General features: G+C 43.1%; 2 protein-coding genes, 1 pseudogene and 1 gene segment (V, D, J or C); 1 reads left to right on the forward strand and 3 right to left on the reverse strand.

Moving 5' to 3' along the window:
• Positions 1–972: 972 nt before the first annotated feature.
• On the reverse strand, positions 973–22712 carry LOC139393294 (zinc finger protein ZFMSA12A-like). Its single transcript, XM_071141817.1, has 9 exons — positions 22566–22712; positions 21721–21923; positions 21265–21324; positions 20995–21090; positions 4164–4274; positions 3929–4052; positions 3373–3622; positions 3181–3230; positions 973–3057 (listed from the first exon to the last, which is right to left on the reverse strand). Exons 1-9 carry the CDS (start codon positions 22621–22623, stop codon positions 1742–1744), a joined length of 2268 nt encoding a protein of 755 aa, XP_070997918.1. The 5' UTR covers positions 22624–22712; the 3' UTR covers positions 973–1741.
• A 3596-nt stretch (positions 22713–26308) lies between these two features.
• Positions 26309–31464, reverse strand: LOC139393295 (zinc finger protein 239-like). 2 transcript variants are annotated; one of them, XM_071141818.1, is made up of 9 exons: positions 31097–31464; positions 30541–30610; positions 30255–30457; positions 30055–30159; positions 29851–29949; positions 29556–29666; positions 28692–28812; positions 28312–28581; positions 26309–27600 (listed from the first exon to the last, which is right to left on the reverse strand). In XM_071141818.1, the coding sequence occupies exons 1-9, from the start codon at positions 31394–31396 to the stop codon at positions 26696–26698; spliced, it is 2184 nt and encodes a 727-aa protein (XP_070997919.1). In that variant the 5' UTR covers positions 31397–31464; the 3' UTR covers positions 26309–26695. The 2 variants fall into 2 exon arrangements, with proteins under 2 accessions (XP_070997919.1, XP_070997920.1); XM_071141819.1 differs by having other exon boundaries at positions 30545–30610; positions 31097–31460.
• Positions 31465–40565: 9101 nt separating this feature from the next.
• On the reverse strand, positions 40566–44567 carry LOC139392942 (TERF1-interacting nuclear factor 2-like; annotated as a pseudogene).
• Positions 44568–48463: 3896 nt separating this feature from the next.
• Positions 48464–50033, forward strand: LOC139392944 (Ig kappa-b4 chain C region-like). The segment is given in 2 exon segments: positions 48464–48467; positions 49717–50033. Coding segments are annotated over 2 exon segments (321 nt in total).
• The last annotated feature ends 22056 nt before the right edge of the window (positions 50034–72089 follow it).

Genomic DNA, 72089 nt, shown 5'->3' on the forward strand with positions numbered 1-72089 from the left:
CATTTTCACCTCAAATAGAAGAAGAGGGACTTTTGTCAGAGGTTGCTTGTTGTGAGTGCTGAGGGAACTTTATGCACTTGGCCAGATGATTCTCCATCTTTGTCGCATTTTTCACATATGATTTGGCACACTACTTGCAAATGTACACAGCTTTTCCTTCTACATTAGCTGCAGTGAAATGTCTCCACACATCAGACAGTGCCCGTGGCATTTTCCTGTAAATATTAGAAAAACATGAGTAAAAAAACAACAAATACAATTCCATGTACAGATAAATAGTTTAACAGTTAGATTAAACAACTTCTTTGTAAGAAAAATGTTTTAAATTAAACATGTATGGAAACAGGTGAATTAACACTTCAGTTAGCAGGCAAAAAACCCACATGGTAGCAAAAACTAACTAGCAGAAATTGTTAAGTTAGACATGATTTAAACACACTTTGCTGTAGGCTACTGTTTACTAGTTAACAAAAAAATAATGTATGCCATATAAAATATATTCATCCCACCCAGTATTGTAATCAAAACTTACCAGAAAGCATGTAGTCCTTGGCTGACAGTGTAGTAGTGTGGGCTCAATAGCATCTCATTTGTGTGCAAGATCTTGAGAATCAGCTGTACATGTGATGGAAGAGTGCACTGTGCATGCAGAGGTTTGCAATTCCATTGAATTGGGGACAGTTCAACCAAAATATGCCACAATACCTTTTATTGCCTTGTGTATCCCACAAAAAAAGGTTCACTTTTATGAGTAAACTTTTTTGATGAATTTAAGCTAAATTCCCAGGCTTAACTTTTCATGGAAAATTTCCGGAAATTTGTTTCCGACCCTTTGCAACCCTAGTTGTGAGCAGACAATAACCCAGAAAACAGAACACACAACCTAATTGCCTTGCGATAGCATGCGATTGTGTTACTTGTGACCAACCTGCACAGAGAGAGCACAGTGCCCTTAAAATAAATAAATAGAAGCTTAAGTATTAAAACCTTTAATAATAGGTATAACAAAGAATATCACAACCCTCCAAATATAACACCAGAAAATACACTTTTCTAGATTCCTTGAAAGTCTAGAAATACACTTATCAAATAACACATTATCATTATTACTGTTAGAGTAAATACTTATATTACAATTGCACATGCATTTCACCCTCTATCCATGACTACCGCTCCTATTACATAAACATGTGTACATGCAAACAGCTCTACATGTCTAATACATCTGTAAAGGAATAATATTTGTAATGAGAAAAACAGAACATCACATGAAACTATAAAGTAGCTTCTTAATTGGTCCGGTAACCTTGGCAACCAAATCAGCTACTTGATGAGGTTCTGAGACATGATGTATAGAGAAAGACTAGAGTCTACACCCCACCTCACCTACCAAAGCCCCTCCCCCATCAGTGAATGACGCCATTGCCGCACGTTTTTGGAAAACCTACAATGGACAATTCCTTTGTTTCTGTGTTAATGATAAATTCTTAGTTGTTCCAATTCAATTCCGTGCATGAAGCCATTGCAGAGCGATTGTTTGAAACCTACAATGAAAAATGCAGTTGTTTCCATGTTAACAATAATTAGAACACCCATTAATCTCTCTGGACTAGTATTGATTTTTCCCCATAACTTGTTGCTTCGCTAGCGAATTGCACTCCCAACTAAGAGGGTTACTCAAAAGTGAGAGGTCAGGCCGGGAGGAAAGTATTGGGACATTTTTCCACGCGCATGGCAGCGTTCAACAATTTGAAGGACCGCCTCCTAGTCTCTCCATGGCATAGCCTCGGGACATGCCAACATGTGCCAACATTTTTATGTTAAGGCTGTCATGATAGATCGCTGGTACAGCCACATGTCCAGCCACGGCGGCCACATGACCAGACATGGCGGCCGCATGTCCAGCCATGGCAGTCGCATGTCCAGTCATGGCAGTCGCATTAGTAGGATTCTCCTTCATATGATAGCTTGGTTGTGAACTGCGTTTGGAATTATTCGGGCAACGAGGCCGTGAATAAGGCTTCTGCCCTGAATGAACTAGCAAATGTTTCTTTAAGCAAGTTTTCCGGATAAAACTCCTTCCACATTCATTACAAGTGAAGGGACGCTCTCCAGTATGCCCACGCATGTGGACCACTAAATGGCTCGACTTTGTAAAACGTTTGTCACACTCTTTGCATTGGTAAGGTTTCTCCCCAGTGTGAAAGCGCTGGTGTACCTGCAGATTCCCTGCTGACTGAAAGGTCTTCCCACACACAGAGCACATGTAGGGTCTCTCCCCTGTGTGGATCCTTATGTGCACATTGAGATTACCTTTCTGAGTGAAACATTTCCCACAGTAGGAGCAGGGGAAGGGACGATAATTCAAATGAGTACGAACATGATCCTTAAGGCGTCGGTTTGTTACAAAAGACTTTCCACATTGGTGACAGTGGTGAGTTTTCGGAAGCTGCAATCCTTTCTTCTTCTTTGGAAGGTGCGACGATGGCCTCAGATCCGACCTCTTGTGGGCTTCCACGTGGTGCACGAGGCTGGGCAAGTTGCTGAAGGTCATTCCACATGTGTGACAGTCAAGATTTTGGGCGATTCCGTGAATTTTTTCGTGAGCATGCAGTTGATCCATTTCGGAAAAGGCCATTGCGCAATGACGGCACTGGAATGGTTGTTGCTGTGGCGTCTTAAAACTCTTCCCGCTCTGTGGACAGATGTACATGACTTCGTTGTGTGGACACTGGTGTCTCAATTTCTCACGAAGAGAACCAAACTCTCTCCAGCATTTGGGGCAGCTAAAGGCAGTGCCCACACATTGCATCCTCTTGTGGTTTGACAGACTTGTAAAGAATTTGAATCTATTCCCGCAGTTGGAGCACTTGTATGGATTATCCCCACAGTGAATTTGCTGGTGTTGGACAAGTTGAGACTGATAATTAAAGCACTTCCCACACTGGGGACACTGGTGGACAACCATGTGTGATGAACTGGAAGTAGATGGGGCACACTCATTTGAAGCTGAAGAAAGGGGAGTCAACACCTGAAACGACACCCCTGCAACGGTGTCTGCGGAAAAATGAATACAAATATTAAACTCATGAGGAAGTTTCCCCTACCATTGCCCCACAATGGTCAACTGAGGCTTTCCAAAGGGTAAATGTACTTGACTAAAAGTTTGTGAGGTCTCACCTGTATCACCACCTTGCACAACACTGGTAGGAGAAAGACCAGAACCAGCCCTGTGAAAGGCACAAAACAGACATGCAAATTGTTGACTATTACTGGGTCAAGTGGTAAAGTTGTTTGATAGACTGTCCAAATGCAAATGGATATTTACCAACTGTACCATTTGAAACAACAAAAATACATTTATTCTCATACCTTTTCTGTGTTGGGTCGTCCTCTACATCAATGTCATCTTCATTCCCTTCATCACAGGTTTCATCGCAGCCTATAATATCTCTTGTGCTCCCCATTTCCACTAAATGTGATGCCAACTCCATCCTTTGGCAGTCTCTGCTTTGTGTCCCAGTCCTCATCCCCACACCAGTGTCCAGATTGGTACGGTTTAACTGGTCAGGGAAGGCATCAGATTCAATATCTGATTCCTGAGGAATGTCAGAGGAGGAAACTGCACAGACAAAAACATTAAAAACACACTGAATAATATCTAGGTGACTGTTCTGAAAACCTAGAGGAAAAACTTCTCAAATCCATAATTTACATTTTAATCCATCACTTTATTTGGTCTAATCATTCCAACTTTAAATCCCTTCCAAATGAACAAGAAATGTAAGGAACATGGTGAGAGGAACTTCCTGCACATAAATCAGATTATGATCCTCAGATGCTGTTGTTCCATCAATAAACCTTATCTGACCATGTGGTGCTAAAATGATGTGTAAAAAAAAAAGAGAGTAATTTTCTATGAACTTACTGTTTGTGTACAATGTTCTGCATTGTTTGTAATTCTGGAGCAGAAACTGGAGATCTTCTGAGTGAGAGAAAGACTGCAGGCATTCATCCAGGCCAGAGGAGCCAGCACTCAGCAACAATGCAGTCTAGGGAAAAGAGGGACACAAGTAAAATGCCAAAATAGATTCCAGGCCTACTACAGTTATTAATTTGAATGCTGTTGTCTCAAGACTGTCTTACGAAAGTGATTTCTGCACCTGCTTAAAGTCTGGTAGTGTAAGCAGCTCTTCCAGCCGAGTGAGAAAGTCACAGACCAGTTCCTGAAGCACTTGGTCAAAATCAGGTCTGAATTCTTCAGGAAACACCACCTGAGAAGATGGAGAGTCAGTGAGATAAGGGAAAATAATTAATAACCAATTAATTATTGTTTTATATTTATAGACCCTAAATGATCCTAGCCTGGGTGCCAAGCCTGTTTCTGCTGTCTTGGCACCCAGGCTAGCACAATCCAGTACCCACAGAACAGGAATCAGTGTTGTGGCATAGACTGGCATCCCAATTCTGATATTTGCTTACACCTTTGACCAATCACACCAGATTTTTTCACATCAGATCTGATTGGTCAAAATACCAATGCCTGAAAGAAATTCTGAATTGGGTTGTCTGAGTATACGCAGTTTAGACAAATTAATGTTAGAGAATGACTAGTTATGATTTATAATAGCGTAGGCCTATTCATTATTCAAATGCTATCTTGACTAATAATCTTACTGAATCTCAACTCAACTATATTTTCCACGAACATCATAACTAACTTGAGTCAGGCCAGAGAAAATGTTCAAGTAAAGGCCCGCACAGACTGCATGATTTTAGCCGTCTTATGACACGATTTTGTCATCCAGACAAAATGTCAACGTGGTGATCAAATTCTTAGGTCGTAAACGATTGTCGGACGTCTTGGCATGTTCAGTGTGACAGGGTCTACCGATTAAAGGAAAACTCCACTCTTTTGATATTTGTTTCATTAGTCCATTGTTGATATAGTCCCAAAAGGTTTTGTATATCAGCAATCAAGTTAAGATGTATAACTTTCAAAATACAGCTGTGTTTTGGTATTTGTGTATTTCGAAAGTTATATATCTTGAAAACTTGATTGCTGACATGTGCCCTCCAAGCGCACCACTAACCTAAGGACCCTGGGATTAAACACCTTCCTCTGCAACTGGAGGAATGGTGGAAAATAAGTATTTGGTCACCTACAAACAAGCAAGATTTCTGGCTCTCACAGACCTGTAACTTCTTCTTTAAGAGGCTCCTCTGTCCTCCACTCGTTACCTGTATTAATGGCACCTGTTTGAACTTGTTATCAGTATAAAAGACACCTGTCCACAACCTCAAAACAGTCACACTCCAGACTCCACTATGGCCAAGACCAAAGAGCTGTCAAAGGACACCAGAAACAAAATTCTAGACCTGCACCAGGCTGGGAAGACTGAATCTGCTATAGGTAAGCAACTTGGTTTGAAGAAATCAACTGTGGGAGCAATTATTAGGAAATGGAAGACATACAAGACCACTGATAATCTCCCTCGATCTGGGGCTCCACGCAAGATCTCCCCCTGTGGGGTCAAAATGATCACAAGAACGGTGAGCAAAAATCCCAGAACCACACGGGGGGATCTAGTGAATGACCTACAGAGAGCTGGGACCAAAGTAACACACTACGCCGCCAGGGACTCAAATCCTGCAGTGCCAGACGTGTCCCCCTGCTTAAGCCAGTACATGTCCAGGCCCGTCTGAAGTTTGCTAGAGAGCATTTGGATGATCCAGAAGAAGATTGGGAGAATGTCATATGGTCAGATGAAACCAAAATATAACTTTTTGGTAAAAACTCAACTCGTCGTGTTTGGAGGACAAAGAATGCTGAGTTGCATCCAAAGAACACCATACCTACTGTGAAGCATGGGGTGGAAACATCATGCTTTGGGGCTGTTTTTCTGCAAAGGGACCAGGATGACTGATCCATGTAAAGGAAAGAATGAATGGGGCCATGTATCGTGAGATTTTGAGTGGAAACCTCCTTCCATCAGCAAGGGCATTGAAGATGAAACGTGGCTGAGTCTTTCAGCATGACAATGATCCCAAACACACCGCTCGGGCAACGAAGGAGTGGCTTCGTAAAAAGCATTTCAAGGTCCTGGAGTGGCCTAACCAGTCTCCAGATCTCAACCCCATAGAAAATATTTGGAGGGAGTTGAAAGTCTGTTGCCCAGCAACAGCCCCAAAACATCACTGCTCTAGAGGAGATCTGCATGGAGGAATGGGCCAAAATACCAGCAACAGTGTGTGAAAACCTTGTGAAGACTTACAGAAAACATTTGAGGGTATATAACAAAGTATTGAGATCAACTTTTGTTATTGACCAAATACTTATTTTCCACCATAATTTGCAAATAAATTCATTAAAAATCCTACAATGTGATTTTCTGGATTTTTTTTCTCATTTTGTCTGTCATAGTTGAAGTGCACCTATGATAAATTACAGGCCTCTCTCATATTTTTAAGTGGGAGAACTTGCACAATTGGTGGCTGACTAAATACTTTTTTGCCCCACTGTAGGTGAAAGTTGAGATATTTGAAATGGTATTTGAACCCCACTGTATATCAATGACTTCTCAGTTATGTTGCAGGGCCGTGTTGGTGATGCCCAGAGACCAAAACCTCGCAAATACCCTTTGGTAATTCCTTACATTGCCCTTCGTCAAGGGCTACTCTATCGTTTACAGAAGTAGGCAAAGAACTTATATCCTCCTTGTGCCCAAAGTGTATGTTCCAGTTGTTCTCCAACTGGCCCACTCTTACGCCTTGGGCACTCATCTGGGCGAGGAAAAGACAAGGGAACAAATCCTACAGAAGTTGTACTGGCCCGGAACCTACATGTCTGTCACACGGTACTGTCAGAGGTGTCCCACCTGTCAGCTGACTGCCCCAGTAGCGCGTACCCCGCTACCCATCATTGAGACCCCATTTGATAGACAAGGGATTGACCTAATTTGACCTCTCCCAAAGTCTGGGAAAGGATACCGATATATCCTGGTGGTGGTAGACTATGCCACCAGGTACCCGGAGACAATTCCCCTGCCAGCCCCATCGCCCTAGTATCCAAGCAACTAGCCCTATCCAGCCACCAAGACTCAGGTGAGAGCCTTCATGGGACTGGCCAGTTACTACCGGCGGTTTATTCCATGGATCTTCAGACCTCCCTCTGTTTAGGACCAGTCCTGAGGTCACCAGACTTTCGTCTTTCGTCGTCCAAACAGACACCTCTGAAACTGGACAGGGAGCCGTCTAAAGCTCCTACCTAGGGAACAGAAGTATGCTACCGTATAAAAATGTCTGGCTATAAAATGGGCTGTCTGCTCCCTATCCTACTACCATGGGAAGGCAGTTCACCCTGGAGACAGACCATGCACCCTTGCAGTGGATGGCCAAGGACATAAATGACCGGGCGACCCGCTGGTTCCTCGAGCTACAACCATACAACTTTGTGGTTCGACACAGACCAGGGTCTGCTCATGGGAACACTGATGCCCTCTACCAGCTCCATTTTCTCTTTTATCTCACCAATTCCTCTCATGGCTCGGAGTTAAAGGGAGGAGTGTGTGGCACCATGAAAGGCATGGGCATAGGTGTGGCTGAAGGACTCAGTGCAGCAACATGGACAGAACCACCCCACCTTAGCACAGGAGACAGGTGCGCTCAATTCAGCCCCATGGACAACGGCACTCAGTTTAGCACTGTGCAAGGCCACACTACCTTCAGCACAAGGCCAGCTGAAGACAGTGCCACAGCGCTGCTCAACCAACACACCTGTGCAGGATTACTAGTCAGCACACCTGCAAGGCATTCCCTAATCAACTGACTGGCACAAGATTGGAAGGCTGGACCTAACTCAAGTGAGCAGTTAAGAAGACAGTGTGCCTACTCTCCTTCCACTAACTTCTCAGAAGGAGAGTTACGGACTCTGCCAGTGAAGCCACACCGCCGCAAGACACTACAGGTGGCCGCCCACTTTAACCACCCTCTTGCCTGAACAGCTTGTGGACTACAACGCCAGTGACACAAAAAGCTCATGTAAAAGCATCTCAAACTTGAACTCTTGTTGCGTTTACACTTACTGCCACTTGTGTAGTCGGGCACAACCCACTCTTCCCGACAGTACACCATGTATATAGTCAAGATATCGTTACTCATTGCATTTACACCTTATTCATTTATATAATTTCTCTGCATTATTGGAAAGGGACACATTATCAGAACCCTGCATAATGCACATTCACTAACAATGTAGCAGGCATTAGACTACAGAAAATTAACAGGTTAAATCAAGCTTTATTTATACAACTTCAGAAATTAATGCAACAATGTTCTTCACAGGAAAAAAATAATATTTACTACAAAGATAAGAGGATGAATAACAAAAACTGAATGACTAAAACGCACCCGAAGGAAAAGCAAAGCTTAAAAGGTGTGTTAAGATCTTTTAAAAATGTTAATTACAGTTTCGGCCCCTTCAGGTTATTTTACCTTTATTTAACCAGGTAGGCCAGTTGAGAACAAGTTCTCATTTACAACTGCGACCTGGCCAAAATAAAGCAAAGGAGTGCGACAAAAACAGAGTTACAAATGGGATAAACAAACGTACAGCCAAAAACACAATATAAAAATATATGTACAGTGTGTGCAAATGTAGTAAGATTAGGGAGGTAAGGTAATAAATAGGCCAATAGTGGCAAATTAATTACAATTTAGCATTAACACTGGAGTGATAGATGTGCAGATTATGATGTGTAAGTAGAGATACTGGGGTGCAAAAGAGCAAGAAGATAAATATCAATATGGGGATGAGGTAGTTAGATGTGCTATTTACAGATTGGCTGTGTACAGGTACAGTGATCGGTAAGCTGCTCTGACAGCTGATGTTTAAAGTTAGAGAGGGAGATATAAGACTCCAGCTTCAGTGATTTTTGCAATTCGTTCCAGTCATTGGCAGCAGAGAACTGGAAGGAAAGGCAGCCAAAGTAAGTGTTGGCTTTGGGGATGACCAGTGATATATACCTGCTGGAGAGCATGCTACGGGTGGGTGTTGCTAGAGTGACCAGTGAGCTGAGATAAGGCGGGGCTTTACCTAGCAAAGACGTACAGATGACCTGGAGCCAGTGGGTTTGGCAACAAATATGTAGCGAGGGCCAGCCAACAAGAGCATCCAGGTCGCAGTGGTGGGTAGTATATGGGGCATTGGTGATAAAACGGATGGCACTGTGAAAGTCTACATCCAGTTTGCTGAGTAGAGAGTTGGAGGCTATTTTGTAAATGACATCGCCGAAGTCAAGGATCTGTAGGATAGTCAGTTTTACGAGGGTATGTTTGGCAGCATGAGTGAAGGAGGCTTTGTTGCGAAACAGGATTCCGATTCTAGATTTAATTTTGGATTGGATATGCTTAATGTGAGTCTGGAAGGAGAATTTACAGTCTAACCAGACACCTAGGTATTTGTAGTTGTCCACATACTCTAGGTCAGAACCGTCCAGAGTAGTGATGCTAGTCGGGCGGGCGGGCAGCAATCGGTTGAAGAGCATGCATTTAGTTTTACTAGCATTTAAGAGCAGTTGGAGGCCGCAGAAGGAGTGTTGTATGTCACTGAAGCTCGTTTGGGGGTTTGTTAACTTCTCTAGGGTAGAATTTTGGATGAAAAGCATGCCCAAATTAAACTGCCCTCTACTCGGGCCCAGAAGATAGGATATGCATATAATTAGTAGATCTGGATAGAAAACACTAAAGTTTCCAAAACTGTTAAAATAATGTCTGAGAGTATAACAGAACTGATTTGGCAGGCGAAAACCTGAGAAAAATCCATTCGGGAAGTAGGAATTTTTTGTTGATGTTTTAGTTTTCTATTCAAGGCCATTACAGTATCCATTGACTTAGGACTCAAATTGCAGTTCCTATGCCTTCCACTAGATGTCAACAGTCTTTAGAAATTGTTTCAGGCTTGATTTCTGAAAAATGAGGGAGTAAGAGCAGCCTGAATGAGTGGACCCTGCTGTGTCACAGAGCTTTTTCATGCGCGCGACCGAGAGAGTGCCTTTCTTGTTTACCTTTTATATTGACAACGTTATTGTCCGGTTTAAATATTATAGATCATTTAGGCCAGTGGTTCTTAACCTGGGTTCGATCGAACCCCAGGGGTTCGGTGAGTCAGTCTCAGGGGTTCGGCGGAGGTCAAGACACACATTCGATGAATATGATTCGTGATGACACGCTCCGCTTGGCCATCATTGGCTGCAGGTGATCACGCTACATCGCTTGGCCTATCTGTGCTGCAGGGAATTTGGTGCGCTCAGTAGTCGACTTGTGATTTCTTTCTTAATATTTTAATCCCTTCATACTTACTATGTCGAGCAAAAAAAGAAAGTGGTCGGACGAATATGTACAATATGGATTTACATGTATAACCAAACGTGATGGGAGTCAGTGTCCTAACTGCATGATTTGCAATGCCAAGTTGAGCAATTCTAGTCTAGCACCGGCAAAACTAAGAGAACATTTCCTTAAGCTGCATGGAGATGGAAAATACAAGAACACAACGCTCGCTGAATTCAAGGTGAAGAGAGCCAGATTCAATGAAAAGGCTACTCTGCCTGTTCTCGGCTTTGTACCCATCAACAAACCGATCCTCACAGCATCGTACGAAGTTGCTTACCTGATCGCAAAGCAGGGCAAACCACACACCATTGGTGAAACACTCATAAAACCAGCTGCGTTGAAGATGGCGAATATCATGCTGGGAAAAGAGGCCGAAGTTAAGTTATCCCAAATTCCTCTTTCAAATGACACCATCAGCGACAGAATAGAGGACATGAGCAAAGACATCTTGGCTCAAGTAGTTGCAGATCTGATTTCAAGCCCGGCAAAATTCAGCCTTCAACTCGACGAGACCACAGACGTTTCCAATCTAAGCCAGCTTGCTGTATTCGTGCGCTATGTGAAAGACGACGTGATAAAGGAAGAATTTTTATTTTGTAAGCCTCTTACAACAACAACTAAGGCAGCCAATGTGAAGAAACTTGTGGATGACTTCTTCAAAGACAACAATCTTTCGTGGGATATGGTTTCTGCAGTTTGTTCGGACGGAGCTCCAGTCATGCTGGGAAGAAAGTCTGGTTTTGGTGCACTAGTGAAAGCCGATGCACCACACATTATTGTTACGCATTGTATTCTGCACAGGCATGCGTTGGCAACAAAAACTTTGCCTCCAAAACTGGCAGAAGTATTAAAAATTGTAGTGGAATGCGTGAACTATGTGCGAACTAGTGCTCTGCGGCATCGCATCTTCAGTGAGCTGTGTAAAGAAATGGGCTCTGAATTCGAGGTACTTCTGTACCATTCTAACGTTAGGTGGTTATCCCGGGGACAGGTGCTGAATCGTGTTTTTGCCGTGCGTGTGGAATTAGCCCTGTTTTTGCAAGAGCACCAACATTGTCATGCAGATTGCTTCAAAAATTCTGAGTTCATTCTCATTTTAGCGTACATGGCCGATATCTTCGCAGCTCTCAATCATCTCAATCAAAAGATGCAGGGCGGTGGAGTCAACATCATCGAAGCGGAGGAAAACCTGAAGGCTTTTCAAAAAAAGCTACTGTTATGGAAACGACGAACAGAGAACAATAACTTCACAAACTTTCCCCTGCTGGACGACTGTGTAAGTAAGATCGAAGATGTATCTGGAATCGGAGACATTTCTGGACCCGCTGAACTGAAGCAAGCAATTGCCACGCACTTAGATTTTTATTTATTTTTTTTATTTTACCTTTATTTTACTAGGCAAGTCAGTTAAGAACAAATTCTTATTTTCAATGACGGCCTAGGAACAGTGGGTTAACTGCCTGTTCAGGGGCAGAACGACAGATTTGTACCTTGTCAGCTCGGGGGTTTGAACTTGCAACCTTCCGGTTACTAGTCCAACGCTCTAACCACTAGGCTACCCTGCCGCCCCAAGATGAGCTTGCAAATTCTCTCGACGGATACTTCCCTACAAGAGAGTCATATCCAGCATGGGTGAGACAGCCGTTCGCAGTAAGTATTCATTATTATGTTTTTGTTTTTGTGTGAAAATGATCATCTGTGTGAAAATGTTTTGATGATTTTGTTCTTTGAACACAGTGATGTTGATGCACGGTTCATTTTGTGCACCAGTCAAATATATACCTATGTTTTGAATTAGATTTTTTTTTTCCAATTAAGAAGGGTTCGGTGAATGCGCATATGAAACTGGTGGGGTTCAGTACCTCCAACAAGGTTAAGAACCACTGATTTAGGCTAAAAACAACCTGAGGATTGAATATAAACATCATTTGACATGTTTCTCTGAACTTTACGGATACAATTTAGATTTTTTTTGTCTGCCTGTTGTGACTGCGTTTGAGCCTGTGGATTACTGAATAAAACGCGAAAATATAACAGAGGTTTTCGGATATAAAGAGACTTTATCGAACAAAAGGAACATTTAAAAAAGTAAATGAATGTCTTCTGAGTGCAAACACAATTGGCTTTCGAAGACTTTAGAAAGTCAGGGCAGGATGGATATAGGTCTGTAACAGTTTGGCTTTAGAGTGTCTCCCCCTTTGAAGAGGGGGGTGTGAGCGGTAGCTTTCCAATCTTTGGGGATCTCAGACGATACGAAAGAGAAGGTGAACAGGCTAGTAATAGGGTTTTCAACAACTGCGGCAGATAATTTTAGACAAAGAGGGTCCAGATTGTCTAGCCCAGCTGATTTGTAGGGATCCAGATTTTGCAGCTCTTTCAGAACATCAGCTGTCTACATTTGGGTGAAGGAGAAGAGGGGGATGCTTGGGCAAGTTGCTGCAGGGGGTGCAGAGCTGTTGGCCGGGGTAGGGGTAGCCAGGTGGAAAGCATGGCTAGCCGTAGAAAAAGCTTATTGGAATTATCGATTGTCGTAGATTTAATCGTTGGTGACAGTGTTTCCTAGCCTCAGTGCAGTGGGCAGCTGGGAGGAGGTGCTCTTATTCTCCATGGACTTTACAGCGTCCCAAAACTTTTTGGAATTAGTGCTACAGGATGCAAATTTATTTTTGAAAAAGCTAGCCTTAGCTTTCTTAACTGACTGTATATTGGTTCTTGACTTCCATGAAAAGTTGCATATCGAGGGGGCTATTCCATGATAATGCAGAACGCCACAGGATGTTTTTGTGCTGGTCAAGGGCAGTCAAGTCTGGGGTGAACCAAGTGTTATAATCTGTTCTTAGTTCTACATTTTTTGTACGGGGCATGCTTATTTAAGATGGTGAGGAAAGCACTTTTAAAAGGCATTTAAAGACTATTCCAGAGGCATAGTAACTAAAGGCTGCCTCTCCATGACTCCTGGGCCTAGGCTTTGGGATAGTTAAAAGACCAATGCGCCAGAGGACCTGAGAGACCTACTGGGTACATAACTTAAAAGCATGTCTGACATGTATTGGGGTGAACAATCATGGATTGATTTAAAAACCAATAGAAATTAATTCTAAAAACGCACAGGCAGCCAGTACTGAGACCTTAAGACCGGTGTATTGTGTGCTGTCTGTCTGGTCTTGGTCAGTACCCATGGGGCGGCATTCTGTATGTTTTTTGCAGTTAACCAATGAATTTGTTCTTAACTGACTTGCCTGGCTAAATAAAGGTTAAAAAAAAAAAAAAAAAGAAAGAAAAAAAAAACAATGACTTTCTTGGGTAGATCAGACAGAAGAGCATTACAGGAGTCAAGCCTGCTTGTAATACAAGCATGGATGAGTCTGTATCAGCCCAAGAGAACATTGGACACACCGTGGCAATGTTCCTCTGGTGGTAAAAAGATGAGTCGAAATGGAGTTCAGAATCTAAAATAACACCTAGGTTTTTTTTATCTGTCTTGTCCGTGAATTGATAGGTGTGGACAGATTCTCTCTGTGCTTTGGCTCCAACAAGTACCACCTCGGTCTTGACTTGATTTAGTTTGGAGGAAGTTGTGAGCCATCCAATTATTTAAATCACTAATTCAGTCTAATAGTTTATCCGTGGATCTAAAATCCTCTGGTGACACTATTGTAAAAGGTTGTGTATCGTCTGCATAGCAGTGAAAATCAATGCTGTGCTTTCTGATAATGCTGCAAAGGGGTAACATAAACTGAACAGAACCGAACCCAAAATCGAACTGTGTCAAACGCCACGTGATATGTTCACCAGGGGTGACAAAAAACTCAAGACTGGATAAATAGGTACTAAACCATTTTAGAACTGGACCGGAGAGGCCAACCCACCTCTCCAGTCTGTCCAGAAGGACATCATGGTCAACAGTGTTGAATGTAGCACTTAAATCCAAGATTACTAAATCCGCAGATTATCTTCTCCAAGATCGCATAGCAGTTCAGACGTCTTTTGTCCTCGTCTTGTCGTGTCCTGTATATATATATATATTTACAACTTTTTTTCACATACATTTTATTTTTATTTTCCATCAACTCATCTTCTAAACACTCTCCTGCAACCAGCCTCACCAATTTATATTTATAAAAAAAGTATTATTTACCTCAGATCTGTAATCCTCCAGGAAGCTAGCCAGAAACTCCAGGAGGCTAGCCAGAAACTAGCCAGAAGCTAGCCAGGAGCTAGCCCAGAAGCTAATCCAGAAGCTTATCAGAATCTAGTTAGCTTCTTTACTGGCAAATCGTTAGTATTCAGCTAACCACGGTTTGTGGTCATCGGCTGTCTTTTAGCTCGAAAATCTATCGAAAATCTATCGCCAGTTTTGTACGGCGCAGCGCGGCTCGGAACGGAACATACCGGACCAATTTTTCTCTCCATGTCCCTGGATTTCAACTGCTCTCTGGACATTCATACCCGGATCTCACAGCTAGCTAGCTGCTATCCGTGTGACAGTCGGCTTTCGTCGATTCCGGAGCAAACATCGATTGTTCCGGTGCTAGCCAGCTCCGTCAATCACTCCTGAGTTCCATCATTCCCTCCTGGGCTGCAGTCACCTATCCGGACCCGTTTCACTGCCTACGCGGAGCCCCACCGGGCCTTCACAACTGGACTGCCGACGTTATCTACCTGAATGAGATCCGGCTGGCTCCTCTGTCGCGACGTTACCTGAACGCCCATCTGCGGCCCGCTAACCGTCTTACCGGCTGCTATCTGAATAGACAATCGGACAATTTATTTATTTGTATTATTATGTTTTCTTCTCGGGCATCTATAACTATATCTATTGTTCTTATTTTTGTTGTTGTTGTGTGATTTGGATTAATCCCCTCTACCACACGGAACCCCACTAATCTACTGACCGAACGCAAGAGGTGGCTAACAACAGACTCCATCCTATGCTAGCTTGCTACCGGTTGGCCTGGCTAGCTGTCTAAATCGCCGTGACCCTCAACCAACCTCTCCACTCACTGGACCCTTTTGATCACTCGACTAAGCATGCCTCTCCTTAATGTCAATATGTCTTGTCCATTGCTGTTCTGGTTAGTGTTTATTGGCTTATTTCACTGTAGAGCCTCTAGTCCTGCTCACTATACCTTATCCAACCTATTAGTTCCACCACCCACACATGCAATGACATCTCCTGGTTTCAATGATGTTTCTAGAGACAATATCTCTCTCTTCATCACTCAATACCTAGGTTTACCTCCACTGTATTCACATCCTACCTTACCTTTGTCTGTACATTATACCTTGATGCTATTTTATCGCCCCCAGAAACCTCCTTTTACTCTCTGTTCCAGACGTTCTAGACGACCAATTCTTATTGCTTTTAGTCGCACCCTTATTCTACTCCTCCTATGTTCCTCTGGCGATGTAGAGGTGAATCCAGGCCCTGCAGTGCCTAGCTCCACTCCTATTCCCCAGGCGCTCTCTTTTGACGACTTCTGTAACCGTAATAGCCTTGGTTTCATGCATGTTAACATTAGAAGCCTCCTCCCTAAGTTTGTTCTATTCACTGCTTTAGCACACTCTGCCAACCCGGATGTTCTAGCTGTGTCTGAATCCTGGCTTAGGAAGACCACCAAAAATGCAGACATTTTAATTCCAAACTACAACATTTTCAGACAAGATAGAACTGCCAAAGGGGGCGGTGTTGCAATCTACTGCAAAGATAGCCTGCAGAGTTCTGTCCTACTATCCAGGTCTGTACCCAAACAATTTGAACTTCTACTTTTAAAAATCCACCTCTCTAAAAACAAGTCTCTCACCGTTGCCGCCTGCTATAGACCACCCTCTGCCCCCAGCTGTGCTCTGGACACCATATGTGAACTGATTGCCCCCCATCTATCTTCAGAGCTCGTGCTGCTAGGCGACCTAAACTGGAACATGCTTAACACCCCAGCCATCCTACAATCTAAACTTGATGCCCTCAATCTCACACAAATTATCAATGAACCTACCAGGTACCTCCCCAAAGCCTTAAACACGGGCACCCTCATAGATATCATCCTAACCAACTTCCCCTCTAAATACACCTCTGCTGTCTTCAACCAAGATCTCAGCGATCACTGCCTCATTGCCTGCATCCGTAATGGGTCAGCGGTCAAACGACCTCCTCTCATCACTGTAAAACGCTCCCTGAAACACTTCAGCGAGCAGGCCTTTCTAATCGACCTGGCCGGGGTATCCTGGAAGGATATTGACCTCATCCCGTCAGTAGAGGATGTCTGGATATTTTTTAAAAATGCCTTCCTAACCATCTTAAATAAACATGCCCCATTCAAGAAATTTAGAACCAGGAACAGATATAGCCCTTGGTTCTCCCCAGACCTGACTGCCCTTAACCAACACAAAAACGTCCTATGGCGTTCTGCATTAGCATCGAACAGCCCCCGTGATATGCAGCTGTTCAGGGAAGCTAGAAACCATTATACACAGGCAGTTAGAAAAGCCAAGGCTAGCTTTTTCAAGCAGAAATTTGCTTCTTGCAACACTAACTCAAAAAAGTTCTGGGACACTGTAAAGTCCATGGAGAATAAGAACACCTCCTCCCAGCTGCCCACTGCACTGAAGATAGGAAACACTGTCACCACTGATAAATCCACCATAATTGAACATTTCAATAAGCATTTTTCTACTGCTGGCCATGCTTTCCACCTGGCTACTCCTACCCCTGTCAACAGCACTGCACCCCCAACAGCAACTCGCCCAAGCCTTCCCCATTTCTCCTTCTCCCAAATCCATTCAGCTGATGTTCTGAAAGAGCTGCAAAATCTGGACCCCTACAAATCAGCCGGGCTAGACAATCTGGACCCTTTCTTTCTAAAATTATCTGCCGAAATTGTTGCCACCCCTATTACTAGCCTGTTCAACCTCTCTTTCGTGTCGTCTGAGATTCCCAAAGATTGGAAAGCAGCTGCGGTCATCCCCCTCTTCAAAGGGGGGGACACTCTTGACCCAAACTGCTACAGACCTATATCTATCCTACCATGCCTTTCTAAGGTCTTCGAAAGCCAAGTCAACAAACAGATTACCGACCATTTTGAATCTCACCATACCTTCTCTGCTATGCAATCTGGTTTCAGAGCTGGTCATGGGTGCACCTCAGCCACGCTCAAGGTCCTAAACGATATCTTAACCGCCATCGATAAGAAACATTACTGTGCAGCCGTATTCATTGATCTGGCCAAGGCTTTCGACTCAATCACCACATCCTCATCGGCAGACTCAACAGCCTTGGTTTCTCAAATGATTGCCTCGCCTGGTTCACCAACTACTTCTCTGATAGAGTTCAGTGTGTCAAATCGGAGGGTCTGTTGTCCGGACCTCTGGCAGTCTCTATGGGGGTGCCACAGGGTTCAATTCTTGGACCGACTCTCTTCTCTGTATACATCAATGAGGTCGCTCTTGCTGCTGGTGAGTCTCTGATCCACCTCTACGCAGACGACACCATTCTGTATACTTCCGGCCCTTCTTTGGACACTGTGTTAACAACCCTCTAGGCAAGCTTCAATGCCATACAACTCTCCTTCCGTGGCCTCCAATTGCTCTTAAATACAAGTAAAACTAAATGCATGCTCTTCAACCGATCGCTACCTGCACCTACCCGCCTGTCCAACATCACTACTCTGGACGGCTCTGACTTAGAATACGTGGACAACTACAAATACTTAGGTGTCTGGTTAGACTGTAAACTCTCCTTCCAGACCCATATCAAACATCTCCAATCCAAAGTTAAATCTAGAATTGGCTTCCTATTTCGCAACAAAGCATCCTTCACTCATGCTGCCAAACATACCCTTGTAAAACTGACCATCCTACCAATCCTCGACTTTGGCGATGTAATTTACAAAATAGCCTCCAATACCCTACTCAACAAATTGGATGCAGTCTATCACAGTGCAATCCGTTTTGTCACCAAAGCCCCATATACTACCCACCATTGCGACCTGTACGCTCTCGTTGGCTGGCCCTCGCTTCATTCTCGTCGCCAAACCCACTGGCTCCATGTCATCTACAAGACCCTGCTAGGTAAAGTCCCCCCTTATCTCAGCTCGCTGGTCACCATAGCATCTCCCACCTGTAGCACACGCTCCAGCAGGTATATCTCTCTAGTCACCCCCAAAACCAATTATTTCTTTGGCCGCCTCTCTTTCCAGTTCTCTGCTGCCAATGACTGGAACGAACTACAAAAATCTCTGAAACTGGAAACACTTATCTCCCTCACTAGCTTTAAGCACCAACTGTCAGAGCAGCTCACAGATTACTGCACCTGTACATAGCCCACCTATAATTTAGCCCTATCAACTACCTCTTTCCCAACTGTATTTAATTTATTTATTTATTTTGCTCCTTTGCACCCCATTATTTGTATTTCTACTTTGCACATTCTTCCATTGCAAAACTACCATTCCAGTGTTTTACTTGCTATATTGTATTTACCTTGCCACCAAGGCCTTTTTTGCCTTTACCTCCCTTCTCACCTCATTTGCTCACATTGTATATAGACTTGTTTATACTTTATTATTGACTGTATGTTTGTTTTACTCCATGTGTAACTCTGTGTTGTTGTATCTGTCGAACTGCTTTGCTTTATCTTGGCCAGGTCGCAATTGTAAATGAGAACTTGTTCTCAACTTGCCTACCTGGTTAAATAAAGGTAAAATAAATTTTAAAAAAAATTACAACGGACAGAGAGCTGTTTGGCATCTGTGTTGCCTCTAAAATAATTTACAATTTTAACAAAGGCTGTGTCTGTGCTAGTCCTGAAAACCAGATTGGGAAAAAAAGAAGCTGTTTGAAAACAATTTCTCCAGATTTTTGCTTATGAACGGAAGGTTTGAACATAGCCAAAAATTGCTAAAAGCTGAAGAATCTAGATTACTTTTCTTCTGAAGGGGTTTCACCATAGCAGTTTATTGCAGTGGGGAAAGTGCCTGTGAACAGGGAGTGATTAACAATAGCTTTCACTTCTTCAGATATGCAATTAAAAACTGTTTTGAAGGTGGTGGTAGGATAGAGAAGGCAGGTAGAAGGCTTAAGTTGTGATATTACTTTCTTGAGCATGTCTGTGTCAACCAGGGAAAATAAATCCATAGTGCCTTTGCGTGGTAGTCTAGGGCACATATCAAAACTTATCATCAGGTCTTGCTTGACTGACAAACATTAGGCTGGGTATCTCTGAAATATGCCGCAAACTCTTCACATTTAGATGTAGAGGAAAGTTCACATAGGTTGGCGAGGGTAGGATTTGTCAGGCCATCAATGGTCAGGAAGAGCACTGACGAATTATTCTGATTAATAGTGATGAAGTTACAAAAATGAGCCCGTCTGGCATTTCTAATTGCTTTGTTATACATGCCAAGATGCTCTCTCAGAATATCATAATGGACTTGTAACTTTTACTTTCTCCACTACTACTTTCTGCAATTTCTCTTTAAAATGTAATAGTTTCCTCTCTCAAACGTAAATAGCGAGTTGAAACCACTTGTCAAAGAGGAAGAAGTGATCTCTCATATTTGTTGTTGTGAGTGACAGGGAGAGGGGCTTGGTGTGTGTAAGAGGAAGGAGCGAAGCGAGCGGTTTCGTGCGCACTCAAATCTGTCCAAAATAAGCCCAATGCGTTTCAATGGGCTTATTTTGTACTTAAGCTTGTCGCTTGCTTTCCCGCCTTTGGGACAACGACCCCCATTGTTAGGGTGGAGACATGCATCTCATCATTATATACAGATCTCTGGTGTAAATGGGAAGGCGCACAGAGCACAGAAGGAGCAAAGGAGACGAGAACCAAAAAGACAACATGAAAACAAGTGAACATAAACGCTCATAAAAACAAAAACACTTGATTCTTGCAATACATTTACTTGGAATATCGCACAAAACATCAATTCAAATTAAATTTGCTATAATCGCCCAGCCCTACAATGGACTAATAAAACAAATACCAAAAGATAGTTTTGGGGTGGAATTTTCCTTTAAGTACCTCTACTTTCCCTAAGCTCCGAAAAAGTTATGGCAGTATGAATAAGAACATGACCAGAAATGACACCATTCATAAAAATAAAAAATAAGAATCACACATTGTATAATGAAAGCTTAGTGCAAGTAATTGGCCCTGTAGTTATAAATAACCATCACACCTTGAATATTAAAATTGCAATGCTTTTATTGAGCAATGCCAATAATCATGCTACGGGGCTTATATTCGGCATTAGCTTTTCCATGTTGTGATCTACCTCTTCAATTCGAGAGTTAAGCTTTTTATTACAAGGACCGCTCAGTCACAGAGATAGGAAAAGCAGTGTCTGTCAATCGACATAGCAACAGCTTGTTGTTGTTATTTTGACGCCAATGCTTGATACGCCCAGCTGACGTAGCCTAAGTCGACTGACGTAGCCTCGCAAGCCAATCGCAGAATGTGACAACAGAACTGAGGCAAACCTTACAACCCAGCCAGGTTGATGTCAAGATTGTAATTTGGTCACGTTGCACAGTGTGACATGTTATAATCGTAAAAGACTGAATCCTTGTAGGTTCAAGACAAGCTTGGCATTAACAGCTACTTACTTGGACGAAGTGTTCACGCTCAACCGGGTCTATAATCAAGCTTTGGGTGAGCTTGGCAAAGTTAGCTTCAGGTGATTCCATGCCTGCATCATTGGACTGTAAAACAACGTTTTTTTTTAAAGATCCATTTTTAGACAACTATCCATACCAACAATCTTAAATCTCTTGTATTTAAATGTTGCTTAATTATGAGGGTGTTAATTATCTCAAAGTGTCCAGCAGAACAAAAGCTCCAATCTTGGCACAATATTTATACTTTGATTCACCAACCTGTGCATGTTGAGAAACCTTTATTCTATAAAGGAGGGTCTGGAGGCTGACAGGGTTTACCTGCAAGAAAAGTGGTCCAGTCTGATACTTTGCATAAAACTATTTTCTACATTTTACCTATACACTAAGAAAGTCCCCCTACTTCCTGGATAAAGTCTCATACTGTTTTTTTAATGGGCTTCAAGATATCATCAAATACATGAAAACACAGTAATTTGAGATATGTGAAATTCTTCCTGATTTTCGATTACAAAAACACAATTGAAAACATTCATAAAAGGCCTCGGGTAGAAGTAAATGAATCTACAAATAGAATGTAATGTCTTAAATGCCCATGTTATCATGATTTTTTAAAAGCCCATTCAAAAAGAGTATGTGACAGGATGCAGGAAGTAGGTGGAACTATCCCAGCATTTTGAAGTGATTCTGTATGGCATAATATGTGGCATTTCTTACCCTTGCTCTCAGACCCAAAATAAGGAGGGTCCTCTGTCTGTCAGTCATAAGTTCTGTGACAGTTTGTGTTACCACGGTCACAAACTCCTCTAATTTTCCATAGTGCTTGATGGCCCTCTGTTGTGCTACCTGCCACATAAATGCAGACATCAGTCGTAGAGGTGGAACCAAAAGGCGCAGGGAGGAGAGCGGAATGGGGGAATCTATAATGTGAAAAGTACAGTGAAGTGTGTTAGATGTCTAGCTAAATCAATTACATTTTGTAAGAACATTAACATAGCAGAAGTAACTAAATGTGCTAGTTTTGCATATCTTAACTACAGATAGTTATTCATTGAGTGATAAGAAATGTTACGGTTGATATAACATTGCCAGCAGATAGCTAACTTAACCTTATAGTTTAGCTTGCACTTACGTATTAGCTATAAGGCTAGCTTGCACAGAATGTGCCCAAGTGGACACAATAACATAATTCAAATCTGAACGTGAGTTAGTCAATAACATAACAGATCGCCGTAGCGGCACTGCTAGATAGATCAAGGGGTTTTGCTAAAAACGGCAAAGTAGGCCTAGCTAGCTACCCAGCTACTTCCTTGAGATCAGGGTCGTGTTCATTATGCACCGGAGGAGAAAAAAACGGACAGGGACAGTCTGAACTTATCCAATAAGAAACGCTCGTTTTCATTTTGCGTTGCAAAACGTTCAGTAAAGTGTACACTAATGAGGACGACCCTGCCTGATCATGGCTAGTTGGCCACCTAGCTAGAAAACCCAACCTAGACAGATGTATAGCAAGTAAAAACAAAATATTGTTTTATATAATATAAGTTACCACGAATACATACCCATTATGGCCCATGTGCCAATCAGTATCTTAGCTACCTTTGCTAGTGAGCGCCGCATGAGACGGTAGAATGTATACCTATCTAGCCAACGTTACTGCAGACGAACAAAGAGGATGTGAAACCTTTGCCACCAGTAGGCCTATTACTCCAGCGTCCAAAATTGTCTTCAAAATAAAGGTCCTAATTACGGGCTCACAGCAAATACTGTACACTGAGTGTTGCAGTTCACAACACAAACCGGTGCGCCTGGCACATACTACCAAAAATACCCCGTTCAAAGGCACGTACATTTTGTGTCTTGCCCATTTACCCTCTGAATGGCACACATACACAATCCATGTCTCAATTATCTCAACTATTAAAAATCCTTATTTAACCTGTCTCCTCCCATTCATCTACACTGACTGAAGTGGATTTAAAGCTGCAATATGTCATATTTTTAGGCAACCAAATATTTACGAAATAAACTTAAGATAAAAAAAAGTATTAAATCAAAAAGTAACAAGAAAATGACATAACAATAATGAGGCTATATTCAGGGGGTACTTGTGCTGAGTCAATGTGGGGTACAGGTTAATCAAGGTAATTTGTAAAGTGACTATGCATAGATAATAAACAGCGAATAGCAGCCGGGTGGCCATTTGATTAATTGTTCAGAATTCTTATGCTTTGAAGGTAGAAGCTGTTAAGGAGCCTTTAAGGTCCTAGACGTGGCGCTCCGGTACCGCTTGTTGTGCAGTAGTAGAGAGAACAGTCTATGACTTGGGTGACTGGAGTCTTTAACCATTCTATGGGCCTCCCTCTGACACCGCCTAGTATATAGGTCCTGGATGTCAGGAAGCTTGGCCCCAGTGATGTACTGGGCCGTACGCACTACACTCTAACGCCTTACGTCAGATGCCGAGCAGTTGCCATACCAGGCGGTGATGCAACCGGTCAGGATGTTCTCGATGGTGCAGCTGTCGAACCTTTTGAGGATCTGGGGACCCATGCCAAATCTTTTCAGTCTTCTGAGGGGGAAAAGGTGTTGTTGTTCCCTCTTCACAACTGTCTTGGTGTGTTTGGACCATGATAGTTTGTTGGTGATGTGGACACCAAGGAACTTGAAACTCTCGGCCTGCTCCACTTCAGCCCTGTCGATGTTAATGTTAATATAATCAATGGTCTGACTGCACAGAGATGTTTGGGGAAATGAAAGGACTTGACAACGTTTAATCAAATCTCCCCGTTTTTGCTCAATTTTGCATGCCTTCTCAAACAGCTGCAATTGTATATGCATTTATAAATCAAGTAATTTATTGAGTTGGGCTCGGGGATGGAACAACTGTTGAGCATTTGAGCTTATGGTTGTTTGTCGGGGAAAGGGGTTGAGTGTCTATGAGTGTGTGTGTGTGTGTGTGTGTGCCCCACATCTGTTGCTAGGGGGTAATGAAGTTAGGAACAATATAGGATGAATCACAATAATGGTTTGATAAAATAATAATTGCTTGCCAAAAATGTAATTTTTGGTTATAGGTAACAACCATTTGCATGAACTGCCTACATTATTACGCATATTACTAGTTAATTATGGAAATTAAGATACGCAGTATTTGCGTATATATATTTTTAATAGCTATATATATATAAAATGCAAATTGAGGTGGGGGTGATGGAAATGCTTTTGGGGGTTGATTTGCTTAGAATCAGTGGGTGGCACTGTGTGCTCTTTTCGAAGGATGGGTCTCGGTCTCTCGGGGGCTCTGGGAGGAACGGGGTGGTCTGCCGGTCCAAACACACCAAGACAGTTGTGAACCACTCTCCAACCCAACTTGGGATGGGGAGGGGTTCTAGCGGCCGGAATAGTGGGGAACAATTGGAGGTTTACTTAGTAGCAATGCAAATATCATGGTACAGCTATATGGACACTCAATCACCATGGTACTTTTTAATGGTGAGTTTACAAATGTATATTATGATAAATAGATTTGAAATTTGTATCTCATTATGGTAAATGGTGAAGTAAGTATAGCCAGTTATAATTGTAATGGCTTAGCTAATAATAAGAAAAGACAATCCGTATTTACCTGGCTAAAAGAGAAGAAATATAATATCTATTGTTTACAGGAAACTCATTCAACAATTGTAGATGAAGTTGTGAGAAAAAGGGACTGGGGGGCGAAATATGGGCAAAGAAACTCAAAAGGTGTGATGGTATTGATTAACGGTCATTTTGATCCAAATGTGAAAATTGTCCAAACAGATCCTCAAGGTAGATGGTTGATTTTAAATACGTTATTGGACCATAACCAGATATGGCTCATTAACCTATACGGTCCAAATAATGATGATCCACGCTTCTTTGAAAATATGTATAATAATTTATCAACACTACAAGCAATATAAGACTATTATTATGGTGGACGTTTCATATTACGGTTTTAAATACCTCTATGGACCGTAAAGGAAATCACACTACAAACTATCACCCTCATGCACTTAAGGAAATCACGAATGTCATGTATATCGTCATGCCCTGACCTTAGAGAGACGTTTTTTCTCTCTATTTGGTGAGGTCAGGGTGTGATGTGGGGTGGCCATTCTATGTTTTGTATTTCTTTGTGTTTGGCCGAGTGTGGTTCCCAATCAGAGGCAGCTGTCTATCGTTGTCTCTGTTGGGAATCATACTTAGGTAGCCTTTTCCCCCACCTATGTTGTGGGATCATGTTTTTGTACAGCTCTTGTAGCCTACGGAACGGTACGTTTGTTTTGGTTTCACTTTGTTATTTTGTTCCTGGTTCGCATTTAATAAAGATGATGATCACAAATTACACTGCGCCTTGGTCTCCTTCAAACAACGCACGTTACAGATATATTAGAACTAGTGGCTATATGGAGGCTTAAATATCCTGACCTAGTGAGGAATACATGGCGGAGGCTCAGTCAAGCTAGTAGTCTTGACAACTTTCTTATGTCATTCTCACTGGCACCAAAAGTTAAGAGTGTTGATAGGGGACAGAATTCGGTCAGACCCTCAAATTATTGGCAAAAACAGTCAATTGCGAAAGTATTCAAACCTCTTGACTTTTTCTACATTTTGTTACGTTACAGCCTTATTTTAAAATTGATTAAATTATTTTTCACCTCAATCTACACACAATACCCCATAATGACAAAGCAAAAACAGGTTATTAGAAATTTTACAAATCTGAAATATCACATTTACATAAGTATTCAGACCCTTTACTCAGTACTTTGTTGAAGCACCTCTGGCAGAGATTACAGCCTTGAGTCTTCTTGTGTATGAAGGTACACGCTTGGCACACCTGTATTTGGTGAGTTTCTCTCATTCTCTCTGCAGATCCTCTCAAGCTCTGTCAGGTTTGATGGGGAGCTATTTTCAGGTCTCTCCAGAGATCATACAACGTGATTTTCTGAATTTTCTCTCTCATTTTGTCTGTCATAGTTGAAGTGTACCTATGATGAAAATTACAGGCCTCACTCATATTTTTAAGTGGGAGAACTTGCACAATTCGTGGCTGACTAAATACTTTTTTGCCCCACTGTATGTGAATGTTGAGATATTTGAAATGGTATTTGAACCCAGGTCTGATTACAATGGAAACAAAGTGTACCTAATTGCACTTCATCCCAGCACGAACCAGAAGGGAATCAGGTGCCTGACTGAAAATAAAAATGTCTCAGACAAGGACACGTGAACAGGTGACTATGCAGGAGAAAAGGGAGGACTCTGTTCCAACATACATCAGGAGCTTGCCCCAAAACACATGAATGATTATTAAAAAGACAACTTGATAGTTGCAGTCAACTTTTCATTACTTCAGGTACAGAACGGCCTACACGAACTACGTGTGATCCTTATAACATGTTAACCCTACTGTGCTCACAGAGTACAGTGCAGTTGGCAGTGCACTAAGTAAAACCTCAGTGTCATTGTGAAGTCTGTGCCCAAAGTTCCTTAACAACAGATCACATTACCAAGGGGAAAATAACAGAATGGATACTTTGTCAGGACGATGTACATTACCTATAATACAATTATTTTTTCCTTACTTTTAGCTTTGAGCTCAAGGAGAAATAAACATTACACTAGTTAAAAATTCCTTTAGTCTGACAAAGAGCCAATGACATTATTTTTTATGAGTTTTCAAATGTATTCTCATGTTGCTCAACTGACTAAATCCTTTCCCACATGTGTGGCAGTAATGGGGCTTCTCCTCAGTATGAATAAACATGTGTCTTTTAAGGCCACCAGTTTCCGCAAAGCCCTTTGAACACAGGGAGCAGGTGAACGGGCGCTCGTTTGAGTGCCATCGCTTATGCGACGTGAGAGCGCATGACGTGCTGAAAGCCTTTCCACACGGTTTACAGCGGTAAGGTCGTTCCCCTGTGTGAAAACGCATGTGCACTAAGAGTTCCCCGGAAACAAAAAAAGCCTTCCCGCATACGCTACACAGGTATGGTCTATCTCCTTTGTGCATCCGGAGGTGTCTAACTAATGTGTGCTTTTGATTGAACTTCTTCCCACAGACTGAGCAGGAGTAAGGCCGCTCTCCGGTGTGGGTACGTATGTGTATTTTGAGGACAGCTGCACTAGTGTAACTCTTGCCACAGTGCTGGCAAATAGGCCTGTGCATCGGTTCTATGTCGTGACTTTTCTTGTGCAGTTGTAGATATCTCTCCGATTTGAATCTCTTCTCACACTGATTGCACCGGAACGGCTGCACACTGGTGTGAACACTTTGGTGTCGTTTCAGGTCAGTTGTGCATCTGAAACCCTTCCCACACTGTTTGCAGGTGTTGTTATTGATTCTCTTGGCTGAGGAGCTCTTGGCTGAGGAGCTCTTGGCTGAGGAGCTCTTGGCTGTTTGACTGGATGGCAGTGAGTTCTCAGCTCCTCCAGAGTCCAGGCTCCTGCTGTCCTCCTCTGTTAGATGTTCCTTCCTGATGTGCTGATGAAGGTCCACCATTTCCCTGTGGGAGAATGGGCACTGGGGGCAGGAGAAGACCTGGGAGGGCATGTCACTAACCGGTTCTGTAGGCAGAAAGCAGACATAGAACAATTCAGACACTTTTACATTACCTTCTATGACCCAGATCCTGGAGTGCTTGGTACCATGATCCGCGTTACAAAACATAATGCGAACAAAACAAAGCCTGACCCAAATGAATCCTGGACCTACCAGAGTGGCGGGTCCAAGATCTTGGACCAGAACAGCATGTATTGTGATGCAGCAAATGCAATCACATTTCTGCCAGCTGTAAATGAGCTGGCACGCTGCCATCATGCTGAATGTACCTGATTTAGGGACAGGTATATTGTTGATTCAGCCAGACATTTTTTAAGTACATTAGCTTATTATTTAGCAAGTTTCAGCATCTTCCAGTTAACGTCGCTCGCCAACCAACATCCCATTGAAATGAATGGTTCCGTTAGCAGTGGCAGCCATTGTTGGAAACAGCCTTCAGTGCAGTGCTCTCAAAAGCACGAAAACGTCCTTCTCCAGAACAATATACACAGCGCCTCTATATTTGATGGTTTTATAAGTAGGAACTGATATCAACCTCTAATTCATAAGTATAACATTTGACAGTGGTGTGAAGCAATTCCCGATTTTTCACCTGAATGTCAAGGAAAACATTTTTTTGTTGCAAATAATATCTCTAGGTAATGTAACAAGTCAGGCTCTTACAAATCACTTAAAAATACATGGTGGAAATGGACTATCATTCTGAATCTCCTTACCATCCGAGTCCTCTGGTTCACTCAGAGGGGAGGTCCACTTTGCGTCATCCTCATCCTTCAATCCCCTCTCAGTGTCTTCATTTCTCTCACTTCCATCATCCTCCAAGTTCTTTTCAAAATGCAACTCTCCTCCTTCCTCACTGTTGATCTTCCACCCCTCTGTGCTCCCTTTCATGCCTTCATGTCCATCAAGGCTTGACTTCAGGCCATGAATTTGAGGAATTGACAATGTGGACAAGATGTTGTCTGCGACCTGGTTGGAGAATTCATCTGAAGGGAGAGAGAATTTATCTCAGGAAAGGAAACGGAAAAATGCAACTCCACTAATTTACAGAAGAGCACATGGCTAACATGGTTGATATCCTCTTCATAAGACTCACTTTTGCTCAAGTGACCAAGATGTCTATGATGCTGCAGCAGTGTCTTCAGGTGCTCGGGGTCAGAGACAGAATGCCAGAACTCCTCCAGGTCAGAGGGGGCAAGGCTGAGACAAGATGCTGTCTGAAAGGATAAAAGGAACATTAGAAAGGTTTCTGCAGCTGTCTCTCACAGAACATTCATATTCGGTGGGTGTTTTTGTTCTTGCCATGCATAAGCCGTAAAACAAAGGCTTTTACATGTTTCCACTACATGAGTGCCTTGCTTACTTCTGGAAGTTTGTTTTCACAAAGGCTTTTACAGCATTGTTTACTATCCAGCATCAACTTATTTTTGTTCTATAATATTTCACTCCATAATCATAGAGCACCTCATGGATGGTATATTTGAGTCATTTAGCAGACGTTCTTATCCAGAGTGACATACAGTTAGTGGGGGGGGGGGGGGGGGTTTAGTTGGGATGCCAGGACAGAGAAGAGCTTTGACTGGGCAGAGCGGGAGCTGCCCACCCGTAGGGGTGCGAGGGGCCAAGAGACCAGAGGTGGCAGAACAGAGTGCTTGGGTTAGGGTGTAGGGTTTCAGCATAGCCTGAAGGTAAGGAGGTGCAGTTCCCTTTGCCGCTTCGTAGGCAAGCACCATGGTCTTCAATCAAAGAAGCACTCCTCTCCTGTGTCTCTACATTAATCATATAGGATTCAACTTTAGTTGACAAAAAGGACAGTCATGAACAAGAAACTCCCAAAGACTGGATCTTATATAGTGCCATTACAAAAACAGTGACACCCCTAAGCATGTGATATTGAAGAAATAACATGACAAGCCTGACCATCTAAAGATTTCATGCTATTAAGATATTGAGCCTGTACCTCTGTGAGGTCTGGTACAGGCAGCAGCTCCTCCAGTCGGGAGAGAAACTCCCACATCAGTATCTGCAGTGCTGTGTCATACCGAGGGCCATAACGTATTGGGAACACCACCTGAGAGAGAAAAATAAAACAAGCGTTGTTGAAACCAACACCTTGCTGGATTATTCATTTTGTATGGCCGTTCATCAGTTACAGTAAAACAAGCAACATTTCTCTACTGAGTTTTACATTGCTGGAACATGCTGTCCTATTGACTCTGAAAGCGACAACTATGATTCATTAGGATATTTCCCACCTGGAAGAAGTGCTTCTTCTCAGAAGGGTCTTCGAGCAGGGTTTTGACCAGCTCCACGAAGTTAGACTCTGAAGACTCCAACTCATTTCTACTCTGTGACTGGGCATGTAAAATGAATAATACAATCAGCTTCAAAAGGAAGACAATATAAGCTCCCTCTATTCAATATCATCCAGACTACTTTAGACACTGAAAGTTACATACATCCTTGTGCACAGCATGTACTGAAGAAGTTTTGATTCTGTCCAAATTAAGTTGGATGGTCTGGGGGTCCGGTGGGTTTTCATTACGAAACAACTCTAAAACCATCTGAAAGTAGATTTTATGAGAATAATAGTCATTGGACTAAAGATCCTTTCTGAACATCCATGCCGCCACGCCTTCTCCACCTTTCCACTTCTCACCCTTGCTCTCAGACCCAGGATGAGTTGGGTCCTCTGCCTGGAGCTCAGCAGCTCTGGAACCATCTCTGTCACCAAAGTCACAAACTCCTCCAGCTTCCCATAGTGCATCACATTACGCTCTTGAGCCACTTGCCACATGAAAGCTGACATCAGTCGTAGAGGTGGAACCAGGAGACGGAAAGATGATAAAGGGAACAGTGGACCTACAGTAAAATAAAAAAGGAGCCAGTATGGAAACATAAGGATCGTGTCTGTAGCCAACTACACACCTCTAATATTGGCTTACCTGCCTGGTCTGAAAACAAGGGAGTCTGATCCAGGTTGTCATTAGGACTCTCAACTCTGTCTGCTGAGATCTATGGAAACCAACAAAAACAAGAGGTAGTAATTGCACATCTTTAAAATATTAACAGTAAGACTAGCATGTTGCAAACAATAAAACAGTACGTTCTCATTTTATGACTAAATTAATCAGTCACTGTCTTATGTTCTTATTAAAGCCGGATTGCCATAAACAGTTGACTCAGTGTTTTCATTTTTGAAAAAGAAAATGTTACATTAATCTCCGCAATCTCGTATTGATGTATGTGCGTCCTCTGGTGCTGGTGTTGATATTGCACTTATTTGAACTGCGAACCCAGTGCCAAAAATAGTGGTTTCTTCAGTCGAACTATTAGATCATCTTCTTTGATAATACCGATAATTACCGGTCTATAAGTCTATGGTATTACACACATAACTAGTCATGCTAGCAGTATCTAGCTGGCTGTGAATAACACAGGTCTGGCAACTAGGTAAGTGACTGTAACCACACATTTTCTGTATCTTCGCTAACTAGCTACCTCGGGAAAGTTTGGGTTGGTTTGCCGATGTTTTATAAAAATGGTGAGCCAACTCAGGCTTCCAGGCCTCGGTACACCCTCTGGCATGTCCTTAGACTTTTTCAGTGCTCTCACATGACGGTCCCTTGCAAGTCTCCATTTCTTCCTGCAAGTATCTGGATCGGAGTTTAAATATGTAGCAATTTCGCGCCAACTGTGTTCGAGAGCCTCTTTGTCGAAATGTAAACGCATTGAGGTATCATACAAGTGTGTATGCTCTTTGACAGCTTTTACGAGACGTTCTTCAAATGATTCAGCCATTTTCCCAAAATTCACAAGCTGGTTAGCTATCTAGCTAGCTGAGAAGCAAAATAACAGAACATTCACGGTCGTCGTTTATATATGACGTTTTAGGCCAAAAACGTTCACTTCCGGTATCAACATAATTTTCTGAGTTTAACAGCGGTTGGCATGCAATATGTTCCATTAACGGCCAGAACTGGACTATAATATAAATGAATTATACTTTACTACAACATTGCAATAAAATAAAAATATATACAGTCTCAGTCAAAAGTTTGGACACACCTACTCATTCAAGGGTTTTTCTTAATTTGTACTATTTTCTACATTGTAGAATAATAGTGAAGACATCAAAACTATGAAATGACACATATGGAATCATGTCGTAAACAAAAAAGTGTTAAACAAATATATCAAAATATATTTAAGAATTTTGATTCTTCAAAGTAGCCACCCTTTGCCTTGACAGCTTTGCACACTCTTGGCATTCGCTCAACGAGCTTCACCTGGAATGCTTTTCCAACAGTCTTGAAGGAGTTCCCACATATGCTGAACACTTGTTGGCTGCTTTTCCTTCACTCTGCGGTCCAACTCACCCCAAACCATCTCAATTGGGTTGAGGTTGGGTGATTGTGGAGGCCAGGTCATCTGATGCAACATTCAATCACTCTCCTTCTTGTTCTAATAGCCTTTACACAGCCTGGAGGTGGGTTTGGGACATTGTCCTGTTGAAAAACAAATACTAGTCCCACTAAGCACCAACCAGATGGGATGGCGTAACACTGCTTAATGTTGTGGTAGCCATGCTGGTTAAGTGCGCCTTCAATTCTCAATAAATCACAGACTGTCACCAGCAAAGCATCACCACACCTCCTCCTCCATGATTCATGGTGGGAACCACACATGCGGAGTTCATCGTTCAACTACTCTGCGTAATGATGGACTGTCATTTCTCTTTGCTTATTTGAGCTGTTCTTGCCATAATATGGACTTGGTCTTTTACCAAATAGGTCTATGTTCTGTATACCAGCACTACCTTGTCACAACAACTGACTGGCTCAAACGCATTAAGAAAGAAAGAAATTCCACAAATTAACTTTTAACAAGGCACACCTGTTAATTGAAATGCATTCCAAGTGACTACCTCATGAAGCTGGTTGAGAGAATGCCAAGAGTATGCAAAACTGTCATCAAGGCAAAGGGTGGCTACTTTGAAGAATCTCAAATATAACACATTTTCATTTGTTTAACACCTTTTTGGTTACTACATGACACATTGGTACAGTATTAAAGTACCCTTTGATTTTTGAATTTCTTCTCACACAAACAGCTTTTCCTCTGTGTGAACATGTTTACGTTCTATCATGTGCCCTTCGTTGGAACACTGTTTGCAGATGTACTTCTTCGTCGTCTTGGCTGAGTTCTTTACTGTTTCATTGGATGGCAGTGAGTTCTCAGCTCCTCCAGAGTTCAGAGCAACTCAATATTAGGAACAGGTCCTTCATGTTTTATACACTCAGTGTAAGTGAATTTGTCCCAATACTTTTGGTCCCCTAAATGGGGGTACTATGTACAAAACGTGCTGTAATGTCTAAAAGGTTCACCCGATATGGATGTACAGTTGAAGTCGGAAGTTTACATACACTTAGGTTGGAGTCATTAAAACTCGTTTTTCAACCACTCCACAAATTTCTTGTTAACAAACTATAGTTTTGGCAAGTCGGTTAGGATATCTACTTTGCGCATGACACAAGTAATTTTTCCAACAATTGTTTACAGACAGATTATTTCAATTATAACTCACTGTATCACAATTCCAGTGGGTCAGAAGTTTACATACACTAAGTTGACTGTGCCTTTAAAAAGCTTGTAAAATTCCAGAAAATTGTGTCATGGCTTTAGAAGCTTCTGATAGGCTAATTGACATAATGAGAGTCAATTGGAGGTGTACCTTTGGATGTATTTCACAGCTTACCTTCAAACTCAGTGCCTCTTTGCTTGACCTCATGTGAAAATCTAAAGAAATCAGCCAAGACTTCAGAATTTTTTGTTGTTGAGACCTCCACAAGTCTGGTTCGTCATTGGGAGCAATTTCCAAACGCCCGAAGGTACCACATTCATCTGTACAAACAATAGTACGCAAGTATAAACACCATGGGACCACGCAGCTGTCATACCACTCAGGAAAGAGACGCGTTCTGTCTCATAGAGATGAAATGTACTTTGGTGTGAAAAGTGCAAATCAATCCCAGAACAACAGCAAAGGACCTTGCGAAGATGCTGGAGGATACAGGTACAACAGTATCTATTTCCACAGTAAAACAAGTCTTATAATCGACATAACCTGAAAGGCCACTCAGCGTGGAAGAAGCCACTGCTCCAAAACCGCCATAAAAAAAAAAAGACTACGGTTTGCAACTGCACATGGGGACAAAGATTGTACTTTTTGGAGAAATGTCCTCTGGTCTGATGAAACAAAAATATAACTTTTTGGCAATAATGACCATTATGTTTGGAGGAAAAAGGGGAAGGCTTGCAAGCTGAAGAACACCATCGCAATCATGAAGCACGGGGGTGGCAGCAATCATGTTGTGGTGGTGCTTTGCTGCAGGAGGGACTGGTGCGCTTCACAAAATAGATGGCTTCATGAGGAAGGAAAATTATGTGGATATATTGAAGCAGACATCAGTCAGGAAGTTAAGGCTTGGGTCTTCCAAATGGACAATGACCGCAAGCATACTTCCAAAGTTGTGGCAAAATGGCTTAAGGACAACAAAGTCAAGCTATTGGAGTGGTCATCACAAAGCCCTGACCTCAATCCAATAGAAAATTTGTGGGCAGAACTGAAAAAGTGTGTGCAAGCAAGGAGGCCTACACACTTTACTCAGTTAAACCAGCTCTGTCAGGAGGAATGGGACAAAATTCACCCAACTTATTGTGGGAAGCTTGTAGAAGGCTACCTGAAGCATTTGACCCAAGTTAAACAATTTAAAGGCAATGCTACCAAATACTAATTGATTGTATGTAAACTTCTGACCCACTGGGAATGTGATGAAAGAAATAAAAGCTGAAATTAATCACTACACTATTATTCTGAGATTACACATTCTTAAAATAAAGTGGTGATACTAACTGACCTAAGACAGGGAATTTTTACTACGATTAAATGTCAGGAATTGTGAAACACCTTATCCAAATGCATTAAACTCAGTTCATGTAAACTTCAACTGTAAATACCCTCAAATTAGTCTGCACTTTAACCTCATAGTCATTGTATCATTTCAAATCCAAAGTGCTGGAGTACGTACCTAAAACAACACAACATGTGTCACTGCCCCAATACTTTTGGAACTCATCGTAAATTCCATGGAGGAATTAAATGCCACTGGGAGAAAGGCAAAGCTGATAGATGTCCACAAATCACTGGACCCTACACACACCACTAGCCAGCTTTGTTAGTACAATAATGGTAATTTTATTGAATCTGTGTTTATCACCAAATCACCTACAGTGCATTCAGAAAGTATTCAGACCACTCTACTTTTTCCACATTTTGTTACATTACAGCCTTATTCTAAAATGGATACACATTTTTTTTTTTAACTCAGCAATCTACACACAATACCCCATAATGACAAAGCGTAAACAGATAAGGAAAAATAACAATTTAATCCAGTTTAGAATAAGGCTGTAACCTAACAAAATGTGGAAAAAGTCAAGGGGTCTGAATACTTTCCGAAGGCACTGTATATAGTGAAGTTAACGAGTGGAGTGAGCAACAATGGAAAAAGGCTAAATAGAATTGAGCAATTGTTCAATTACTTTGAAATAATCTAAATATATTTAGGGTCTATAGGAAACAACAACAGATACAGGGGGGAGAACAAGTATTTGATAACCTGCAAAATCGGCAGTGTTTCCTACTTACAAAGCATGTAGAGGTATGTAATTTTTATCATAGGTACACTTCAACTGTGAGAGACGGAATCTAAAACAAAAATCCAGAAAATCACATTGTATGATTTTTAAGTAATTAATTTTCATTTTATTGCATGACATAAGTATTTGATCACCTACCAACCAGTAAGAATTCTGTCTGTCACAGACCTGTTAGTTTTTCTTTAAGAAGCCCTCCTGTTCTCCACTCATTACCTGTATTAACTGCACCTGTTTGAACTTGTTACCTGTATAAAAGACACCTGTCCACACACTCAATCAAACAGACTCCAACCTCTCCACAATGGCCAAGACCAGAGAGCTGTGTAAGGACATCAGGGATAGAATTGTAGACCTGCACAAGGCTGGGATGGGCTACAGGACAATAGGCAAGCAGCTTGTTGAGAAGGCAACAACTGTTGGCGCAATTATTAGAAAATGTAAGAAGTTCAAGATGACAGTCAATCGGTCTGGGGCTCCATGCAAGATCTCACCTCGTGGGGCATCAATGATCATGAGGAAGGTGAGGGATCAGCCCAGAACTACAAGGCAGGACCTGGTCAATGACCTGAAGAGAGCTGGGACCACAGTCTCAAAGAAAACCATTAGTAACACACTACGCCGTCATGGATTAAATTCCTGCAGCACACGCAAGGTCCCCCCGCTCAAGCCAGCGCATGTCCAAGCCCGTCTGAAGTTTGCCTATTACCATCTGGATGATCCAGAGGAGGAATGGGAGAAGGCCATGTGGTCTGATGAGACAAAAATATAACTTTTTGGTCTTAACTCCACTCGCCGTGTTTGGAGGAAGGAGAAGGATGAGTACAACCCCAAGAACACCATCCCAACCATGAAGCATGGAGGTGGAAAGGGGATAGGACGACTGCACCGTATTGAGGGGAGGATGGATGGGGCCATGTATCGCGAGATCTTGGCCAACAACCTCCTTCCCTCAGTAAGAGCATTGAAGATGGGTCGTGGCTGGGTCTTCCAGCCTGACAACGACCCGAAACACACAGCCAGAGCAACTAAGGAGTGGACCGTAAGAAGCATCTCATGGTCCTGGAGTGGCCTATCCAGTCTCCAGACCTGAACCCAATAGAAAATCTTTGGAGGGAGCTGAAAGTCCGTATTGCCCAGCGACAGCCCCGAGACCTGAAGGATCTGGAGAAGGTCTGTATGGAGGAGTGGGCCAAAATCCCTGCTGCAGTGTGTGCAAACCTGGTCAAAAACTACAGGAAACGTATGATCTCTGTAATTGCAAACAAAGGTTTTTGTACCAAATATTAAGTTCTGCTTTTCTGATGTATCAAATACTTATGTCATGCAATAAAATGCAAATTAATTACTTAAAAATCATACAATGTGATTTTCTGGATTTTTGTTTTAGATTCCGTCTCTCACAGTTGAAGTGTACCTATGATAAAATTACAGACCTCTACATGCTTTGTAAGTAGGAAAACCTGCAAAATCAGCAGTGTATCAAATATTTGTTCTCCCCACTGTACACGGTGGTGCCAGGTGTGTAAACACTTTTTTTTAGGGTATTGTTTAAGATGTCCTGCTATATTAGAAATGTGGTTTATAATAGTGTTTTTGCCCATTGTTAGTTTTCCAACTGGGTAGCATTGAACTCTGAATTTTTTCAGGGTAAAATCAAATCTGTTTACATATAACCAGACATAAATTTAACTTTTTACAGAATGGTTACAATAATTAGAGCACAAATTTTGCCAATCATCTCTGAAGTAAGTTACACCGCCTGGTATTATGACAAATTAGAAGATCTACAAACATGTCATAATCACCTGAAAATGTAGCAGAGAACTATACAGAGCAAAATCTCCAAATAACATTTCAACAGCTTGGTGTTGGTTTATCAATACATGTCGCCCTTTTCTCTCTTTTTCATGCATTCGTTGATGTATTCTCATGTTTCCCCTTCCAGAGAATCTTTTGCCACACTTTACACATGGGTAAGGTTTCTCCCCAGTATGAATTCACATGTGTTTCACTAGTCTGGTGGAGGTGGAGAAGCCTTTGGGGCACTGTGTACAGGGGTATGGGTGTTCGCCTGTATGATGCACTTTCAGTTTACTTGCTAGACAAAGTATTCCCACATTGTTCACAATGTTACGGTCGTTCCCCTGTGTGGATCCTTGAGTGTAACATCAGCTCCCCTGAGCATGCGAAGGTCTTTCCACAAATGCTATACAAGTATGGTTTCTCTTGCCGTTGAATAAATCTCTTCCCACATATTGTACACCCATAAGATCGCTCCCCAGTATGAATGCGTAAATGAGACTAAGATATCTGATGTCCTAAACCCCCTGCCACAATGTGAGCAATCATAAGGCCTTTCTCCTGAGTGAACCCGTTGGTGCTGTTTTAGACTACCCTTCGCTTTGAATCTTTTATCACACTGGTTGCAATGGAACGGCTGCATGTCTGTGTGAACACCCTTATGTCGTTTCAGGTCCGATGGGCTTCTGAAACCCTTTCCACATTTAAAGCAGATGTACTTCTTGGTTGTCTTGATTGAGGGTCTCTGTATTGTTTGACTGGATGGCAGTGAGTTCTCAGCTCCTCCAGAGTCCAGGCTCCTGCTGTCCTCCTCTGTTAGATGTTCCTTTCTGATGTGCTGCTGAAGGTTCACCTCTCTCCTGTGGGAGAATGGGCACAGGGTGCAGGAGAAGACCTGGGAGGGCATGTCACTATCCGGTTCTGCCTGTAAAAAGCACATGGAAGTACACGGAACAAAAATATAAATGCAACATTTTTGATCATTTAATCAAGTTGATTAAATAGCATGATCATTACACAGGTGCACCTTGTGCCGGGGACAAGAATAGGCCACAGTTTTGTCACACAACACAATGCCTCAGATGTCTCAAGTTGAGGGAGCGTGCAATTGACATGCTGACTGCAGGAATGTCCACCAGAGCTGTGGGCAGAAAATTGAATGTTCCTTTCGCTACCATTAGCCGCCTTCAATGTCATTTTAGAGAATTTGGCAGTACGTCCGACCGGTCTCACAACCACAGACCACGTGTATGGCATCGTGTGGGCGGGCGGTTTGCTGATGTCAACGTTGTGAACAGAGGTCCCATGGTGGTGGTAGAGTTATGGTATGGGCAAGCATATGCTATGGACAATGAACACAATTGCATTTTATCAATTGCAATTTTAATATCTGTGACCAACAGATGCATATTTGTATTCGTAGTCATGTGAAATCCATAGATAAGGGCCTAATGAATTTCCTGAGGCAAATTGTGAGGCCCATTTATTTTAAAGGTAAACTATGACGAACAGATGCATATCTTTATTCCTAGTCATATGAAATCCATAGATTTAGGACTCAATGAATTTATTTCAATTGACTGATTTCCTGTAACTCAGTACAATCAATAAAATGCTTGCATGTTGCCTTTATATTTTTGTTCAGTATATAATCAGTCCTGCTATTTTAAACTTTTCCCCCCAGATTGCTGTCGATATGTATATAGTATTTGACAAGGCAATGACCTCCAAAAAAAGGTAATCCTTGTCAAAAATCACATTACAATTTTATGACCTTTGTTTAACTAAATAACAATAAATTCTTATTTACAATGACGACCTAGGAACAGTGGGTTAACTGCCTTGATATGGGGCAGAACGACAGATTTATAACTTGTCAGCTTGGGAATTTGATCTAGCAATCTTTCGGTTACTGGCCCAATGCTCTAACCACTAGGCTACCTGCCCCCTCAAATGAAAGAGTGGTCAATTTTGAAATGTAGTTGTGGTCGAGTAGAGTTTTAGTACAAGCTCTATGAAAAGCCCTGTTAAGGAAATAACGCACGCAATACGTTCCTAAATGTTTTAAGTCAAACACAGATCTTATCTCAAGTGATATTGGCGCAATAGAAGTTGGATTGCAGTGTGTGAGATATCTTAGGAAATGTTTACACATTTACTTCACAGGCCTCTCCGTCGTGTTTGTACTAAAATTGTAAGACAGACAACTTCTTTCAAGGTAAAAAACTAAACAAAAATCATTAAGATTGTGTTACATTTTTGTAAAATTATCCCATTAACGAATTTGGAGTCTCTATGAAGACATTCCCAAGGCAAAATGGGTTTGACAGACATCCCTCCTCTAACCACTACCTTGATAACTCCTAGAAGAACAAACCCTAATTCACACAGTGAACTATTCACCAATGTATTCAGAATGCTTTAGTATATTTCCTGCAATCAAAATCCCAAAGAAATCACTATTGTTTTCAGAAGTCCTGCGCTGTTTAGCTTTCTTTTTGTTCATTTGTATGTTTACTATGCTTTTCCTTGAAGACACACTCCAAGTAGGATTGTGCCAAGCACACAATATGAATGTGTAAATGTGATTTTAAGATCTGTGATGTTCTAAACCCCACAAGGTGAGCAAACATAATGCCCTTCTCCTGTTTGAACTCGTTAGTGGGGGCAGGAGAACACCAGGAAGGGCATGTTGATTTCACAGCGAGGTAAAAATGAGTACGGCTACTGTCACGGGCGGGATCTGAACCCGGGTCTCCCACAGGAGAAAAACACCTTGACAGTGAGACCAAGAGGATACTCTCTCTAAGGCCAAGGGTGAGGCAGGGCTACCTCATCACGAGACCATGAGCCTGACTCATGTCTGCTACATGTACAGTATGTACAGTATAGTGCCTCAGCTGAACAAGCAATTTAAGATGAACTGAATATTGGTCATCATGTTGGATTGTGGCCTTCTGTCCCGTAGAGGGTGAAGAAGGCATGGAAGAAATATGCAGAAATTCTACTATTCAAACTCTCAACAGTGTTTTCCTTATTTTTTAAAGTCAGCAATGCGTAGTGCATGGTCTGCATATAGGGCAAGCTGGCCCTGGACCACGGTCAACTGTTACAGTATATTGTCAAACAACTGTCATAACCCTGGCTAGCTAGCAAATTATTATTGTAAATGTACTCAAACTATTGTGGTGACTGATTACATAGCATCTTCCCAGGTGGTTCTCTATTTCAGCTGGTGACTGACACAATTATAATAGGTATTTTCAGCATGCAATGGCCAGACCACGGTCAACTCATCCAAACAGATCAGCTGGTGGTCATTCTGAAATAACCTCCGTCTCCAGTTCTCTAAACGGTCAGGCTGATACACGAGTCAGTCTGGCCCTGGTAGATACAACGACAACTAAAAGTCCTAATATAATACAGTTTCTCCCCAACCAGATTCATCTCACTCTTCCTCCTTGACCTTTTTCTTCTTCTTTGACGATTCCTCTGTACACCCCCATAGAAGAAGTCAACAAAGAGCAGCTCAAGCAGATGGGTTTTTCTAGGAGGTCAACTCATTGTTACATCACATCAACTTCCCAACAATGTGGTGGTAACATTTTGAAACATGTCGGCTTCTAGGAATTGTGGTAACAGCAGTAACCACTACCTCACCAGCTATAGAAGTAGACCTGGTTTCAACTTCAAATAGTCTACTATTTGAAATAATTTCACAATGGAACCAATAGAGTAGTCACAAAACTGCAAACCCCACCCATCTGGCACTCTAGGCAAGCTAAAGCAAACGCTAAACACATTTCAGAGATTTCAAATAGTATTTGAACACAGGTCTGAAGGGAATATATTATGAAATACTGAATTGTGTAACTTGTTAAAATCTACAATTTGGAATCTTAGTTGCCCATTGGTTACCTATAATTAGAGCTAAAATAGAATCCATGTCATATGAATTAATGTCTTACTTAATTCAACCATTAAATCCTTGGCTTTAGGGTACCAATATCCCCCCCCAAAAAGAAAAACAGACTTCACTTTTGGGGAATAGTCAACGTATTTAACTCTGACTGCTCTTATTAGAATTTCTACATTGCAAACAGTGAAAATTATGTTTCATGCCACAAGAGGTACCGGATCCGGTACAACATGTTCCTGTTTCAGCAGGATCCGGCTCAAATAAGGCTCTGTTGGTGGAGTAGCTACAGCCACAATGGAAAAATAAAAGTAGCCTGACTAGTCTAATGGAAAAAGCACTGTCGCTTAACTTAATATTGTTCCAACTAGTAATAACAACCAGTTATCAATAACACAGTTTGGCAATCGCCATGAACAGTGCACAGAGGTATGTAATGTACTCTGCTCCGAATGTCCTTACCGTCAACGGCCATTGGGCGCGCGTGTAGTGATGATCCTGGTTTCTGCTGTCCAGAACTAGTGTCACGACCTCAAGCCTCCACTGAAGTTTGTTTCCAGTTTACCAAGGAAGTGAGGGTCAGAGCGGACAGGATGGTGTCAGAGTCGTAGAACAAATGATCTGGAAAAGAGGGAGAACCCAAACCAATTTTATTTACTAATACCTTGGAGGTGAATACAGTTTGTGCAACATTGAAGGTGAAGACATCTTTAACAAAACAAGGCACATTTCATTGGTGGAAAATGCAATCAAATCTAAAGAACTTCAAAGAATTTACCCCAGCAGAAATAGATAACCTGAATGCTACCTACCTCTGTTTAGGTGTCCCAGTTGTCTTTGATGCTGTAGCAGTGTCTTCAGGTGCTCAAGGTCAGAGACAGACTGAACACACTCCTCCAGGTCAGAGAAGGCAAGACTGAGACAAGATGCTGTCTGAGGGTGAGAGAGGCAAACTTAAAAGTTCAAATGGAAAAGGAGAGTGCAGTCCAATACCAAATCAACCCCTAGCTCCTACCCACTGGAAATGTGTGAATGTTCCATTCATTGATTCATTTATTAAAGGGGGTTCATTCATTCATAACTGTAAACGCAACATTTTTCACATTTGAATTGATAGGATGAAGATGCAGTCATATCAGTCAGTACCTGTGTAAAGCTGGGTACCAGCAGCAGCTCCTCCAATCTGGAGAAAAACTCCCACACTAGAATCTGCAGTGCTGTGTCACACCAGAATCTGCAGCACTGGGAACACCTCCTTTAATGAAAATGTAGAGAGCCATTACACAGCGAGGTGAATGGTCTTGCCTATAACACTTGTTACAGTCAATATGCATTAGTTTGATAAAATACTTGTTTCATCCATTTGCACTACTATTCTTGATATTTGTCACAGTACCCAACTTGACACACAACACACACATCACATGCTTGGGAGCATTACATGCCTGTCTGCTTGCTCTTCAGGCTTATCCAACACTTTTGCTTGATTATGACACAGAACTACCCAATTGTGAAAAGTTAGATGTTTGATATTATCTCACCTGAAAAAAGTGCTCCCTCTTCACTGGGTCTTCCAGCAGGGTTTGGACCAGCTACACAAAGTTAGACTTTGATGCCTCCACTTTCTTGTTTTTGCTCTGAACATGAAATTACACCCCAAAAATTAAAAGTTAAGAACTAAAATTACAAAAAAAAAAAATGTTGCATAGAGATTTAACAATCCACATACTCTGTGGTGTATTGCACACAACTTACCGCTTTGTGCTTTACTGTGCATGACTGGATTCTATCCAAGTGGCGTTGGATGGTTTGATGGTCCACCATGTCCTCTTTACCACAGCACAACTCAAGAACCAGCTGAAATAGCAGGCACACTTTAATAAGCAGGAATGGAAACATTACACATTCAGAGTCAGAGTGTTTAATGTACAGGGTTGCAGGTGTGATTGCAGGGTTCAGTGAAAATCTTAGACTCCGTGCTCCAACATGCAGGACTAAGTGAAATAAAATAATGAAAATGGTCATGGAAAAACAATAGAAATAGAACTATATACACAATAACAACTGTAGCAGAGATGAATTAATAAGTGTCCATTGGGGTGGAGGCAGAGTAAAGACTGTAGAGGGGAAAGGGGGAATGACCATAGGGGAGCAGCAGGCAGACTAAATTACCATTGAGCGGGTGTGGGGACCAAGTGAAATAAAAACAATAACAATTATAATAAAAAGGTAATAATATACATATTAACAACTGTAACAGTGATGAATGTATACTGATCAAAAATATAAACACAACATGTAAAGGGTTGGTCCCATGTTCCATGAGCTGAGATAAAAGAACCCAGAAATGTTCCATATACACAAAAAGCTTATTTCTCTCAAATTTTGTGCACAAATTTGTTTACATCCCTTTAGAGCATTTCTCCTTTGCCAAGATAATCCATCCACATGACAGGTGTGGCATATCAAGAAGCTGATTAAACAACGTGTAATGATCATGCTGTTTAATCTTGTGCTGGGGACAATAAAAGCCCACTCTAAAATGTGCAGTTTTGTCACACAACAAAATGCAACAGATGTCTCATGTTTTGAGGGAGCGCGCAATTGGCTGCAGACTGCAGAAATTGCCAACAAAGCTGTTGCCAGAGAATTGAATGTGCATTTCTCTACCATAAGCCACCTCCAACATTGATTTAGAGAATTTGGCAGTACATTAAACTGGCCTCAGAACAACAGATCACGTGTAACCACGCCAGTCCAGAACCTCCACATCTGGCTTCTTCACCCGTGGGATCATCTGAGACCAATCACCCGGTCAGCTGATGAAACTGAGGAGTATTTATGTCTGTAATAAAGCCCTTTTGTGGGGGAAAACGAATTCTGATTGGCTGGGCCTGGCTCCCCAGTGGGTGGGTCTTTGCCCTCCCAGGTCCACCCATGGCTACGCCCCTGCCCAGTCATGTGAAATCTAAAGACTACGGCATAATGAATTTATTTCAATTGACTGAAATATATGAAATCGTTGCATGTTGCACATATATTTTTGGTCAGTATAATTGGGATGAGGGCAGAGTAAAAGTCATTTGAGGGGGTGGGGGGGTGAAATATCCACAGGAGGAGCAGCAGGTAAGTTAAGGGACCATTGGAGGGGTGGGGAGAAATGTTCATAAGGGGGGGGGGGGGTTGACCATTTAAGACAAAGGGGACACAAACTAAGAAGTCAATGACAACAGAAGTTGATCATGAAAATGTGACGAGAACAATCTTCTGTCCAAATCCCTGGCCTTCAAGATCCAGGGGCTTATGAGGAACTAAGTTCTGAATCTCACCCCACATTGGTCACTTTTACATCCTCCCAACCCTCAACATTTCCACCTCTCTCACCCTTGCTCTCAGTCCTAGAATGAGTTGGGTCCTCTGCCTGGAGCTTAACAGCTCTGGAACCATCTCTGTCACCAAAGTCACAAATTCCTCCAGCTTCCCATACTGCATCACATTACGCTGCTCAGCCACGTGCCACATGGATGCTGACATCAAGCGTATTGGTGGAACCAGGAGACACAAGGAGGATAGAGGGAGATTGAGACCCGTCATGAAAACGAAAGTGAGGAATTTGTTAACATAACTTACAACCATCAAATTAATACGGACCCCTGCAACTAGACAGGCATTTTATGAGACTCCTGTTTCCACGAATCCAGGACGAAGACCGTATAGCCAAGCTAAGGTTGGTCGGAAATTCTCTGTGCAACACCATAACAGTACCTTTCCTGTAACTCCCAGTAATAGATATCACAAATCTTTGGTTAAATTACATTATCTGGTGTAACAATCTGCAGCTAAGTTGAACTAAGCTCATGAGGCATGTATAAGTTATATTGTTCAAGAAGAAATGGGCATACAGACAATTAATTTTAAATGACTGAAAATGAAGGGCGATTCCGCGGTAACAGAATTACTGTACTACACAGAAATGTGTAATTATGGATATTAATGTCATTCTCCTTTTACAAGTTTAGACATCACAGCGCAGCACTGGAGAGTGCAGTACAATACAGCACAGCATAGTAGAATAGAGTTCAGTACAGTGCAGCATAGTAGAGTATATTTCAGTACAATATACTGTACTCTACTTTTCTTTACTGTACAATATTGTACTCAGTATTGTACTGTGCTCTACTCACTGTACTGCTTTACTCACAGTAGTATTGTACTGTGCTCTACTTACTGTACTGCTTTACTCACAGTATTGTACTGTGAGTAGTGGGTAGTGGAGAGGGTAGCAAGTTTTAAGTTCCTCGGCATACACATCACAGACAAACTGAATTGGTCCACTCACACAGACAGCATTGTGAAGAAGGCGCAGCAGCGCCTCTTCAACCTCAGGAGGCTGAAGAAATTCGGCTTGTCACCAAAAGCACTCACAAACTTCTACAGATGCACAATCGAGAGCATCCTGGCGGGCTGTATCACCGCCTGGTACGGCAACTGCTCCGCCCTCAACCGTAAGGCTCTCCAGAGGGTAGTGAGGTCTGCACAACGCATCACCGGGGGCAAACTACCTGCCCTCCAGGACACCTACACCACCCGATGTCACAGGAAGGCCATAAAGATCATCAAGGACATCAACCACCCGAGCCACTGCCTGTTCACCCCGCTATCATCCAGAAGGCGAGGTCAGTACAGGTGCATCAACGCTGGGACCGAGAGACTGAAAAACAGCTTCTATCTCAAGGCTATCAGACTGTTAAACAGCCACCACTAACATTGAGTGGCTGCTGCCAACACACTGACACTGACTCAACTCCAGCCACTTTAATAATGGGATTGATGGGAAATGATGTAAATATATCACTAGCCACTTTAAACAATGCTACCTTATATAATGTTACTTACCCTACATTATTCATCTCATAGGCATACGTATATACTGTACTCTATATCATCGACTGTATCCTTATGTAATACATGTATCACTAGCCACTTTAACTATGCCACTTTGTTTACATACTCATCTCATATGTATATACTGTACTTGATACAATCTACTGTATCTGCCTATGCTGCTCTGTACCATCACTCATTCATATATCCTTATGTACATATTCTTTATCCCCTCACACTGTGTACAAGACAGTAGTTTTGGAATTGTTAGTTAGATTACTTGTTGGTTATTACTGCATTGTCGGAACTAGAAGCACAAGCATTTCGCTACACTCGCATTAACATCTGCTAACCATGTGTATGTGACAAATAAAATTTGATTTGATTTGATTTTGATTTGATTTGCTCTACACACTGTACTGTACTCAGTATTGTACTGTGCTCTACTTACTGTACTGCTTTACTCACAGTACTGTATGGTACTGTACTCAGTATTGTACTGCTTTACTCACAGTACTGTACTGTACTCAGTATTGTACTGTGCTCTACTTACTGTACTGCTTTACTCACAGTACTGTTTTGTACTGTACTCAGTATTGTACTGTGCTCTACACACTGTACTGCTTTACTCACAGTACTGTATTGTACTGTGCTCTCCACACTGTACTGCTTTACTCACAGTACTGTATTGTACTGTACTCAGTATTGTACTGTGCTCTACTTACTGTACTGCTTTACTCACAGTACTGTATTGTACTGTGCTCTACACACTGTACTGCTTTACTCACAGTACTGTATTGTACTGTGCTCTCCACACTGTACTGCTTTACTCACAGTACTGTATTGTACTGTACTCAGTATTGTACTGTGCTTTACTCACAGTAGTATTGTACTGTACTCAGTATTGTACTGTGCTCTACACACTGTACTGCTTTACTCACAGTACTGTATTGTACTGTACTCAGTATTGTACTGTGCTCTACACACTGTACTGCTTTACTCACAGTACTGTACTGTACTCAGTATTGTTTTGTGCTCTACACACTGTACTGCTTTACTCACAGTACTGTACTCAGTATTGTACTGTGCTCTACACACTGTACTGCTTTACTCACAGTACTGTACTGTACTCAGTATTGTACTGTGCTCTACACACTGCACTGCTTTACTCACAGTACTGTATTGTACTGTACTGTACTCAGTATTGTACTGTGCTCTACACACTGTACTGTGCTATCCATTTGTTTCAATCCAGTACGTCCGTGGACGTTAACATCAAGGCCAGGGTGGATTGACCAAATATCAACTACTTTTCAATGTCCATGGACATCCAGTGTTTGTCGGTGCTCAGTGGTTGAGGATGCTTGTTACAGTAAATAGAAAAAGAGGGGGCTCATGGGTAGGTGTCAGTAAGAGCTGGGAGAGGTGGCATTAACTGGAGAGTGAGAAAATGAGAGGTGTTGTCCAGAGTCATGACTGATCTAAGACAAAAAAAAAAACATATCTGAACATAACTGTACGCCAGTGGGAGGTCAGTAGCAGGTGACCAACTGTGCTTTGTGACTATTATGATTTCCCATTGTAGCCAATTCAGTTGCAGTAATTCTGTTGCTGATTTTGGGGTAATTGCATTACCAATTTGGTGATAGAATTACAAGTTTTAATCACTTAATAATTAATTAAACATTTCATATCAGTAAAATCACTATAACTTATTGGTAAGTCTACCGTTACTTCAGTGAACTTTTGTTATTCTCCTCACGAGGGAGAGAAATGAGAAAATATATGTGGGTTTTTGGTAACAGGGCAATATTTCTTAAACTTACAGAAGGTAAATAATTTATTCAAAACTAAATATAAAAAAGTGTTGATATTAGCTGACAGGGGTCTTTACGTCAACATTATTGTGTTTTGATGTATTTCTAATACTTTCCTGGTAGGCTAGATATTTTCCAAGACACCTTTTCTAAGACCCCAACAGTTTATCCAGAAATCAAAGCCTTTACTTATGACTCATTTTGAAGATAGATACATTTTTCAACCATCTTCTATCATGACTTAATTTCCTCAAAATATAGACTCTTAACTTTCATTTGACACTCAAATTGATATGTACCTTAACATGTTGGTGCCCATGGGTCCATTTCGATGGAAATGCCCTGAAGGAATCGCAGACGTTTTATGTCGCAACACTTTCATACAGGTGTTGACTCCACTATGTGTTTTTACCCAGTTAGCTAGTGACTAGCTGCTAGGCGTGCACTATGTGAATTTAACCAAATATTGTTTTACATACTGCCCACATTTTCCTCCTCTAATCTTGAACAGAAATAAATTTTGGGTGAAGCATTTTAGGAAAACATTACTTATAAACGACCATAGACAAACCTTTTGAATCCATATTGCCAGCAAAACAAGCTGCTAATGCTGCTACGACGGTATGTTAACGTTAGGTAGCCAGCTTGGAGGCTTGAAACGTTTTCAACGTCCATGGACATCCAGTGGTTGAGGATGCTTGTTATAGTAAATGGAAAAAGAGTGGGCTCATGGGTAGGTGTCAGTAATGTTTGTTGTGACCACAAATCATGAGTCTTCAAAATAAAGGTCTCCCGTGTTGTAGCTAAAATCAAAGATTTTTTTTATAACTTTGACAGACCACACCCTGTCGTTTCCAATGGAAACAAATTAGTCATAGTGGGCAGAACAAGCAAGATCCTATTGGCGCGTTCTAGCAACGTTGCATATTTCCGTTAGGGAACGCCTTCTCTGTGAAGTGCGTATGTAATAACTAATTTCGGTATTGTCACTCCTTCTAAACAACGCACGTTTTAGAAATGGAGTAAAGTCTACAAATCTTGGTCCACTCTGTTCGTAACAGATTATAGTTTTGGGAACTGAAAGTTGTATTGAGATCAAACGTTTTTATCGATGAGAAAATGTGCAGAATTTGGGCCAAAATCCATCTCGTTCCATCTTCTCCCACTTACGGTCACTGTGCTTCTTCTAACTCCCATATTTGGTAGTGAGTGGAAACGCCAAGCGGATGCTTCACATTTATACACCTGGTGAAATATCTGTCTCATTGTTCTAGCTGTGGCTAGATCAAGTACAGCTATAGACGGAAGTGACGTAAATATCATCGTACCAAGAGCTCCAATCGCAGACATGACGACACAAGAATACCAAGGCCACTTGCACTTTCCCTTCAATTAAAGTGTTTGAGGTGAATGTGAAAAAAGCTCGATGTGGAGATGACCAAATTCTTCGTTTCATCTAAAGATAAAACTTTTGGTCAATAGGTAGCCGAATTCTCAGGTCGCAAACGTTCCTTTTCTGTTCTAACGGAACGTTAGCGCCCCCTGATGGAGAATGTTGTTAGATCTAAGTTTGGACAGAGACAGGTCTCAGTAATGTTTGCAACAGACTTCATGATCTACCATGGTTGATATGTGATTAAAACTCATCTATGCTCAGATTTTGCAAATACTATGAATATGAGTAGGCTATTCTGATCAGATCCATTCATAAACAATATCTGTATGACATGTATAACTGCTACCGTATGACTAGTATCTCTAGTTACTTAACTACTTTATACTTGTTTGGTTCATAAATCTGCTTTGTATCATATTACTTCAGTGTTTTCTCCACATCTTTTAAACTATCTAACTTCTACATTCATGATTAGAGGGCATTTCCAGTTTACTTTATTTTGATGTGTACTTTGCTGAAGATAATCTCTTACTGTAGTTGTATTTGATGTAGTTACTTAGTTGATGATATGTTCTGTTTGTTCCAGGTAACAGTGCCCCCACCCTCATCGTCCTGCCCCCCTCTAGCGAGGAGCTGTCCAGTAAAACAACAGCCACACTGACGTGTCTGGCCAACAAGGGCTTCCCCTCAGACTGGACCATGAGCTGGAAAGTGGACGGGACCAGCCAGAAGCAGGAGGCCAATCCCGGGGTCCTGGAGAAGGCCGGCCTGTACAGCTGGAGCAGCACCCTGACTCTCACTGCCCAGGAGTGGACCAAGGCAGGAGGTGTGACCTGTGAAGCCCAGCAGAAATCCCAGACTCCAGTCACCAAGACCCTGAGGAGGGCTGACAGTTCTGGGTAGGACCCCTCAGTCACACACCCCTGTGGAGAGTTCCTCTGCTTTGACACCCCTGCTGATTCCTCTGCTTTGACTCTGTTCTGAGTTCAGATGTTCTCTGTCTTATTGATCACTGATATGTAGACTAACAGTGGGCTTTTCTTGAGTTCATGTGTCATTCCTCTCTGTAGACTGAGGTTGTATCTATCAGGTATGAAGAGAAGACCCAGATGCAGACCACGTTGAATAAACAATAGTTCAATGTTCCAACAGGGGCAGGCAGTAGACAGGTCAATGCAGGCAGGGGTCAGAAAACCAGAGGTCGGCAACGGTACCGGATAGCAGGCAGACTCAGGGTCTGGGTAAGGCAGAGGCAGGTGGGCTCAGAGTCAGGACAGGCAAGGGTCAAAACCAGGAGGGCAAGAAAAGAGAGACTAGAAACAGCATGAGCTGAGACACAAACCGCTGGTTGACTCGAACAAACAAGATGAACTGGCAACAGACCAACAGAGAACACAGGTATAAATACACAGGGGATAATGGGGAAGAAGGGCGACACCTGGAGGGGGGTGGAGACAATCACAAAGACAGGTGAAACAGATCAGGATGTGACAGTATCAGTGTGAGATGTGATGTGTTCTGTTTTATTACTATTAGATACTACAGGAATGTTTGCTTTGATGCTTTGATTAATGGATGAAAATAAAGGTTTCCTTTTGGAACAAATATTTTTCTTGTCTCTTTCAAAAATTAGACTTTTGATCAATATCTTGGACTCATCAATGTGACCACTCCTGTATTTATCTAAAAAGTTGTCAAAATAATATTACAAGTATCACATCTTCAAGATAGAGTCTTCTCTCACTCCAACCCCCTGGTGACAGTGCTGCTATATTCTGGGACAAGCAGAACCACCCAGCCCTGTCTATGTAAATCTCAGTTTCACTCCCACAGCTACCAGTCTAGCAGTTGACCACTATCTGGTTTGAACCTTTATGGTGGATTCAGGGAGGAAGACATAAATTATATGCCACCATGCAATTAATGACAGATACAATTGTTATTATACTTTATGTAGATACTGTATATATGTAACAGTATCACTTTAGACCGTTCCCTTGCCCATACCCGGGCGCGAACCAGGGACCCTCTGCACACATCAACAGCAGTCACCCACAAAGCATCGTTACCCATCACTCCACAAAAGCCGTGGCCCTTGCAGAGCAAGGGGAACCACTACTTCAAGGTCTCAGAGCAAGTGACGTCACCGATTGAAACGCTATTTAGCTCGCACCACCGCTAACTAGCTAGCTATTTCACATCCGTTACATATAGCTCCTCCCACCAGTAGTGTAGTGATGGTTGAGCCCAGCATCATGTCTCATTCACAGATCTAACAGTCACTAACCCGCTCATTAAAATAGTTGATATAATGTTAGAAGATCACATCCATTTAAATCAGACATTTGGTTGAGGTTCATATGAGGACTTGTTTTGGGACCTGAAGTGAATGTATCTTTGAACTAATGTTGAGGCCATAACAACTTTGTTTTACTACTGGAGATCTTGCTTTGCAAATGGACAGGTATTGTGTTTCAAAACATCAAATAACTTTTATAGGTCATGATAACAAATACTAGAAGTCATAACCATGATGATGATGAGGGTCATGTGATCTGAATGTGTCACGCCCTGATCTGTTTCACCTGTCCCTGTGATTGTCTCCACCCCCTCCAGGTGTCGCTTATTTACCCCAGTGTATTTATCCCTGTGTTTCCTGTCTCTCTGTGCCAGGTCGTCTTGTATGTTTAGTCAAGTCAACCAGCGTGTTTTTCCCCGTACTCCGTTTCGATTCTCTTTTGCCAGTCTTCCTGGTTTTGACCACTGCCTGACTCTGGACTACTTTCCTGCCTGCCTGATCATCCTGCCTGCCCTGACCTTGAATCTGTCTGCCCTATTGGACTCTGAACTGGTTTTGACCTTTTGCCTGTACACAACCATTCTCTTGCCTACCCCTTTTTGGATTATTAAACATTGTAAGACTCCAACCATCTGCCTCTTGTGTCTACGAGCCTTGTGCCTTGATAGAATGATTGCTTTCTAACCATATTGTCATGCCACAGTTGACCGCATCTACTGATCAGTGTTCCACGTCACTGTCTCTTCCCCCTCAGCAGCTGTAGCAGTACAGTCACTGTGCAGTCTGACTGAGATGTTTTTGTACGGCTCTGTATCACTGTGTGAACACATTACCACTGTGGTAACTCTGACAGTAGTAATATCCTGCATCTTCAGCCTGGACTCCACTGATGGTCAGAGTGAAGTCACTCCCAGATCCAGTGCCACTGAATCTAGATGGAGTCCCAGAGAAGAGGGTGCTTCCATAGTAGACCAGTAGTTTAGGAGCTCCTCCAGGTTTCTGTTGATACCAGGCTAAACATGGTTTACCTGAACTCCAACAGTCAGGATACACATCACTGCTGGCTTTACAGTTCATAGAGACTGGCTGTCCGGGGAGAACAGTTTTCACTGTAGGTGTCTGAGTCACAGTGATCTGTCCTCTAGATTCTGCAACAGAGAACAAATATCACCAAGTATTAATAAAACATTCTTAAGTTAACAACCTTTAAGTTCACTCATTGACTTTTCATTATACAAACATGGAACTTCATTTTCTTTACCCTTGAAGCAGAAAGCAAGTGTCCAGATAAAGATGGTGATAAAAGTCATGGTTGTTGTAGGTTCTGTTGTCATGAAGGACAGCTCTCAGTCATGAAGTGTTCAACTCACAGGGATATAAACACTCCCAGACCACTGAAGCATGTGCTGTCGATGCAGAGCATCATCACTATGCAAATCATCTTCTGGTCTTCTCCCCATCCACCGTTAGTCAGTAAATTTAGACCACTAAGGATCTATCAGATTAGAACTGAGATTCCATTACAATCTGATCTTGCGCCAACAATTGTCACCAAATAATCATAGAGGTCCATATTAATATGTAAATAAGTTAAGTGAATAAAAGTGTATGAATAGAATGGATATTATTGATTTAAGGGCTATCACATATGATCACTATTACTGTTTAGCAAGACAAAATCATAATGAATAATGGGGAGAATAAAACATACATTCCTAGAGTACATCATGTTATCATAACTTTGTCTGTTGATTCGTTTTATGGTCATATGGCATGGTAACATATCTATGGAAAAGAGGAATATCATTCATTTTCCACCTCCCAGTGATTATTGCTAATGTGTCACCCCCTGCAGGGAGAGTAGTGTTAGTGCAGTGAGGCTAAAATAATGTTTTTTTTATTTATTTGTTATTTTACCAGGTATGTTGACTGAGAACACATTTACAGCAACAACCTGGGGAAAAGTTACAGGGGAGAAGGATGAATGAGCCAATTGTAAACTGGGGATTATTAGGTGACTGTGATGGTTTGAGGGCCAGATAGGGAATTTAGCCAGAACACCAGGGTTAACACCCCTACTCTTACAATAAGTCCCATGGGATCTTTAATGCACTCAGAGAGTCAGGACACCCATTTTACATCACATCTGAAAGACAGCACCCTACACAGGGCAGTGTCCCCAATCACTGCCCTGGGGCATTGGGATATTTTTTAGACCAGAGGAAGGTGTATCTCCTACTGGCCCTCCAACACCACTTCCAGCAGCATCTGGTCTCCCATCCAGAGACTGACCAGAACCAACAGGACTGCTACTCTCTCCCTCCTCTCTGATCAGACACACTGGGGCTCTGCAGGCAATCATTACAATACATGCAACCCAGCATCTCCTCTACATCTTAAGATTTCATTGTATTTATTTATCCTTTATCTAACCAGAGAAATCACATTGATATTTATATATTTTTCAAGTGAGCCCTGGTCAAGAGAGCAGCATACAGTATACACGTGAGACACAACACCACATAAAACATAACAAAGAATGGAAGTTAAAACAATGCAAAATGCATGAGAGTTTGAAAGAGAATATTTAAAAACATATGCAGTCATTGGTCAGCAGTCCTCCAATCTAGGATTTAAAATGATGCTGGGGCAGAAAATCTAAAAGCACTCTTACCAAACTCAGTTCTTGTGTTGGGAACATTATATAAAATACAGTTCTGTGATCTCAGACAGTAATGTCCATGACTCTGTAGGGTGAATAAAGTGCTTAAATATAATGGCAGTGGCCCTAATATGACCTCATAGAAAAATGTACCAGTGAGTCTTTGACCTCACAGTTAAGGATGTGTCACGCCTGCGGCGCCAGGCTCCCCTGCATTACGCACTCCAGCCACCATCAGTACGCACACCTGCCTTTACCCGTCACACGCATCAGCGTATTATTGGACTCACCTGGACTCAATCACCTGTTCATTACCTCCCCTATATTTGTCAGTTCAACATCTCTGTTTCCTGCTGTTGCATTAATGTTCGTATGTCGTTACCCGTGTGCTGACGCTGTTCCTGTCTTGTTACCGGTCTGTTCCGCATTAAATGTTCAACTCCCCGTACCTGCTTCTCATCTCCAGCGTTGGTCCTTATAGGATGGCCATCCTGCTAACTGATTTAAGGTACAGTGATGTGTTAGAGGGTTTGTGTTGGTTACTGCTCTAACAGCATTGTAGCGTGTCTAGCGTGTGCAGGTAAGATCCTGGAACATTCCAAAATATCACCATAGTCCAACAAAGGCTGGAAAGTGGCTGCAACAAGGACTTTTCTAGTTTTGAAATTAAAAACAAGACTTATTCCTTAAGAAAAAGCCCAGCTTAAGTTTAAATATTTTAGTGAGCTGTTGAATGTACCAAGTAATTTATGTTCGTAACCAACCTCATGATCGAACATGGTTGACGTGATTAAAAGTAATTTATGTTCATATTCTGAAAATACTATAAATATAAGTAGTGTCAGAGCTTCCGGCGACGATCCGAAGCCTCCTGCGAAGGTCCACGGTCCGGAGCCTCCAGCGAGGGCTTCCAGGAGAGGCGTCCAGTCCAGCTCCATGGCAGGAGCCTTCCTCTGTGCCGGTGCCCAGTCCAGGCACAGTGTTCAGTCCAGCTCCAGGGCAGGAGCCTTCTTTTGTGCCGGTGTCCAGTCCAGCTCCAGGGCAGGAGCCTTCTTTTGCGCCGGTGCCCAGTCCAGGCACAGTGTCCAGTCCAGCTCCAGGGCAGGAGCCTTCCTCTGCGCCGGTGCCCAGTCCAGGCACGGTGTCCAGTCCAGCTCCAGGGCCGGAGCCTTCCTCTGCGCCGGTGCCCAGTCCGGGTACGGTGTCCAGTCCAGCTCCATGGCCGGAGCCTTCCTCTGCGCCGGTGCCCAGTCCGGGTACGGTGTCCAGTCCAGCTCCATGGCCGGAGCCTTCCTCAGCGCCGGTATCCAGTCCGGGCATGGTGACCAGCCCAGCTCCAAGGCGGGAGCCTTCCTCTGCGCCGATGTCCAGTCCAGGCACGCTGGCCAGCCCGGGTCCATGGCTGGATCCGCGGAATGAGCGGGTTCTTTGTCCCGCACCAGAGCCGCCACCGATGCTGGCGGATCCGTGAACTGGGTGGGTTCTTCGCACCGGAGCCGCCCCCGACACTAGATGCCCACCCGGACCCTCCCCTATAGAGAGAGTCCACACCTTTGAGGGGGGGGTACTGTCACGCCCTGACCATAGAGAGCCTTTTTATTCTCTATTTTGGTTAGGTCGGGGTGTGACTAGGGTGGGTAATCTATAGGTTGTTTATTTCTATGTTGGCCTGGTATGGTTCCCAATCAGAGGCAGCTGTTTTTCATTGTCTCTGATTGGGGATCATATTTAGGCAGCCATTTCCCCACTGTGTTTTGTGGGATCTTGTTTATGTGTAGTTGCCTGTGAGCACTTAATTTACTTCACGTTTCGTTCGTTCTTTATTGTTTTTGGGAGTTTCATTCAATAAACATGTGGAACCCATATCACGCTGCGCTTTGGTCCGAATGTTATTACGATGATCGTGACAAGTAGGCTATTCTGATCAGATCCATTCCTAAACAATATCTGTATAACATGTATAACTGCCACCATATGAGTAGTAACTCTTATCACTTTATCACTCTTACCACTTTATACTTGTTTGGTTCATAAATCTGCTTTGTACTGTATCATATTACGTTTAGTGTTTTTACTACTTTGACTTTGCTGAAGATAAGCTCTTACTGTAACTTTACTTTATGTAGTTTCTTAGGTGAATGTATTCATGGATGCCAAAGGAAGCCAGGCTTCCCCAAAACATTGACCAGAAAATAGAGTGGAGAAAGCAACCTCGTGAGACACATCGCCCCTCTGTGAAGCACATCAATCTGAAGCTGTCTGGTCAGTAACGTATGACATTGTTGCATCCCGTAACATTGAATACAAGGGAAGCCAGCAAGCATTTGACCTCACTTGATTAAAAAAAAATAGATTCAAATTGCCAATCCGCATTGAGCTAAACTGAGTGAGCTCAACAGTGAATGGTCCTGGTGCACCAAAATAAAGTGTAAAGAGAAACCAGTTTGGATTTGGCTTCAGACCAATCACATCACCCCAAAAGCCAAAAGTAATTTACAGAAAACTTGAATTGTTGCATCTCGTTGTGTTGTCTTCCGGTGGTTTGCTAGCTAGCTAAAATAGTAAATTTCCTAATTTAATAAGCCATAAATGGAATTAGGGATTTGGACTTGTAGTTCTCCGTACTGGCCAATGATCAACGTCAATTCTGATCCAACTATAAATTCACACATTGTGCCCCTGGACTGAAAGGATGGAAGATCCACACGTTGCTAGATGTAGTAGGCTAATTTTAACTAGCTGGCCTGGCATTTTAGCCAGGTAGCCTAGAACAACAAACTAAAACTGTGTACTGTATGATGACAGAGTCATAGACCGTTTAGGCAACATGAAAGAGGAGGATGGAGTCCCAGAGTAGGGTGAGTCAACATGTTTTTTCTACTTGTGTGTACACACACACACACACACACACACACAGACAAATCATATTTAGTTTATTGGACTAAATAGTTTTAGGTATCTTTTAGTTGTCACTGTATTAGACTAAGCATAGGTGATTAGATGTTGAAATAGTGCTGGAATAGTGTGCCTGTTTTCTTTTGGACTTGGGGTACCTCTGTGGTTCTAAAACTTTTAGTTGTTTAGTCGTCCAAAAATATTGGAAACGTTAACTTGCTTGACCATGCTCAGGGTCATGTAACTGTGTTAAATGCAATATATTTTGTGGACTTCACCACACAGATGTTGCTTTCCAGTCTTGTGATGAAACAAAGATATGATTGAATTTATTCTGCCACTAAGTCTTCCTAGTGGCAGAATATATTTAAATGTAAAACCTCAATACCCTTAAAACCTAGCAGTAAAACCGGGTAATGGTTCCAATCGTTTTTTCACCATTCATTTTTTGCATCTGGGATTTTAGAACTACTTCATATAAGGTCTGTGTTTGGTGTAGGCTTACCCTGGCGTGACGTTTTCATAACCGTGTAATTCTATCGGACAAGGTACGTTTTTATCAATGTATTCGCCTCAATTTACTCAAAATAATTCTAAATGCAAAGTAGCAACAGAGAAGACCCCAGCAAGACTACAAATTCATGCAGGAAACTCCTGCATGTCATCTCTAGCCAACACTGTCGTCAGCTACCGTTCACCAGCGCAACCAGAGACCTGTCCAATCCATTAACTTCTTACGCCCTCTATCTGTTTTAGCTAGCCACTGACTTCACTTTAGCTAGATCGTTAGCAGAGCAATAGATCCAAATATCATTTTGTTTTATTTAGCCTAGATAATTGTTTGTACAGTGTCGAATTTTGTGTCTATTTCAGACGCTATTGCCTCTTTCAAGGATGAGCATTAAAGGGGAGAAGACCACCATAATTCTGGCAACGTGGAGAAGTGCAGCTATAGTGAAGGTCAATTTACCGGTTTGGTCAGGGCCAGCATGTTGGATCAAGTTTGTCTTGTATTGATGAGTGTAGCTATTAAGTTAAAGCATCTTAGCAATACAATGTGTTCTATGCAGTTGTCAAAATTCTACAAGAAAAGAGCCACTTAATCAATTATATATTAACCAGACTTTGATGCGTGATAACTCAGTTCTAGAATGTTGTCATTGATGAGAATGTTTCTAAAACTCTATTGACATTCAGACTTGACTTTGTTTAGACATCCAGCCTGTACTGTAGTTTCATGATTAGTGATAAAATCCCAAGGCATCAATTAAAAGTTTATGGAATAACTGCACTTGGCCTCATGTGAAAATGACAGCTTATTAAATATGCTACAGCACGTTTACAACATATATAGCACATTTCTCACAACTAATGCAATTTAAGGTGATCAAAGTCATGCATTGAAAGGCATATGGCACTTAACATCCTTCCTCTTGGCAGGTCTCATTAGGTGACTAAAGCAGCCTTTCTTAAAGTATGGATCACTACCCAAAGTGGGTCGCAACGTGTCAGAGTAAATGTATAATTATTTAATTGATTTGGCCAAGTGCAACTGTGCTCACGGTTTAGCAGCGGTATCTCAGCTCAGTTTGGCAGCTGCGCGAGTTGGAGGAAGATGTGCGCCTAGTCTTTTACCGGATCCTTTTTCTGCAGTTTTCTTGAAGATCACTCCATGACCCACATGCTGCAGCTCTGTTTTTCAGCAGCAGATGATGTGCTGTCAGCCGCTGACTCACATGCTGACCAGACCGGACACGTCGCGTGCGCGAGCGTCGCTTAATACATTTAGAAATCCATGTTATTCAATTATTGCACCCACACTGCTCGCCGCACCAACGAGTGTCTGCGTTGCCAAGGGCTAAAATAGAAGTCCTTTCTAATTCTGATGCAGATCGCGCTGAAAGTCCTGCCTTCCCTTCTCCTCATTGGTTTATAGAAGCAGGTCTTCTCATCTTCTCATTGGTTATACCCACGTGGGTGATTGAAAGACAAACTGTTTTGCCGGTAATATGAACTTTTAGATGCCAATCACCCATATAAGTTCAAAGATGAAAAAGCCTGGAAGGAGAGATGACTAGAAACAATTCGCTTGGCCGTTTTGTGTGGATTAATTGGCGGAGTAGAGGAGCTTGTGCATTTCAGGTAAAATAACAACTCAATGTTAATATCCCAGGACAAGTTAGCTAGCAACAGCAAGCTAGCTAAATAGGACAAATTAGCTAGCAAGTGCAAGGTAACTAGCTAAATTGCCATACATGTTTAATACTTTCGACCTGTCCCCAAATTAATGTCATTGGTTCAGAGTTTGTTTTGATATTTTAACCTGCGTGTCGTGATCGCATTTGGTGTAGGGGGACAAAATACATTTATGCACGATAGTGCAAGATGGCGCACAGCCGGTTTGGGTTCCTGTCAGTGTTACCAACTTAATGACTTTGTCGCTATATTTAGCGAGTGTTCAGACCTCTCTAGCGACACATTTCCAAATAATCGACTAGCGACAAATCTAGCGACTTTTTCTGGTGTTATTGGAGACCTTTGGAGATTGACGTGAAAACATGTATCGCTCTTATTCTTCTCAACGAGCAGCGGGTGCTTCCATGGGCCCCACCCTGTCCCAAAGCACTCACAGGCGGCCCAGTCCTCGCGCAGCAGTCCCTCCCAGCTGCAGTCAGAGCAGGAGATGTTCACCCCTCCGCATCCAGACTGTAAATGAATCGCGCATGCAAGAAGCCGCCGCTGGCTGATGCAGGGCGGGATGTGTTGTAATAACATATTAAAACATGTAATGTGTTGTAATAAAATATTAAAACATGTAATGACTCATTCACTGACTGTTGTTAAACACACTGATAACCCATGAATATACACTGCTCAAAACCCTTTGGGATGGGCTACAAAGACAAAGAACTCTGTCAAGAACCAATGGGATACTGACAACAGGCTGGAGAGGACTGTCTATCACCTACGAACAACCAACCAGGAGCCAGGACTACTAGAATCTACCTACGTCATTTCAATGTATAAATGTACTGCCCAAATATGTGTTACGCCCTCTTTTTCCGAAAGCTCCCTAAGAGTGGACGATAGGAGCCGTGCTGCACGTTTGCCAGATATCACTATGCTAGATTAAAAGGCCTCGAATATACCGTATCCGCCTTGTCCAGAGTCTCATCTTGGTCTTGTTTCTCCAATAACTAATCATTGACAAATTGGTAGCTAGAGGATGGTAGAAATCCATGAATTCGGTCCATAGATTTGATGAGAGAAAAGACAAGTTGACGACAGATTCTAGAAGGACGGGCGACCTGTCTACAGGAGCCATCGGGGATTCAACTCGCCTCAGGAAACTGACCAAAGAGCTCGACATTATAAAGGTAAGCAGAACCGGTTTAATCGAATTCTGCATATTATAGTATAATCAATATCCAAATTATGGTCAGAAGTACTGAGTGCGTGAGTATGAATTGCCGTTAAAATTTATGAAAATTGTTCCGATAACCAAAGGCATTTGCATAATGATATCTGTGTAAATATATTGTTCAAATCTGATTCAAATAGTCCTGCAACAGTAATAAAATTACTGGGTGTCGTGGTGAGGAATTGGAGGACAGAATGTGATATGATGTGATATATTGTTTAAAATTTAATCCAAATAGGCTGGCAGTAGTTGATATGTAAATCGACTAGGTGTTACGGTGAAGGATTTGATAACAGAATTTGATGGAATGTGATGCACTGTTTTAATCGGGTCCAAATAGGCTGGCAATTTTCGATTTGGCAATCGTTTAGGTGTTACGGTGAGGGATTCGATAACTCAGTGAAATGAAATATGAATGAGATGATGAAATGTTTTGTTAATTGATCGAGACGTATATTTAAGACTGTAACTAGTGGAGTAGCATCCCACTAGGAGCAACAGTTAACAAGCTAAATAATTGGACTAGGAGTGAAGGAATTAAACCTGATCTCTCCAGATTAATGTCACTGATTCACCGTTCCATGAGACCGAGGGATACTGACCACCGGCTCTAAATTTGACCGCCGAGTCAAAAGTTTGGGCGGGGCTGTGCGGCCGCCGTGCCGTGTAACGAATTGATTTCTGTTCTCTTTGTGCTGTTGGGGTTGCCTAGAATTAATTTGACAAATATTATAGAAGGCATTTGAATGCATTGACATTGACCCAAAAGTAGGCGTTTGGGACACTAACATTTCGCCAGGCAGTAGAAATGTGTGAACCTGTAAAATTACTCCAGTAAAATACCCTAGACGCATAATTATCTCGCGAATATCCCTTTGCGATATTATAGTACAGCAATTCTACAAAACTCTGTGTGCACGAGGGTGAGACACGAGAGATAAGTCTGTGTGGGCACCAGGGATACATCGCTGGTTTCGACCAAGTGACGGGCTAAGTGCACATAGTTGCGGAGGGCCATAGTGCAATGTGCAACATTTAGTTGTTTTTAATTGTTTTACATCATTTTTTATCGGACCCAGACATAGTGAATCGTCAATATGGCCTCAATTACCGTTCCCAAACTCAAATTCAATGAATATTTAGATCAGAGAATACAGGAAAGGGCAGGAGGAAAACAGGAATATAAATCAATAAAGAAGATATGGGGGGAATTAGGCTAAGATGGACCCAGGCAGGTTACATTGGTGGAGTTGCCCCATCCAGGGAACAACTCAGCACTATGGAAAGAGAATTAGAGGAGGCAGTCAGGCACGGGAGAGAGAGTGAGGCAGAAAAGAATAGCAGCCATTTTTTTTCAAGAAAAAAGGAACGAAGGAGAGAGAGAGAGCGGAGGCGGAGCTGAGAATAGGGACATGGGCAATAGAGGTGAAAAAAAGGACATGCCCACAAAAGAAACCTGATATGATGGGGGTGCTTGCTGGGGCCTCAGATGACGTCAGAGAAGGCACAAACAACAACCACAACACACCACCACCCACCGTGACCACCCCATCGGCCCCGCTCCCTCTATACCCGCCACTGCCACAGGAAGAGAAGACTGAAGTGCCACCTCCCTATTCACAAAATCCATTCGCATACCTCCCACACAACCCATTTAAAAACCCACACCACACCAGCAGCCATACAGGCCCCGGTCTTCATGGTGAAGGGAGGACAGCTAAAAGGGAACATGACTGTGGGGATTCAAGAAGGCCACCTCGTCTGTGAAGAAAGGCCCGATTGCTCAAGCCCCACAGCACTACAAGGCCCAGGTGGGTCCCTGCTGAACTACCCACAAGGAAGGGAAGGTGGATCTCAACCGGGCCTCCTAAAGAGAGAAGGCCACGATCTTATTCAGTTCTCCTCTACTCCAAACACAGACAATTAGCTGAAATCATAGGCTTGACACAAGCACTGAAAGGAGCAGGAAATGGGCCTGCCAACTTCCCCTACGCCCAGCAGTTGATCCACGCTTCGTTGAGTACCAGCCTGGGAAGACCGCCTTGATGGGACAGATGCCCAGCCTACATGGAGGAGCCTCTACATGGATACACTAACTGCAATGAAAATACTACTACCCAAAGCCACGAACACAGGATGAGGAGGAGGAGGAAGAGGACCCCCTCCTCTACAATACAACCACCCAGGGCCCAGCCACATGCAGCAGCAACAGCAAGATTACAACCAACCACAGTTTCAAGGTATGGCAGGGAACACCATGCCCTGGCCATAAAAGATGCCCACACTGTCTGAAACCCCAGAAGTGTACTGGCCAAAATGCCTACCCAACAGGGCCTGCCACCCCTCACATCCAGTTTAAGTTCAACCAACTGAAAGCTCAAATCTACACTGCACCCATATAAGACTCCCCAAGCTGAGATCCATTGCACACTCAATGCAACAGAAACCGATGACTGCCTCTACACTGCAGACTGGGACGAAGACAGGATGCACCTGACCCCTCCTATCAGGTGTTGTACCATTGGGTGTGGCCCAGAGGGGGTGGCAGCACCGGTCATCCTACGATCAAGGAACCTCCATGCACCCCTGGCCTGGACGGCTGAAGCATCAACAGCCATAGCAGTCCTGAAAACAGATCTATCAGCGGCAGCAGCTCTGACGGCACCTGACTACAAGAACAAGTTCCATTTGGATGTTTCTGAAAGGGAAGGATTTACCTCATCCGTCCTATTCCAGAAACAAGAGGGGGAGAGACGGGTTTTGATGCACTACTCTTCCAAACTTGACCACATTGAGGTAGAACAGACAACATGCTCCAGATACGTTGCTGCAGTAGCAAAAGCTATTGAAAAAACAGCTCACCTCGTGATGTCACCCTTCAATCAGCCATCATCCCTCAACCAGCATCGGCCCAATTAGCTGAAATCATCGGATTGACGCAGGCCCTCATCAGAGGAAAAGGAAAGACTGTGAATATCTATACAGACTCAGCCCATGCCCATGAAGCAGTCCACACTGATGGACCCAGAACTTTTATGAGAAGCACATGGCCCCACACACACGAAGGCAAACTAAAGACCCTCCAAAAGGCCCTCACATAAAAAAAAATATGACTGACTTATTTATTTTATGATTTATTTTATGACGAATGCAATGTTTGTGACAGACACAACCCAAAGAAACCATATCGAACACCAATGGGCTCATACCCATTACCTAATGCATGATTTCAGGTTATTAGCATAGAATACACAGACATGGGGGCGGATAAGGTGGTTAATGGGAAACATTACCTATTAGTGATGGTGGATAGGTTTTCCAAATGGGTAGAGGCAATTCCAGCGGCGGGGGAGGATGCGAAGTCAGTTATAGGCCACAATCCCAAGATCTCATGGAACGCGCAAGTCAAACGTATGTGCCGGGTCGAAGTTGAAATGGGTCGAAGCCCTGCCCCTGGCGTTGATGGCCATGAGAGCCTCACCAGGATCAGGCACCCATCTCTCTCCTCATGAGATAATGACTGGTAGAGTCATGCCTGGCCCACCAAGGGAGGGAGGTCATATGTGCAATAAATTGTAATGTCTAATTATGTGAAAAAACTGACGGTTCTCTCTGCAGCACTCTCTACCCAGGTTCACAAGGTACCGGAGGGGGAGCTGCCGGGGGACACGCCACCACTGAAGGTAAAACTTGGAGACTGGGTAAGGGGAAAGGTCCACAAGAGAAAGTGGCTGGAACCCAGGTGGACTGGTCTGTACGAAGTGAAGGAGGTTACTTCACACTCAGTCCAGGTCAAAGGTAAATTGGGCGCACCTTGGCACCACCTCACACATTGTACACCAGCTCCAACCCCTTCCCGCACACTGACGGAAGTCAGAACCGACCTAAGTGGTCTACATTCGGCCCCAAATCTTGCACCTCCTTAGTCAGGGAAAATGGGAGGTTCAGCCCCATATTCACTGACTAAGTCACACCGTACTCCTTGGGAACGGTTGGGGATCTCCAGACCCCTGTTTGTTATTTTTCTTCTCATGGGAGGAGTCACTGTATGTACACTCACATGGCTTATAAACCAACAGATGCACCCACTACAGATGCACCCACTACAGACTCACACACTGAATTCTACTCTGCCAGGTGAAACTAACTCTCTCTCTTTTCCCTCTTATCTACCACAAGACCATACCGTTTCTAGGCGTGAGGTGGGAGTCACTAAGTGCACCCCCCAGGAGTTGAAGAGCACCACCTTGTGTTTGCCTTTCAATGCCACCACCACTGTTTACCTGCCTTGGGGCCTTTTGGGTCATGCGCAAAATAGTTTGGGGCTACCTGCCTGGACCTATTCCAGTTTTAACTGGTATATAACCAAAGGGGGATATGGTGAGTGGTCTTGGAAAAACCTGGTGGCAGAAACGGGGCATGACTGGTCCAGCTATTCCAAGGGACGGGTTGTTCTTGCCTGGCGCAAACGGCTTACATTTTCACGCACTGGTTTTCAACTAAAGCTGATTGTACGACCTGGGACCACTATGGGGTGTCAGGTTTTTACGTTGGCCCCATATGTAGATACCGACAGGGCTGAAGTCCATTTCACACTATATATCTGTGTTACGCCAGAACCACAGCCTACTTCTGTGACGGTGCGTGACGATATGGCAAAGCCACATACCCTGCCCCAGCACAGGGATGGGTGGGGTTCTGCTGTTTTAGTGGTCACCACCCCTACCCCAGATGAGAACATTCGGGTTGCTACAGGTATCTCAGGTTTGTCTAACAATTGGCTATTATTGACCGAACAAGCAGCCAATACAACCCCCACTAGTTGTGTAGTTTGCATGGGTGCCCGACCATTGCTCCGCATTGTCCCGGCTATTGTCGAGATCGGATGTTTAATGCCCCTTATGGACCAAGACAATCCGACTGGTAATTGTTTCTTGTGGGATGCAGTTTACCCTGTTGTCTCCGCTACGGACAGGGCACCAGTATTTTCCTCTGATGTTGCCAGGGCCGAATTCTCCTGTATTAACATGACAGGGGGTATACTACAGTGAGGTTTGCTCCCTGTTGGTTGGTGTACAAATACTATCGTAGTAGTTGGTGTTTTTAAGCCAGTGATCAGGGCTGACATCTGGTGGTGGTGTGGGGGACCTCGGCTTTTTGACAGACCTCCCAATAAGGCTACGGGTACTTGTGCGCTTGTAACACTTCTACTGCCTATCTCTGTTTACCCTATAGGTGTGGGTGATTTGGTGACCCGGATACAGGCTGTGGACCCACAGTTTCTGCCTACCAGAACCAAGCGGGAAGCAGCCCTGACTGTTGGGGATCCCACGTATATTGATGCTATAGGTGTTCCTAGGGGGGTCCCTGATGAGTACAAGCTGGTGGACCAGGTCGCCGCAGGTTTTGAATCATCTCTCTGCTGGTGGTGCACTGTGAATAAAAATGTTGACCGCATTAACTATATACATTTCAATGTCCAAAAATTAGGGAACTGGACTCAACAAGGTTTTGAGGCCGTACATGGTCAACTGGCGGCTACCTCCCTTATGGCTTTTCAAAATCGCATTGCCGTTGACATGTTGCTGGCTGAGAAGGGTGGTATATGTTTTATGTTTGGGGAGCAATGTTGCACATTTATCCCCAATAACACAGCCTCTGATGGCAGTCTCACTGTTGCGTTAGAAGGACTACGTACCCTGAATGGTAAAATGAAATCCCACTCTGGGGTTGATACCAGCACGTGGGACTCCTGGATGGATGCATTTGGTAAATATAAGGTCCTGGTCTCTTCTATTCTGGTCTCTATCTCTGTGTTTGTTGCAATATTAACCCTCTGTGGCTGTTGTTGCATCCCATGTGCCCGCTCCCTGCTTTCTCGAGTCATTACTTCTGCTATTGCACCAAATAATGACCCTGCACTGATGTTCCCCCTCCTACAACAGGAGGATCCTCTGGTGGAGTTTGAAACATGCACATATGAGTAATTTTCACGTCTCTTTAAAGAACTCTGTCAAGAACCAATGGGATACTGACAACAGGCTGGAGAGGACTGTCTATCACCTACGAACAACCAACCAGGAGCCAGGACTACTAGAATCTACCTACGTCATTTCAATGTATAATGTACTGCCCAAATATGTGTTACGCCCTCTTTTTCCGAAAGCTCCCTAAGACTGGACGATAGGAGCCGTGCTGCACGTTTGCCAGATATCACTATGCTAGATTAAAAGGCCTCGAATATACCGTATCCGCCTTGTCCAGAGTCTCATCTTGGTCTTGTTTCTCCAATAACTAATCATTGACAAATGACGCATTCACTGACTGTTGTCTGCCTGGGCTTAACCATACAATTTTGGCTTGTACTCTGTGTTATACTCTCTCTATCTCTCTGTTTCTCAATATACTAACTGCACGGGAAACCCCCACCAGGGTGGGGGTTTAAGATAAAACACACTGACAACCCATAAATATACACTGCTCAAAACCCTTTGGGATGGGCTACAAAGACAAAGAACTCTGTCAAGAACCAATGGGATACTGACAACAGGCTGGAGAGGACTGTCTATCACCTACGAACAACCAACCAGGAGCCAGGACTACTAGAATCTACCTACGTCATTTCAATGTATAAATGTACTGCCCAAATATGTTGTACGCCCTCTCTTTTTCCGAAAGCTCCCTAAGGGTTGGACGAATAGGAGCCGTGCTGCACGTTTGCCAGATATTACTATGCTTGATTAAAGGCCTCAAATATACCGTATCCGCCTTGTCCAGAGTCTCATCTTGGTCTTGTTTCTCCAATAACTAATCATTTACAAATTGGTAGCTAGAGGATGGTTGAAATCCATGAATCTCGTCCATAGATTTGATGAGAGAAAAGACAAGTTGACGACATATTCTAGAAGGACGGGCGACCTGTCTACAGGAGCCATCGGGGATTCAACTCGCCTCAGGAAACTGACCAAAGAGCTCGACATTATAAAGGTAAGCAGAACCTGTTTAATCGAATTCTGCATATTATAGTATAATCAATATCCAAATTATGGTCAGAAGTACTGAGTGCGTGAGTATGAATTGCCGTTAAATTTATGAAAATTGTTCCGATAACCAAAGGCATTTGCATAATGATATCTGTGTAAATATATTGTTCAAATCTGATTCAAATAGTCCAGCAACAGTAATAAAATTGCTGGGTGTCATGGTGAGGAATTGGAGGACAGAATGTTATATGATGTGATATATTGTTTAAAATCTAATCCATATAGTCTGGCAATAGTTGATATGTAAATCGACTAGGTGTTACGGTGAAGGATTTGATAACAGAATTTGATGGAATGTGATGCACTGTTTTAATCGGGTCCAAATAGTCTGGCAATTTTCGATGTGGCAATCGTTTAGGTGTTACGGTGAGGGATTCGATAACTCAGTGAAATGAAATATGAATGAGATGATGAAATGTTTTGTTAATTGATCGAGACGTATATTTAAGACTGTAACTAGTGGAGTAGCATCCCACTAGGAGCATCAGTTAATAAGCTAAATAATTGGACTAGGAGTGAAGGAATTAAACCTGATCTCTCCAGATTAATGTCACTGATTCACCGTTCCATGAGACCGAGGGATACTGACCACCGGCTCTAAATTTGACCGCCGAGTCAAAAGTTTGGGCGGGGCTGTGCGGCCGCCGTGCCGTGTAACAAATTGATTTCTGTTCTCTTTGTGCTGTTGGGGTTGCCTAGAATTAATTTGACAAATATTATAGAAGGCATCTGAATGCATTGACATTGACCCAAAAGTAGGCGTTTGGGACACTAACATTTCGCCAGGCAGTAGAAATGTGTGAACCTGTAAAATTACTCCAGTAAAATACCCTAGACGCATAATTATCTCGCGAATATCCCTTTGCGATATTATAGTACAGCAATTCTACAAAACTCTGTGTGCACGAGGGTGAGACACGAGAGATAAGTCTGTGTGGGCACCAGGGATACATCGCTGGTTTCGACCAAGTGACGGGCTAAGTGCACATAGTTGCGGAGGGCCATAGTGCAATGTGCAACATTTAGTTGTTTTTAATTGTTTTACATAATTTTTTATCGGACCCAGACATAGTGAATCGTCAATATGGCCTCAATTACCGTTCCCAAACTCAAATTCAATGAATATTTAGATCAGAGAATACAGGAAAGGGCAGGAGGAAAACAGGAATATAAATCAATAAAGAAGATATGGGGGGGAATTAGGCTAAGATGGACCCAGGCAGGTTACATTGGTGGAGTTGCCCCATCCAGGGAACAACTCAGCACTATGGAAAGAGAATTAGAGGAGGCAGTCAGGCACGGGAAAGAGAGTGAGGCAGAAAAGAATAGCAGCCATTTTTTCAAGAAAAAAGGAACGAAGGAGAGAGAGAGAGCGGAGGCGGAGCTGAGAATAGGGACATGGGCAATAGAGGTGAAAAAAAGGACATGCCCACAAAAGAAACCTGATATGATGGGGGTGCTTGCTGGGGCCTCAGATGACGTCAGAGAAGGCACAAACAACAACCACAACACACCACCACCCACCGTGACCACCCCATCGGCCCCGCTCCCTCTATACCCGCCACTGCCACAGGAAGAGAAGACTGAAGTGCCACCTCCCTATTCACAAAATCCATTCGCATACCTCCCACACAACCCATTTAAAAACCCACACCACACCAGCAGCCATACAGGCCCCGGTCTTCATGGTGCAGGGAGGACAGCTAAAAGGGAACATGACTGTGGGGATTCAAGAAGGCCACCTCGTCTGTGAAGAAAGGCCCGATTGCTCAAGCCCCACAGCACTACAAGGCCCAGGTGGGTCCCTGCTGAACTACCCACAAGGAAGGGAGGGTGGATCTCAACCGGGCCTCCTAAAGAGAGAAGGCCACGATCTTATTCAGTTCTCCTCTACTCCAAACACAGACAATTAGCTGAAATCATAGACTTGACACAAGCACTGAAAGGAGCAGGAAGGGGCCTGCCAACTTCCCCTACGCCCAGCAGTTGATCCACGCTTCGTTGAGTACCAGCCTGGGAAGACCGCTTTGATGGGACAGATGCCCAGCCTACATGGAGGAGCCTCTACATGGATACACCAACTGCAATGAAAACACTACTACCCAAAGCCACGAACACAGGATGAGGAGGAGGAGGAAGAGGACCCCCTCCTCTACAATACAACCACCCAGGGCCCAGCCACATGCAGCAGCAACAGCAAGATTACAACCAACCACAGTTTCAAGGTATGGCAGGGAACACCATGCCCTGGCCATAAAAGATGCCCACACTGTCTGAAACCTCAGAAGTGTACTGGCCAAAATGCCTACCCACAGGGCCTGCCACCCCTCACATCCAGTTTAAGTTCAACCAACTGAAAGCTCAAATCTACACTGCACCCATATAAGACTCCCCAAGCTGAGATCCATTGCACACTCAATGCAACAGAAACTGATGACTGCCTCTACACTGCAGACTGGGACGAAGACATGATGCACCTGACCCCACCTATCAGGTGTTGTACCATTGTGTGTGGCCCAGAGGGGGTGGCAGCACCGGTCATCCTACGATCAAGGAACCTCCATGCACCCCTGGCCTGGACGGCTGAAGCATCAACAGCCATAGCACTCCTGAAAACAGATCTATCAGCGGCAGCAGCTCTGACTGCACCTGACTACAAGAACAAGTTCCATTTGGATGTTTCTGAAAGGGAAGGATTTACCTCATCCGTCCTATTCCAGAAACAAGAGGGGGAGAGAAGGGTCTTGATGCACTACTCTTCCAAACTTGACCACATTGAGGTAGAACAGACAACATGCTCCAGATACGTTGCTGCAGTAGCAAAAGCTATTGAAAAAACAGCTCACCTCGTGATGTCACCCTTCAATCAGCCATCATCCCTCAACCAGCATCGGCCCAATTAGCTGAAATCATCGGATTGACGCAGGCCCTCATCAGAGGAAAAGGAAAGACTGTGAATATCTATAGAGACTCAGCCCATGCCCATGAAGCAGTCCACACTGATGGACCCAGAACTTTTATGAGAAGCACATGGCCCCACACACACGAAGGCAAACTAAAGACCCTCCAAAAGGCCCTCACATAAAAAAAAATATGACTGACTTATTTATTTTATGATTTATTTTGTGACGAATGCAATGTTTGTGACAGACACAACCCAAAGAAACCATATCGAACACCAATGGGCTCATACCCATTACCTAATGCATGATTTCAGGTTATTAGCATAGAATACACAGACATGGGGGCGGATAAGGTGGTTAATGGGAAACAATACCTATTAGTGATGGTGGATAGGTTTTCCAAATGGGTAGAGGCAATTCCAGCGGCGGGGGAGGATGCGAAGTCAGTTATAGGCCACAATCCCAAGATCTCATGGAACGCGCAAGTCAAACGTATGTGCCGGGTCGAAGTTGAAATGGGTCGAAGCCCTGCCCCTGGCGTTGATGGCCATGAGAGCCTCACCAGGGTCAGGCACCCATCTCTCTCCTCATGAGATAATGACTGGTAGAGTCATGCCTGGCCCACCAAGGGAGGGAGGTCATATGCCCGCCCTTGATGTGCAATAAATTGTAATGTCTAATTATGTGTAAAAACTGACGGTTCTCTCTGCAGCACTCTCTACCCAGGTTCACAAGGTCCAGGAGGGGGAGCTGCCGGGGGACACGCCACCACTGAAGGTAAAACTTGGAGACTGTAAGGGTAAAGGTCCACAAGAGAAAGTGGCTGGAACCCAGGTGGACTGGTCTGTACGAAGTGAAGGAGGTTACTTCACACTCAGTCCAGGTCAAAGGTAAATTGGGCGCACCTTGGCACCACCTCACACATTGTACACCAGCTCCAACCCCTTCCCGCACACTGACGGAAGTCAGAACCGACCTAAGTGGTCTACATTCGGCCCCAAATCTTGCACCTCCTTAGTCAGGGAAAATGGGAGGTTCAGCCCCATATTCACTGACTAAGTCACACCGTACTCCTTGGGAACGGTTGGGGATCTCCGGGTCCCTGTTTGTTATTTTTCTTCTCATGGGAGGAGTCACTCTGTGTACACTCACATGGCTTATAAACCAACAGATGCACCCACTACAGACTCACACACTGAATTCTACTCTGCCAGGTGAAACTAACTCTCTCTCTTTTCCCTCTTATCTACCACAAGACCATACCGTTTCTAGGCGTGAGGTGGGGATCACTAAGTGCACCCCCCAGGAGTTGAAGAGCACCACCTTGTGTTTACTTTTCAATGCCACCACCACCGTTTACCTGCCTTGGGGCCTTTTGGGTCATGCGCAAAATAGTTTGGGGCTACCTGCCTGGACCTATTCCAGTTTTAACTGGTATATAACCAAAGGGGGATATGGTGAGTGGTCTTGGAAAAACCTGGTGGCAGAAACGGGGCATGACTGGTCCAGCTATTCCAAGGGACGGGTTGTTCTTGCCTGGCGCAAACGGCTTACATTTTCACGCACTGGTTTTCAACTAAAGCTGATTGTACGACCTGGGACCACTATGGGGTGTCAGGTTTTTACGTTGGCCCCATATGTAGATACCGACAGGGCTGAAGTCCATTTCACACTATATATCTGTGTTACGCCAGAACCACAGCCTACTTCTGTGACGGTGCGTGACGATATGGCAA

This window comes from Oncorhynchus clarkii, chromosome 33 (assembly GCF_045791955.1).
Source record: "Oncorhynchus clarkii lewisi isolate Uvic-CL-2024 chromosome 33, UVic_Ocla_1.0, whole genome shotgun sequence".
In the NCBI taxonomy this organism is placed as follows: domain Eukaryota; kingdom Metazoa; phylum Chordata; class Actinopteri; order Salmoniformes; family Salmonidae; genus Oncorhynchus; species Oncorhynchus clarkii.

Coding starts and splice junctions, on each gene's coding strand:
- LOC139393295 (XM_071141818.1), bottom strand. CDS start 31,396: ATGGCTGAATCATTTGAAGAACGTCTCGTAAAAGCTGTCAAAGAGCAT. Junction 30,160..30,254: donor TCCTGGGTCTGAGAGCAAGG/GTGAGAAGTGGA, acceptor ATCTACTTTCAG/ATGGTTTTAGAGTTGTTTCG. Junction 28,813..29,555: donor CTGTACCAGACCTCACAGAG/GTACAGGCTCAA, acceptor TTATCCTTTCAG/ACAGCATCTTGTCTCAGCCT.
- LOC139393294 (XM_071141817.1), bottom strand. CDS start 22,623: ATGCGGCGCTCACTAGCAAAGGTAGCTAAGATACTGATTGGCACATGG. Junction 21,325..21,720: donor TTTTGGGTCTGAGAGCAAGG/GTAAGAAATGCC, acceptor CTTTTCTTGCAG/GTAAACCCTGTCAGCCTCCA. Junction 4,053..4,163: donor CACTACCAGACTTTAAGCAG/GTGCAGAAATCA, acceptor TCTTTTCCCTAG/ACTGCATTGTTGCTGAGTGC.